The sequence below is a fragment of the Felis catus genome, chromosome B1 (assembly GCF_018350175.1).
Source record: "Felis catus isolate Fca126 chromosome B1, F.catus_Fca126_mat1.0, whole genome shotgun sequence".
NCBI classification, from domain to species: domain Eukaryota; kingdom Metazoa; phylum Chordata; class Mammalia; order Carnivora; family Felidae; genus Felis; species Felis catus.
Window position 1 is genome coordinate 28,693,413 of NC_058371.1, and position 53,953 is coordinate 28,747,365.

The following is a 53,953-nucleotide window of genomic DNA, read 5'->3' on the forward strand; positions in this document are numbered from 1 at the left end:
TGATTACAGCTTTGTAATACAGCTTGAAGTCCAGGATTGTGATGCCTCCAGCTTTGGTTTTCTTTTCAAGATTGCTTTAGCTATTTGGGGTCTTTTCTGGTTCCATACAAATTTTAGGATTGTATGTTCTAGCTCTGTGAAGAATGTTGATATTACTTTGATAGATTGCTTAAGTTTTTATTTTAATTCAAGTTAGTTAACAAACAGTATCATATTTTTTAAGTTTATTTTATTCATTTGGAGAGGAAGGGAGGGGCAGAGAGAGAAGGAGAGAGAGAATCCCAAGCAGGGATTTGTGTCTATTTGTCTTTTGGCAAATGTGTAAATATATATGTAAAATAGATTCCTAATGTTAAAATTGTATCAAAGCATTAAAAAATAAATAAAAGAGGGGTGCCTGGATGGCACAGTCAGTTAAGCATCTGACTCTTGGTTTCAGCTCAGGTCATGATCTCACAGTTTTGTGAGTTGGAGTCCTGCATCGGGCTCTGTGCAGGCAGCATGGAGCCTGCTTAGGATTCTCTTTCTCTTCCTCTCTCTGCCCCTCCATCATTCATGCACAATAAATAAATAAATAAATAAATAGTAGTGCAAACCCTTTACAGGTATAACTGACATTAGTCATCTCATTTTATACTACTTTTCATGCATCTTTGCTGTTTCTTTTATTTCATATCTTTTGATACATGGACTATATTTTCTTTTGTTTTCCTCTAGTTTTTTGGCAGGTATAAATACCTTTGTTAACTAAGCAATAATAAAACCTATACTCTTTAATGAAACAGTATCAAAAGAAACAGTACCTATTGATTTCCTTAATCATTAGTTAAGGAGGTTAACATAATTTTCATACCAGTTGTTGATATCACCTGGAATTTTAGACCCAGAGTTTATTTGTTAATTAATTTATTATATTTTTCATTTTCAAGAATTATTGCTTTCTTCTGTTTTTAATTATAGTTAAAACTGTTATCCAGAATTAATTCTGTATTTTTACATCTTTCAAATTGTTTGAATATTGGTCTTTTAAAACTTAATTTTGCCTGGTAATTGATGGACCCTTTTGCCTGCTGACTGGCTTTCCTGCAATTAGCAATTTTCTTTTTCTATAACAGCATTCATTATAGCATATGTAATATAACAGTTGTTCTTCCTGCTTCTTCAGGAAAACAGATATGCAAATTTTTTTGTTCTTTGTCCTTCATTTTTGTTAGCTTCCTGTTTATCATTTTTCCTTTGTCCCTTTTTTCTCTAATCTGTGAGATCTTTTCAAGTTTGTTCTACTTGTCATGAATTCAGTTTTTGTTTTTTTTAATTTTCTATTTTGAATCAAAAAAATTTTAATGTATTTATTTTTGAGAGAGAAAGAGAGAGAGAGGAGGGGAGGGGCAGAGACAGAGGGAGACACAGAATCCAAAGCAGGCTCCAGGCTCTGAGCTGTCAGCACACAGCACGATGTGGGGCTCCAACTCATGAACCGTGAGATCATGACCTGAGCTGAAGTTGGACACTTGAACAACTGAGCCACCCAGGTGCACCTTGAATTTTTTATTTAAAAAAATTTTTTTTTTCAACGTTTATTTATTTTTGGGACAGAGAGAGACAGAGCATGAACGGGGGAGGGGCAGAGAGAGAGGGAGACACAGAATCGGAAACAGGCTCCAGGCTCTGAGCCATCAGCCCAGAGCCCGATGCGGGGCTCGAACTCACGGACCGCAAGATCGTGACCTGGCTGAAGTCGGACGCTTAACCAACTGCGCCACCCAGGCGCCCCTTGAATTTTTTATTTTGAAAAGCCGTTTCAAAACTCAGAAATATCTCAAGAACACATGAACTTCTATGTATATTCACCTGGATTCACCAATTATTAACATTTTGATAGATTTGCTTTAATAGGATATCTATCCTTGAATCCATTATCCCCTCTTTCTCTCTCAGTATGTATCATATGTTATTTTTACTATTGCTGAGACACGTGAGAACAATTACATATGTCATGACTTATCTTTCAGCTTCTATCTGCTCAAAGCGAGGAATTTTTCTTATATAACACATAGTCCAGTGATTAAATTTAGGGAATTGAACCTTGTTACAATACTATTATCTTACAGTATAGCCCATATTCAAAATCCATCATTTATTCCACTCATGCTTAAATACAGGAGCTGATCGGTAACCACACATTACATTTAGTTGTGGTGTCTCTTTGGTTTCCTTAAACCTAGAGCTCTTCTCAACTCTGCTTTGTATTTCATGACTTTGATATTTTTGAAGAGTGTAGGCCAGTTGTTTTGCAGTGTGTCTCTCAACCTGGGTTTGCTATAATTAGAATCAGGTTATTCATTTTTGGCGGGAACACCGCATGCATGATGTTGGTCCTTTTCAATTTATCACACCAGGAAGAACATTATGCCCATTTGTCCTGTTAACTGGTAATTTTAACTTTGATCACTCAAGGTAGTGTCCACCAGATTTCTCCACTATAAAGTTACTTTTTCACTTTACAATTAATATGTGATTTGTTAGGAAATATCTTGAGACTGTGTATATTTGCTGTTCCCATCAAACTTTCACTGAATAATTTTAATATCCATTGATTTTTTTTGTCTGATCAATTTTTATGGTGATTTTCCCAAAGCAAGGATTTTTCTAACTCTGCCATTCTGCACCTGATTCAGTTTCTGTTTCTACCTATTTCCTTTTTATCACAGTCTATTGACTTATAATCTCATCTTTCATCCCTGGGCTTGTCTATATTTTCTGAGTTTTCCAGGTACAAAGAAGATGTTTTCTAAAATTATATCTGTTTCTTCTATCAGTTTTTCTTTTAAATATATGCACTCCCTTTGAATCTAAAATCTGACTTGTACCTCCTCCTTCCATATTACACGATCTTTCCTTGGGCTCCATATAGGAACCCTCAGCTATTTCATTTGTAGAAGAATTTCCCCCTCCTTCTACCTATTGACTGTTGTCTTCTGACTTGAACTAAAATCCATAATTCTCATATCCTCTCAAACACCATGCTTTATCTACAAAAGCGAGACTATTCCTGTTTGTTTTGTTAACTACTGTGTCTTCAGACACTATACAGAGAGTAAATGTTCCATTAATATTTATCAAATGAATGAATGGTTTCAATGTATGCATTTGGCGTCCTTGAGGATTGCTTTTATGCCCAGAAAAGATTACTCTAGGGTTCCTTGCTTTTGTAAAATTATTGTGCTATTTATTAAGGTTACACATTTTAAAATTTGTTTCTTCCTTAAGCTTTTAAATCCACCTTGCAAATCCTATTATTTGATTTATAAATGTATTAAGCTATAATAATTACTTTCAAAGGCACTTGCTAAATATTTGGTCCCATTCATAAACTTAGATAATTGAACTTATTTTTTGAATTGCACTTATAAATTTAATGAAGTCAGTGCTCTTTTTCTATGTATTAGTTGTCCAACGAACAAACTTTCCTAAGTATTGAATAATTTTTATAATGCAAAAAAATTAAGCATAAATATAGTGATTCTTGAGACTTTTTTTCATGGTTCCAATACTGTAGGCTTAAAATTTAACCTTAAAATTATAGCCTATATAGATTATTTTAGCTATACAATTTCAACTAAACTCCTAAGATTACTCAGACATATTAAAAAGGCAAAATTTTCTTAAATACTTTTATACTTAATTCTAAATCTTTTGGTTTTGAAAGATGCTTACCTGCAAAAGAAACAATGATAGAAGTATGTTCTATGTAATCTTCGTCTGAAATTCAAACTGTGTGTGTTTTTATCTGTCATCCTCACTCCTAAGGTAAAAATTACAGAATGTCTTGCATAATTTTGTCAGATGAGGTCTAAAACAGGGGTCATACTAGATAATAAACTAAAGTGGAGTATAAATAGTATTTTTTCTATTATCTGATAGTATTTATGTCTACCACTATTATAGTACAATCACTGATTTTCTTAGAGTCGCCCCCAACTTTCCATGAGCGATTTGAGGGAAGGTACTGTTTTTCCCATATCTATATCCCTGAAACTCAACACAATATTTAAGAAAGTCATATTTGTTAAATGTTAGTAAATGAATTCCAGTTTCAATGAACTTGGGCAAATTGTCATTCCATCCAGTAGAGGGCAGCTATGCACACAGTACTGTACAGAGCGATCCCTGCATCAGGACTGAGGAAACCAGCCTCTGTACTTGAAAAATTCTATACTTCCCACTCTCTAATTATAGCAGTGCCATCACTCCAGCACTCCCACCCCACCCTAGGGCTTGTGCCCATACACTCAGAATCAAGGTCAGTCAGTCTAAGAGAAAGACTCACACATCCTGCACAATTTTTCTTGTTCTATTGAAACATCTCAATCAAAATCTTAATCTGTCTTTTCTTTAGAAATGCAGAACTCTCAGGGCGCCTGGGTGCTAAGCTGGCTCATGATCTCACACTCTGTGAGTCTGAGCCCCTTATCGGGCTCTGTGCTGACAGCTCAGAGCCTGGAGCCTGCTTCCGATTCTGTGTCTCCCTCTCTGCCCCTCCCCCACTCACACTCTGTCTCTCTGTCTCTCAAAAATAAATAAATGTTAAAAAGAAATTAGAAATGCAGAACTCTCTTACCTGAAAACATTTGGGGGAAAAAATCCACATAGGCAATCTTTTCTTTTTAAACAATAGTACTTGGGTATATTTATGCAGAATTCTAGATATTGTAGGTATTGTCATCACCCTTTATTACATTAATATAACCTTTAAAGAAATTATTTCCATATGATTTTTTGGTTCATATCATAAACTAAACTGCCTATCAGAGAAAAAAATAGAAGCGATCATGGTCATAGTGTGTTCTATTTCTATTATAGCTTTATATAGTATGCGGGGGGGGGGGGGAGAGGATGATTTCTCTTGTTTTTCCAACAAGAAAAGATATACCCACTGAGATGCACCAATTTTATGACATTAAAAAATGTAGTATTCTGGTGGGATTGGAACTCTGCAAAGTTCTGTGCAGAACACAAGTAAATAGTTAACATGTTATCTCACTCACCACAGCTATTCTATGAAATAGGCAGGGGCAGGGTTAGCACAAAGCCAGTGAAATATAAGTTTCAGGGGGTGCCTGGGTGGCTCAGACAGTTAAGTGTTGGGATCTTGATTTCAGCTCGGGTTGTGATTTCACTATTCCTGAGTTGAAGCCCTATGTCAGACTGCACTGACAGTGTGGAGCCTGCTTGGGATCCTCTCTCTTCCTCTCTATCCGCCCCTCTCCTACTTGCTCTCTCTCTCTCAAAACTAAATAAACTTAAAAAAAAAAAGTAAGTTTCAAGATTCTCATTTACCTGACCCCTCCCAAGATCCTGAAAGAGGCTGCAGCAGTGTCTTTTCATGGCTGTATGTTTTGGTTAAAATTTATAAAATATATTTTAATGGCAATTGGTTAAGACCATGGATTCAACTTCATTTCCCTCTTCCACTTCCCTTCTCCTTTAGGGTGGTGTTCAAAGGGCTGTGGGCAATTTTAGGATGTGACTGTGAGGATCTTGAGTTGGGGATACATTTAATTTGAATTTGTGTCATAAATTTTTGTATTTAACAGCCATTTCTGTGTCTAGTGTATATGCTGAGAAGTTGCATCATGATTTAAATGTTTCCAGGGTGCATGGGTGGCTCAGTCAGTTGAGCATCTGACTTTGGCTCAGGTCATGATCCCACAGTTCATGGGTTCGAGCCCTGCATCAGGCTCTGTGCTGACAACCCAGAGCCTGGAGCCTGCTTCAGATTCTGTGTCTTCTCCTCTCTCTGCCCCTCTCCCACTCCCACTCTGTCTCTCTCTTTCTCAAAGATAAATAAACATTGGGGCGCCTGGGTGGCGCAGTCGGTTAAGCGTCCGACTTCAGCCAGGTCACGATCTCGCGGTCCGTGAGTTCGAGCCCTGCGTCAGGCTCTGGGCTGATGGCTCAGAGCCTGGAGCCTGTTTCCGTTTCTGTGTCTCTCTCTCTCTCTGCCCCTCGCCCGTTCATGCTCTGTCTCTCTCTGTCCCAAAAATAAATAAACGTTGGAAAAAAAAAAAGATAAATAAACATTAAACAAAATTTTAATAAAAAATAGTGAATAAATGGATAAATAAACAAATAAATGTTTTCTATTGTGCTCAGCACCAATATTTACCAGAATTTCTGTTTGTAGGACACAAACTTGTAATAGAGCTTCAAACAGTAATATATAGGTTTAAATTCACATTATTTCAATATCCCAACTATCAATAATAAAAAAATTATCCAACCAAGCTGGAAGACTACATTCTTTTCCTTTTCTCACTACTGAAAATGGCACTGCAACATTTATATCACACAAAGCAGTTTTAAGAGAAAATGAAGACTAAACATGGAGAGAACATATATTAGAGGTGTATCAGGTAGTTAATAAAATATCATGTTATTTTCCTGAATCTCATGGTGTTGTGGTATTTTCCAACTGCTTACATCTGTGTTTTGTTAATGATATTTTTTTCTTATTCATACCTAATTTTGTGTTCATAATTTTTATTTTTTTCCTTAAACATGGGCCCTCAAAACCATATAAGATTCAGGACCCCAAATCCTGGCTCCTATTCTGGAAACAGGAATTATTACCATAATAGGGAAGTAAAACTGAGGTTCAGGAGATTAACAATTTCTCTCAAGTCACAGACCTTGCAGAGTTCAAATGCAGATCTGTAATCCCAAGGTCAGTTTGAAGATTGGTTTAACTTGCCTCTTCTAACTAGCTTGGATACATTATTTCTAAATCCTGTCTCTTTATGAGCAATGTGGTATATATCTGAAGAATATTTGAACGCACACATTTTCAGATTTCGTCTTAAATTCATATCCAACAGGTTTAAGGTTAAATTTCTTTGTAAAAAAATTGAAATAATAAGTGTTAGTGAGGATATGAAGAATTAGAACCCTCATACATACATTCCCTGGTGAGAATGTAAAATGGTGCAGGTGTTGTGGAAAATGGTCTCACAATTCCTCAAAAAGTTAAATATAGGCTTACCATTTGATCTAGGATTTCCACTGCTAGGTACATACCCAAAAGAAGTGAAAACATGCATCTAGGTAAAAACTTGTACATAAATGTTCATAGTAGCGTTATTCATAATAGCCAAAAAGTAGAAACCCAAATATCCATCAACTAATAAATGCTAAACAAAATGTAGCATATCCATACAATAAAATATTATTCAGACATCAAAAGAAGTGAAGTTCTTTTTATTTTTTTCAGTAGGTTTCACACTCAATGGGAGGACCCAGTGCAGGACCTGAACTCACAACCTTGAGATTAAGACCTTGAGATCAAAACCCCAGCTGAAATGAAGAGTCTATTGCTTAACTGATTGAGCCATCCAAGCACCCCTAAAAGAAGTGAAGTTCTGACTCATGCTACAACACAGATGAGGCTGGAAAACATCATACTAAGTGAAAGAAACCATAAACAGAAGGTCACATACTGTATGATCTCATTTATATGAAATTGTTCAAAATAGACAAATCCATAGAGACAGAAAATAGATTAGTGGTTGTCAGGAGATATGGGGGATGGTGAGTGATCATTACTGGATATGGGTTTCTTTTGGGGGTGGTGACAAATATTCTGGAATTACCAGCTGGGGCTAGTTGCACAACATAGTAAGTACACTAAAGGCCACTGCAGTGTACAGAATAAAAGGGTAAATTTTAGGGTTGCTTGGGTGGCTCAGTCAGTTGAGCTCCTGACTCTTGATCTTGGCTCAGGTCCTGATACCATGGTAGTAGGATTGAGTCCTGGGTCAGGCTCTGAGCTGAGCATGGAGCCTGCTGAAGATTCTCTCTCCCTCTGCCCGTCTCTCCAACTTGTGCACTCTCTCTCTCTCTTTTTTAATGTTTATTTATTTTGGGGAGAGACAGAGACAGAACATGAGCAGGGAAGGGGCAGAGAGGGAGGGAGACACAGAATCCGAAGCAGGCTCCAGGCTCCGAGCTGTCAGCACAGAGCCTGACGCGGGGCTGGAACTCATGAACTGTGAGATCATGACCTGAACCAAAGTCAGTGGCTTAACTGACTGAGCCACCCAGGTGCCCCCTTCCTCTGTCTCTCTCTTAATAAATAAATAAATAAATAAATAAATAAATAAATAAATAAATAAATAAACAAATAAATAAATTTCATGGTGTGTGAATCAATTTAAAAGCAGGCAGAAAAAATTAAATTTCTAGTCATTTCTTATTCTGAGGCATGTTATCCTTTTAAATATAATACCATGGTAAAGTAATACATGAGATTTATTAAAATTTTAGCACGGGATTTCTTTTTTCCCAGCGTTGTTTTTTGGAAAGAGGCCTACTTTCATGGGTGCTGCCAGCTGAGTGATTTTTGTTTTCCAGAGTTCTGATACACATTTTGTTGTATTGATCGATTCTCTAATTCCTAGTCCAACCTATAGGTCACTGGAAATGTATCAGACCTCATATCTACGAAGGAAGAGACTAGAGAAATAAATGTAAATCTACGAGAGGGTAACACATACACTCAGTGATGTATCCTCTCACTGGCTCCTCAGTAAAGCATCACCTAGCTCACCTACAGTACAAAACTCTTCAAGTTATAGGTGAATATCAAAGATGACCTCACACTGAAGTTCTTCAGAAAACAAGTCCCTCACAAAATACCACAGGATATTTTCTCAGGAGTTATTTCTGATCTTCTCCTAAAATGCAGTTTGGTTTGACCAGTCCAGTTTCTCTCACTTGGAGTTTGGATTCTTCCCCCTAAACTCAGAATAACATATTCAGGTTTTATTTACTCCGAGGCTTTATTCAATGGGTGCAAAATGGTGTGCCTCATCCTTTTATCTCCTCAGAATTTTTTTTAGTGAGAGTAATAATGACTGTAAGGAAATATGTGTGTGTGTGTGTGTGTGTGTGTGTGTGTGTGTGTGTGTGTATGATATATTCAAATAACATATCAAAAGTCAAACTCTGTATTCTCATCCCACAAAGATCATTAAGACCTTGATATAGGTAGGGCCATGCTAATGTCTACATCTGTATTAGTGGTTCTCAATCCAGGGCATTTTTGTCTTCTAGGGGACATCTTGCGGCTCACTGTGAACTTGAGTTCTTCCTAGAAACCACTAGTGAAAGCTGGGTATGAGGCCGCTATTTTGGGCTTCAGGTTTCTTAGTTTATGGTTTCCCCACCAGGCAAAGAACATCCTTTTCTTAAAAAAATATTATTTTATCTTATTTTTAACAAATTTTTAATATTTATTTATTTTTAAGAGAGAGAGAGACAGAGTGCAGGTGGGGGAGGAGCAGAGAGAGAGGGAGACACAGAATCCAAAGCAGGCACCAGGCTCTGAGTTGTCAGCAGAGTCCAATGTGGGCCTCGAACTCATGAACCGTGAGATCATGACCTGAGCCAAAGTTGGACACTTAACCAAGTAAGCCACCCAGGCACTCCCCCAAAATTTTTATTTTTAAGTAATCTCTATCCCAATGTGGGGCTTGAACTTACAACCCTGAGATCAAGAGTTTCATGTTCTACCAACTGATCCAGTCGACAGCCCAAGAACTTCCCTTGATGTATTTTCCATCACTTCAATGAGATTTTGGCAGGTGTGAGAGATAAGCATACTGCTTGGGCCATCAAGTTAATATGCAAATTTTAAATACAAAACATATTGTCAAAATCAACCTTCCAAAATAAAATTTGCACCGGTTTACACTTCTATCAGTAGTAGACAAGTATGCCAGTTTCCCATTCCCATACTAGTTCTTTATTTATTTATTTATTTATTTATTATTAAAAAAAAAAAAAAATTTTTAACGTTTATTTATTTTTGAGACAGAGAGAGACAGAGCATCAACAGAGGACGGTCAGAGAGAGGGAGACACAGAATCCGAAACAGGCTCCAGGCTCTGAGCTGTGAGCACAGAGCCCTACGTGGGGCTCGAACCCACAGACTGCGAGACCACGACCCGAGCTGAAGTCGGCCGCTCAACCGACTGAGCCACCCAGGCGCCCCTCCATACTAGTTCTGGGCAAAATCGATCCTTTAAATTTTTCTCAGCTTCATAGATTCAAAATATTTTCTTTTTCTTTGATTTGCATTTCTCTGATGGTCTGTGAATTTACTATCTTTTTATCTGGGTGATGTTATCTTACCTTCTGTTTCTGCAAATTTTGTTGAATCCCCATTCATTGTTCTACTGAAGTGTTTCTTGATTTTTATTGATCTGAAAGATATACTAATGCTAGATGTATTAAATATATTTCTGCCATATGTTGCATGTATTTTTCCCAGTTTGTCATTTGCATTTTATTGTTATTTATGGTGTATTTTGCTCTAGAAATTTAAAAATAAGTTTTGTAGTTAAAGCTGTCAATGTTTTCCTTCAGTTTCTGATTTTGGTGTACTACTTAGAACATTCCTTTATTTTACCTTCTTTTTTGTTTGTTTGTTTGTTTGTGTTTTTTCTAAGTAATCTCTATGCTCAACATAGGGCTCAAAATCACAACCCCGAGATCAAAAGTCACATTCTCTACTGACTGAGCCAGCCAGGTGCCCCCCCCCTTTTTGTTTCTTGAGATAAATGTATAATGACCGATGTTCTGTACTTATTAATGTAACTACTAAACATCATTGAATTTTCCCTGAATAGGATTTTTTTTAATGTTTATTTATTTTTGAGAGAGAGAGAGAGAGAGAAAGAGCATGCACGTGTGTGCTCGTGGTAGAGGGGCAGAGAGAGAGGGAGACACAGAATCCGAAGTGGGCTCCAGGCTCTGAGTTGTCAGCACAGACCCTGATGTAGACATGGAGCTTGAACCCAGAAACCACCAGGTCATGACCTGAGCCAAAGTCAGATACTTAACTGACTGAACTACCCAGACACTCCTCCCTAAATAGGATTTTAAACTATATTCTAAAAGTTCTGATTACTAGTGTGACATAGTTGTTATATTGTAAATAATCTATAATTTCAGAATTTTTCAGTTTTATTGTGTAATTTCAGTTTTAATTTCTTCTTTACCTAAGAGTTATTTAGAGGTTTCATTTAACATTTCCAAGCAACTGATTTTTTAAAAAGTTTTATTTTTCTTGATAGCTTCTATTTATTATTTTATTTTGGGCAGAGATTTCTACTTTGTAGAATTTATTATTTTTTATTAAAATTTTTTTTTAATGTTTATTTATTCTTGAGAGAGAGACAGAGCATGAGCAAGGGAAGGGCAGAGAGAGAGGGACACACAGAATCCGAAGCAGGCTCCAGGCTCCGAGCTGTCAGCACAGAGCCAGACTCAGAGCTCGAACGCACAAGCTGTGAGATCATGACCTGAGCCAAAGTCAGACGCCCAACCGGCTGAGCCACCCAGGCACCCCTGTAGAATTTATTATTTATTGACAATATGACCCCTTAATCTCTATGCAATTTCCTTTATTGTAAAATAAGTCATCTTTAACTAGCCTCATGAGATTACTCACACCATCATAATCTCTATTCATAGTACAGGTCTTTCCCAGTTTCACCTGAACGGTTATAATTTGATTCTTACTGGCTTCTCTCTCTTCAGAATAACTCTTTGTTTACACTTTCTTTCCATTTCTAGAAATGTCTGAAATTTTCTCAGGTATGTAGAAAATGGTCTTTTGAGCATTTGAAGAGTCTTATTATAGGCACAGAGCACAGTTCCACAGGAGATTATGCAGACCCTGAACTAGACCTACGAGGTGGAATAGGCTGTGCAGAACAGATGTGGCATGTCCTGGGAGATGGGGAGTGAGTCCAGACCAACAGGTAGAACAAAGTTTTTGAGAGATTGGGAAAATCAACAAGATTGATCTCAAGGTAGCCCAAAAGTAAGGTAGGGAGTGCTTTAAGAGGCTTGGGGAATAAACAAAGGTGAATTCCGGAGGCAATGGAAATCAGAGATTCACATAAGCAACCAAAGGGGTGCCTGGCTGGCTCAGTCAATAGAGCATGCCACTCTTGATCTCGGGGTCATGAGTTCGAGCCCCATGTTGGGCACAGACCCTACTTAAAAAAATAGGTAGCCAAAGAGATCAACCACTGGAGTCAACAACTGAGAAGAATTCAGGTCTCCAATCCTAAAAAGACTGTGGACCTGGAAAGGTGACCAAGATTAGAATTAAGCAATGTGCAGCAAGGCAGAAGAATGCCAGTCACTGTAATTCAGGCAAAGTATGAGAAGTGTGAGAGTGTACATGTGATGGTACCAAGTTCAACATTTTTGGGTTCAAACTCCTTCAGTGTCTTCCAAAGATTGGAATTGACCTTAGTGATGAAGTATATCCTGGTTTACGGTAGGGAGTCGGTGGCGGAAAGGGGAGATATTAGACATAATTTGACATAGTATATGGAAACCTCAATTCTCTCATCAACAGTCTCCTTCTGTATATGATATTATACAATGGAACTTTATTTTTTTCCATGTTTTACTGAAATACAATTGGCATATAGCACTGTTTAAGTTTAAGGTGTATATTATAATGAGTTGACTTACATATATTGTGAAATGATTACCACAATGAGTTTAATAAATATCCATCATCTCATATATATACAAAAAGAAAGAAATAAAATGTTTTTGTTTCCCCTTATGATGAGAAGTCTTAGATTTTATTCTCTTAACTTGCAAATATACCATACAGCAGCGTTAACTGTAATCATATTGTACATTACATCCCCAGCACTAATTTATCTCTGTCTGGAATTGTACCTTAAAAAAAAATTTGTTTTTGATGTTTATTTATTTATTTATTTATTTATTTTTTATAAATTTTTTTTTCAACGTTTATTTATTTTTGGGACAGAGAGAGACAGAGCACGAACGGGGGAGGGGCAGAGAGAGAGGGAGACACAGAATCGGAAACAGGCTCCAGGCTCTGAGCCATCAGCCCAGAGCCTGACGCGGGGCTCTAACTCATGGACCGCGAGATCGTGACCTGGCTGAAGTTGGAGGCTTAACCGACTGCGCCACCCAGGCGCCCCGATGTTTATTTATTTTTGACAGAGAGAGAGAGAGACAGAGCATGAGCAGGGGAGGGGCAGAGAGAGAGGGAGACACAGAATCCGAAGCAGGCTCCAGGCTCTGAGCTGTCAGCACAGAGCCCGACGCGGGGCTCGAACTCACAGACTGTGAGATCATGACCTGAGCCGAAGTCAGACGCTCAACTGACTGAGTCACCCAGGCGCCCCTGGAATTGTACCTTTTGAATACTTTCATCCAAGTCTTCCACCCTCTACCCCTGCCTCTGCTATATCTGATCTTTTTTTCTATGACGTTTCTTTTCTTTTCTTTTTTTTTTCTCACATTGAAGGATATTTGTGATTTTTTTTTAGCCCAGAAATAAAGAGAATAATGTAGCTCCATGTATCCATTATCCAGATTCAACAATTATCAGTCTCCTGCAATTTTCATTTCATCTCTCTGTTTGTGATACATTGAGGAGTGAAACGCATGAATACAAAGTATCATCCAATTTTTATTTTAAAAGTAACACACACAGAAAGAGAGGGAGTGTGTGTGTATGTGTGTGTGCATGTGTACATGTGTACGTGTGCGTGTGTGTGTGTGTGTGTGTGTGTGTGTTTAGTAAGAGATCTAGAAAAAAACACATCAGACGAGGCGATTATCCCTAGTGGGGAGAATGAGTGAGTGGGGTAACAATAAGGCAGGTGGGTAAGATTTTAATTTTTTACTTTACACTCCTGGGTGTTTTTTTAATTTAAACAACATTATATATTGCTTTTGCAACTAAAATAAATGGAAAAAAATAGGGGTGCCTGGGTGGCTCAGTCGGGTAAGTGTCCAACTTCAGCTCAGGTCATGATTTCACGGTTGGTGGGTTTGAGCCCCGGGTCCGGCTCTGTGCTGACAGCTCAGAGCCTGGAGCCTGCTTTAGATTCTGTGTCTCCCTCTCTCTCTGCCCCTCCCCCACTAACTCTCTCTCTCTCTCTCTCTCTCTCTCTCTCTCAAAAATGAATAAAACATTTAAAAATTTTTTAAAAATAAAGGAAAGCATTTTACCTAAAGAGTTTAACAAAATTAACCAACACTATTATTACCATTAACTTCAGAGTTCAAGGGAGAAATTTAGTCCAGCATTTACCTATGGCTTTCATAATATTTTCCTTTTCTGCTGTATCAGATATCAACAATTTATTGAACCAGTTTTAATATATATGCTGCCAGTGTAACTATATGCAGAAAACTGGCAGTATTTCCAGAGAAGAAAAAACTAGGCTACCCAGTGACAGCAAAGGACTGAACAAAATTAAGACGAAGGCTGGGAGTTGTTAATAATTGATTTGATCAGTGCAGAGTGGGTTGTGACAGGAAGATGAAGAGTGGCCAAATCTTCTGCCTTGCATTTACATCGTTGCATTTACATGGAACAGGAGGTGAATTCAGGTATTGCTTGCTCTCTGGAGACAGATAAGCCGTTACTCACACAATAAACATTGTATCACAAAGGCAAAGCTGTTACCCTGACAAACACTAATTCTTTGTTGTCTCTTCTGTAAACACATGAGATAACTTTCAAGCAAAGGAGTGAGTTGGTGCATAATACTGAGAAAAGCTTGAGGAAGTGCCTTTTAATGGACTGAATTGTGTCCTTCCCACATTCTAGTGAAGCCCTAACTTCCAGTGTGGCTGTATTGGAGATAGAGCCTCTAGGAATGTGTACTAAAGGTTAAATGAGGTTGTAAGGGTGAGGCCGTAATTTGATAGGACTGGTATCCTTTTAAGAAAAAGAACAGAGGGGCGCCTGGGTGACTCAGTTGAGCGTCCAACTTTGGCTCAAGTCATGATCTTGCCGTTCATGAGTTTGAGCCCCACATGCAGCTCGCTGCTGTCAGTGCAGAATCTGCTTTGGATCCTCTGTCCTCGTAGCTCTCTGCACCTCCCATGCTGGAGTGTGTGCGTGCTCTCTCTCTCTCTCAAAAATAAACATTTATTATTAAAATTTTTTTTAATATTTATTTATTTTTGAGAAAGAGACAGAGAGACAGAGCACAAGCAGGGGAAGGGCAGAGAGAGAGGGAGACACAGAATCTGAAGCAGGCTCCAGGCTCTGAGCTGTTAGCACAGAGCCTGATGCGGGGCTCAAACTCAAGAACTGTGAGATCATAACCTGAGCCAAAGTCGGATGCTTAACCGACTGAGCCACTGAGGCACCCCAATACATAAACATTTAAAAAAAGACAGAAAGAAAAGTAAGAGACACCAGAGATCTCCCTCTGGCTGTGTGTGAAAACACCAAGGAGAGGCCATGTGAGGACACAGAGAAAGGCATCTGTCCACAAGCCAGGAAAAGAGGCCTCAGCAGAAACCAATCTTGCTGGCACCTTGATCTTTCTGTTGATCTTAAACAACAATATTTCTGTTGTTTAAGCCAACCAGACTGTGATATTCCATTATGGCAGGCCTGGCCGACTTAATATAGTGCCCACCATCTTTTTTCAAGACTCTTTTATGTAAAATACCTAGGAATAAACCTAACCAAAGAGGTAAAAGATCTATATGCTGAAAATTAAAGAACACTAATGAAAGAAATTGAAGAAGACACAAAGAAATGGAAAAACATTCTATGCTCATGTATTACAAGCACGAATATTGTTAAAATGTCTATACTACCCAAAGAAATCTACACATTCAATGCAATCTCTATCGTAATAACACCAGCATTCTTCACAGACCTAGAACAAACAATCCTAAAATTTTCATGGCACCAGAAAAGACTCCGAATAGCCAAAGTAATGTTGAAAAAGAAAACCAAAGCTGGAGACATCACAATTCCAGACTTTAATCTGTATTACAAAGCTGTAATCATCAAGACAGCATGGTAGTGGCACAAAAATACACACATAGATCAATGGAATAGAACAGAGAACCCACAAATGGACCCACAAATGTACAGCAAACTAATCTTCGGCAAAGCAGGAAAGAATATCCAATGCAAAAAAGACAATCTCTTCAACAAATGATGTTGGGAAAACTTGACAGTGACATGCAGAAGAATAAAACTGGACCACTTCCTTACCCCATACACAAAAATAAACTCAAAGTGGATGAAAGACCTAAATGTAAGACAGGAAACCATCAAAATCCTGAGGAGAAAGCAGGCAACAACCTTTTTGATCTTGGCCACAGCAACTTCTTACTTGACATGTCTCTGGAGGCAAGGGGAATAAAAGCAAAAATGAACTATTGGGCCTCATCAAGATAAGAAGCTTCTGCAGAGCAAAGGAAACAATAAATAAAACTAAAAGGCAACTTATGGAATGGGAGAAGATATTGCAAATGACATATCGGATAAAGGGTTAACATCCAAAATCTATAAAGAATGTATCAAACTCAACACCCAAAGAACAAATAATCCAGTGAAGAAATGGGCAAAAATCACGAGTAGACACTTCTCCAAAGACATCCAGATGGCCAACCGACACACGAAAAGATGCTCAACATCACCCATTATCAGGGAAATACAAATCAAAACCACAATGAGATACCACCCGACGCCTGCCAGAATGGTTAACATTAACAACTCAGGCAACAACAGATGTTGGCGAGGATGCAGAGAAAGAGGGTATCTTTTCACTGCTGGTGGGAATGCAAACTCCCAGACCACTCTGGGAGGAAGAGGGTATCTTTTCACTGCTGGTGAGAATGCAAACTCCCAGACCACTCCCAAACATCACTCCAGAGTGGTGCAGCCACTCTGGAAAACAGTATGGAAGCTCCTCAAAAAATTAAAAATAGAACTACCCTATGACCCAGCAATTGTACTACTAGGTGTTTATTCAAAGGATACAAAAATCTGATTTGAAGGGGCACATGCACCCCAATGTTTATAGCAGAGCTATCAACAATAGCCAAATTATGGAAAGAGCCCAAATGTCCATCAATTGACAAATGCATAAAGAAGATGTGGCATGGGGCGCCTGGGTGGCTCAGTCGGTTAAGCGTCCGACTTCAGCCAGGTCACGATCTCGCGGTCTGTGAGTTCGAGCCCTGCGTCAGGCTCTGGGCTGATGGCTCAGAGTCTGGAGCCTGTTTCCGATTCTGTCTCCCTCTCTCTCTGCCCCTCCCCCGTTCATGCTCTGTCTCTCTCTGTCCCAAAAATAAAATAAGAAAACGTTGAAAAAAAAAAAAAAGAAGATGTGGCACTTAACACTTAACCCAGGTGCCTCTCAATGGCTGTTTGTTTTTTTTTTAATTTTTTTTTTTCAACGTTTATTTATTTTTGGGACAGAGAGAGACAGAGCATGAACGGGGGAGGGGCAGAGAGAGAGGGAGACACAGAATCGGAAACAGGCTCCAGGCTCCAAGCCATCAGCGCAGAGCCTGACGAGGGGCTCGAACTCAAGGACCACGAGATCGTGACCTGGCTGAAGTCGGACGATTAACCGACTGCGCCACCCAGGCGCCCCTCAATGGCTGTTTTTAAAGTTAAATTGTGCACATACTACCCCCCAAAGTTCTTATAGGTTGGTGATAAACCCAAGTTGGCAGAAAAAAGATCCAAATCAATGTGACTCTTGATACGTAAATGCTATATACTACATTTCAGGTAATTAGTTTTTTGTTTGTTTTATTTTAGAGAGAGAAAGAGTGTGAGTGAGGGGTGGAGGGAGAGAGAGAATCCTAAGCAGGCTCCATGTTCAATGCAGAGCCTGATGTGGGGCTTGATCTCATAACCCTGGGATCCTGACCTGAGCCAAAATCAAGAGTCGGATGCTCAACTGACTAAGCCACCAGGGTGCTCTTCAGGTAATTAGTTCTTAATCATAACTGGCTGTAAGATCTTTGGTGAGCTTAGCTTGTTTTCTTGTCTGTAAAGAGAAGGTATTCACTGCTATTTGTGTTTTTTTCCTGAGACGCGTGGTTCAGAGAAAAGTTTGAGAGGCCCCAGGCAAGATGATCTGTAAGATTCCTTTGAGTTCTAACATTCTTTCAGTCATATGTCATAATTCACAGTCCGAGCTGCATGGCCTGCTGGGACATTCTAATAAGCAGGATCAGGGAACGAGGACCAAAAAGTGGCAGTGCTGTGGAGAAACCCCAGGGGCATCAGCTCAGCCTGAGGAAGAGGTGTGCAATCAAACAGCAAGTCCATGGGGATGTGGCAAACTCCAGGTGGCTCTAAATCAGCAGTGCTCTCCAAGAGGGAAAACCTGATTCTGAGAGCAGTGGGAACAGTGCTGTGCAGGTGCATTTGCAAATCATAAGTCAGGGGAAACTCAGAGTAGAGTCATTGCAAGAATAACAAGAGTTCTAAAGAAAGACAGTAGAATAAATCCAGGAAATCTGGGATATGGTTTGCCATGCTGGAATTCAGGGCCAAGCTTTATTTCCAGTGAGGAAGCTGCTTGGGGGCAGAGAACCCTACAAGGCAAATCAGACACACAGGCTATATTTGGAAATGGTGAGTGAGTGAGTGTATCTGTTTGGGGGGTGGGGTGGGAAATTGTAGGCAGGCTTGGCTCAGGGCTTACACAGACTTCCAGCACTCTCTTCACCTTTGGTTTACCAGTAATTTCCATTTCCCCACTACTTGCCCCTGGGGAGAGCTTCTTATTTCTTACCACACTAGGTTTTCATGGGTTTAAAAAATGGGTAGGGCTGAGCCTGCCAAGGGCACAACGTGAGTTAGTGGTGGCTGATATTTAGCCAATGCCTGCGGGTACTCACCTAGGCCTGAGAGGTGAGATCCCACTGGACATTTCCCCTTTCAGAGCCAATGTTGTGTCTGGAATGGCCTTTGTGATTCTTGTTATGATTATAAGACACATCTCAGTATCAACTATCAGGGAATTTTGGAAAGAAAAACAAGGTTTTTTTCTCACAGGTCCTGGAGGGTCCTTGGCACACGTAAGGCTACACAGAAAATTCTCAGGGACAGAGTACACATGGGCCTGGAGTTCTGCTTTTATTGGGGTTGAGGGCCTAGGATTTTGCTCCTTACTGGTGAATTTATTTTTTATTTTAATTTAAAAAAAATTTTTTTAATGTTTATTTTTGAGAGACAGAACATGAATGGGGGAGGGGCAGAGAGAAGGATTTTGCTCCTTACTGGTGAATTTTATTTTTTATTTTAATTAAAAAAATTTTTTTTAATGTTTATTTTTGAGAGACAGAACATAAATGGGGGAGGGGCAGAGAGAAGGAGACCGAATCTGAAGCAGTCTCCAGGCTCTGAGCTGTCAGCATAGAGCCTGATGGGGGTTCAAACTTGGAAAAGCAAGATCATAACCTGAGCTGAAGTTGGACGCTTAACCGACTGAGCCACCCAGGCCCTGAGAAAGTAGTCTTTGAAGTAGATGCTTCAACAATCAAAAGCTTAATGTCAGGTACTTCCATTGTAATAAAAAAATCAAGGGGCGCCTGGGTGGCGCAGTCGGTTAAGCGTCCGACTTCAGCCAGGTCACGATCTCGCGGTCTGTGAGTTCGAGCCCTGCGTCGGGCTCTGGGCTGATGGCTCAGAGCCTGGAGCCTGTTTCTGATTCTGTGTCTCCCTCTCTCTCTGCCCCTCCCCCGTTCATGCTCTCTCTCTCTCTCTCTCTCTCTGTCCCAAAAATAAATAAAAGTTGAAAAAAAAAATTTTTTAAATCAACTGTCAGATTCGTACATTTCATGGGAGCTAGACCAAATGGCAGAGTCCTATGAGGCTGACTTAGTGCACCAAAGAAAAGAAGGTTCTCTTAATTACAGCTGTCCAAAAAGTGAATTATCAGCTGTTAGTTGAATTAGAGTTGTCTAAAGATATATGAGGATGGTTTTGAGAGAATTCCTATCTAAGCTATCAGCAAGCTGATCATTCTGCCTCTAAAGTTTATCTGTAAACTGAGTGCTTCTCTTTACCCTCTCTCTAGCCCAGCAGCCATCATCAACTCCTGCCTGAACCACTGCAGTCACCTCCTCAGTAAGGCTCTCTTTCTTAGGAAAGGCTTAAGCTTTCTTTGGAAGGCTCACCTGATTAGATCAGGCTCACTTCAGATGATCTCCTTTTATATTAATTCAAAGTCCTCTGATTTAGGGCCTTAATTACAACTGCAAAATCCCTTCACCTTGCCATGTAATACAATATGACCACGGGAGCAATAGTCCACAATATTCACAGGTGCTGTATATACTTGAGGGGAGGGGATTATACAAGGGTGTGGGTCATTGGCAGCCATCCTAGAATTCTGCCTACCACAAGCAATATCACTAGCCTTAGCATGATCCCATGGGGAGCTCTGGAGTATGAATTACATTTCAGAGTTTGTGGAAACTTGAGGCAAGGAAGCTTGACTTTCATATTCTCACCAATTGGTTACTGGTTAAGCCGTCTCCAGGGGATACAAACTCCCAGGTATTTTGGGCTCCCAGCAAGTATAGGCAGAGGCTCCAGTAGCTCTCAGTCTGTTGTATAAAGACATGTATAAAGTCAGTTGTATAAAGTTGCATGTGCAAGCCATTAAAAACAAAAGAGCCCAGAAAATGGGAGACAGGCACACAGGAAGAATTACAGAATTATAGGGGATCCGGTAAAGTACCAACAGTGGCCACTGCCATCCACTCATTCTAATACCCAGATCTACTTGAGTCTCGCTTTAAGTTCATTCTATCCTGTCTTGGCTCCTTCAAGATGGTGACTGGTCACGCTTCTTGGGCAGAACTTACCGAAAGAGCGTTGGTGAAGTGAGCTAAAGCCCCATTGGTACAGTCAGTCTGGAAGTCATAAGGATACTCATCATCTCCCTTCTCTACCTACGCTAGTTTGTCTCATCCTTAGCAAGCATTTCTTCTGGTCCCAGGGGGCTTACCTACTGAAGTGACCCAGACCCTCATCCTTGCTAGGTCAGCCCCTGGTTCCCAGGCCCTTATGCCATTTCTGCTGCAATTGGCCCATTTTGAGTTAAAACTGTGCATGAGTGTAGCATGCCTTGCCCCAGTGGGTCCTCTGAGTCCCAAGGGCACCTCTCCTGCCCCATTCTACAGCATTAGCTCTATCTCCTCATGATGAACACGGACACCTGCCCCTGCCAGTGTAGTAACTCATCTTTTTTTTGCCTTTTGTTTGAATGGCATGAACACGGAATGACCATGTGACAACTATAGCTATAAGTTTGTTAGAACCCTTAGGGTGTCCCAAGGCAGAAACGTTTCCTCTCTGGCAGCCAGGATATGTAGACTGAGCAAACCTATACTTATAGAGATAAGAAGGATAAATTCTCCAAGTGGGTCTCCAGAAGTGATAGTGAACAAAGCCACTGTGCACAGCACCATATCAAGGCTGTTAGTTGAAGGTATAATAACATCCTTAAGGGCAGTGGCCTGAACTTGGAGCGAATTGTCTCTAAGAGCATTTTTAAAAGCATCCCACCTCTTTATCAGGCAAGCTGTACTTAGGTGATGCCATCTGTGGTTGGGCCAATGGATCTTGTGGCCATTGGCCCTTCCTGTGACTTCTTTGCTGTTAATTGGTTCCCTTTGTATGCAGAGTGAGGCTTTGTTATGTGGGATCCCAAGATATTGTAGGCAAAGAAGTCAAACTCAGAAAATGTGTCAATCCCAGTGAGGAGAGTGGCTGCTCCTTCCTGGGTGGAAGGGATCTAATGTAATTAACTTGCCACCATGGCACTGATTGTCCTTGTTGAGGGAAAGTGCCATATTGCAGGCTCAGTGGCAGTCCTTGCTAGTGATAGACCAGACACATTTAGCAGCCGCAATCGCAATCGCTAAATCAGCCTTGGTGAAAGGGAGTCTATGCCGCTAGGCTCCATTTTGGCCGTCTTTGTTCAGGCACCAGGTAGCTGGTGATAGAAGTCTGACATTTTGGGCAAGTCCTTAGCTGTTTAATGCCTCTTCTGCAATGGATCCACTCTGACGGGCAACACACTTTGGCCCACTCCTATAGGCCCCCAGGCTGTCACATTCACCGTCTTATTCCTTCCAGAGCTCTGACCGACCAACCAAATTATTCACCACAGCCTATGAGCAATGGTGAACTAGGGAGACAGTGGCAAAAATGGTCCGCTCCTGTGCAGGCAAGAGGGGTATATGTTGTTGGCAGACAATTTCAAACAATAATAAAAATGTCTAAAATTCAGTTCACTTTTTATTATCACTGTGCAGTGACAATTCTAAGCAATGTAGGTATTAAACTATTCCTCCATGCTGGGCTGGAGTGCTCCCACTGTCCCTCCCCACAACGTGGTATTTCCCAAAAGTAGCTGTCCAAGATACCGTGATATCCTTACCCCTTTCTCTCCATACTAGTGGGTGGCCAGGCACACTACCTGAAACTCAGACCTTTAAATGGATTTCTCCTCACCGCTGTCTTTTGAGAACACTTTTGCATGCCGTGGGATATAGTGCAGCCCATTTCATTTGTAGCTTGCTCCAATGAGCTGACCAACCATGAACTATTCCAACCAGACCAAACGTTATAGTAAGTGAGCTCACCTTGTCTCTGGTGGCTAAGATCTGTCCGCCAACGTCTACTATTCTGGAATCCTTCCACCCCCATTGTCATTAAGGAGAATGGTTCTATAACAGCATCTGGAACCATCAGCCCTCAGTAATGGAGGACATCACAACTGAGGAGGTCTCAGGAGTGCTATGTCCCTCTCACTAGAACATTCCTCATTGCATAAGTGAAAGGAGTGTCCTTTGGGCCCTCACAAGGAACAGAGTGGGTCCTTGAGTTTTAAATAATTGATTCATTCTGACATGTTCTTATCTCTGAGCCTTTAAATGCCATCCTTAACACCCTGCCAAGGCATTTCTGGCATCTCCGCTTCTTTTAATGTGGGCCATTTTCCCCCATAAACTTCTAAAAGCCATCTCAACAGCACATTAGAACTGGTTCCATTGTCAGGGTGTTAAATCCTGAGTGATATAATAGTGCTTCATATTAAACTCTTCCTTATCCAGGTTAGTATACTGTCCTCAGTCAGGTCCAGCACCTTCAACATCCACTCCCAGATAGGTTAGCCAGGCCTTGAAGCTCCTTCAGTAAATATTCTTTGTGGCAAGGCCAGTACCTCTCCAATCAGGCTGCAGTGAGATTTGTTCCTTGTTCCTGGTTTAGTGTGGCCAGGAGGGGAGGAGGGTGCCACACTGGAGGAGGAGGGCAAATTTTGTCCTGAAGATCGCAGGACATCTGCTTCATTTGAGGCCTTATGTAGTCTTTATTTTTATTTATTTATTTTTTAAAGTTTATTTCTTTACTTCGAGAGAGAGAGAGAGCACATGTTGTCTGGGGAGGGGCAGAGAGCAAGGGAGACAGAGAGAATCTCAAGCAGACTCCACACTGTCAGCTCAGAGCCTGATGTAGGGCTTGAACTCATGAACCATGAGTTCATGACCTGAGCTGAAATCAAGAGTTGGGCACTTAACTGACTGAGCCACCCAGAAGCCCCATGAAGCCTTCTATAGTCTTTAGGCAAGGGGTGGGCTGCTATCTTCTGGCCAGGGACACTGAGGCCACTTCTGCAGAAAAGAAGGTTCTCAAGGAGCCTGAACAGAATCTGAGTACAAACCCAAAAATGTCCACTGATCAAAGAGGCATAGAGGTATATCTTTTAGTTCTTCCAAGAGGTTTTCCTCGTTACCTGGGTAGTTTTGATTGGGAAAAATTGTGTTATAAGATGGCCCACAGGACTGATAGGGAAATTCCAGTCCCCACCCGAAAACTCCCCTTCCATGTTCTTCTTTCTGCCCCGCCTCTCCTGCGCACTAAATTGCTACTAATGCGGAAGTAACAGACAATAAATTGTCCCCCATGCTTACACTCAGGACTCAGACCTCTGGAGAGTGATCTCCTCTGAGCCCGCCGGTGTGAAATAAACCTCCTGCCTTCCAAGATCTCCGAGTGCTGCTTGGTTCTTCCGCTGGGTGATCCAGACCAGGTTCCGTAACAGTTTGACCTCTGGGTGAGAGAGGAGAGCAAACCACAGGCATTTGGACAATACCATAGCCAAACCAATAGATCTTTTACACTATTTATTGAATTGATGAGATGAGAATTCTCTCTTGTGTGTATGTATGTGTGTGCCTTGTGACTCTTCAACTAGCAGGTTTCTTCTGGGCACATGCTTGTATTCCACATTTAATTGCCATCAGGATTAATGTGCCCACATTAGTGACAGTAGTATAAAGGAAGGATGTGGCTATTCTTGTCCTTTGTTTCACTGTGGATAAATTTCTACACGATACCTATTTATAGGAACACAAAGCAAATAGAACAGCAGGAGGTGGATCTGAGAATTAATGAGTACCTGTGATAAAATGATTTATAAGAATACATACACTCGATCATTCAGATGACCAAAGTATATTTCTCAGATATATTTGGTCTTCATCCACAGTTCTTGAAAATGCTTCAGAGCCATAAAGGTGAAATGAGTGTCTTGTTATTAATGAAGGTGACTTTTGGAGCTCACCAAGGCTAGAGGTTGGAAGTGAGGAGAGCCAACCTTATGATTAAAGGTTGTGATTAACCTTTTGAATTTTTAAAAAAAGTTTATTTATTAATTTTGAGAGAGAGAGAGAGACAGAGAGAGAGAGAGACAGAGCAGGGGAGGGGCAGAGAGAGGGAGAGCGAGGATCCCAAGCAGGCTCTACACTGTCAGCACAGAGCCCAATGTGGAGCTCAAACCCATGAATCATGAGACCATGACCTGAGCCAAAACCAAGAGTCACACACTTAACCGACTGAGCCACCCAGGTACCCTGTGATTAAACTTTTAGTCCCACCACTCCCAGACCTCTGGGAAGGAGAGAGGGGCTGGGGGTTGAATCAACCAATGGCCAATGACTTAGTCAATCACAACTTTGTAATGAAGCTTCTATAAAAACCCAAGAGAATAACTTTTTGGTCCTTTTCAGAGAGTTTCAGGAACCATAACATTTCCACATGCCTCTGAGTCAGGCCCAAGCTCTATGAGGACAGAAGCTTCTTTGTTTAGGATCTTGCCCTATGTATCTCTTGACTGGTCTGTTGATTCATATCTTCTATTATATCCTTTAATAAATTGGTAAACATATTTCCCTGAGTTCTGTGAGCTGCTCTAGCAAATTAGTTCAACCTAAGGAGGAGGTTGGTCAGAGACACAGATAACAGCCTGGAGCTTGTGACTGGTGTCTGAGATTGGGGTTGGAGAAGGGCATCTCATAGAATTGAACCTTTAACCTGTGGAATCTGATTCTATCTCCAGGTAGATAGTGTCAGAATTGAGTTGAATTCTTGGACACTTGGTTGGTGTTCAAGAATTGCTATTTTGGGCACCTGGCTGGCTTAGTTGGTAGAGCATGTGACTCTTGATCTTGGGATTGTGAGTTTGAGCCCATGTTGGGTATAGAGATTACTTAAAAATAAAATCTTAAAACAACAAAAAAATTTCTAGGTGTTGTGTATGGGAAGCTCCCCACCCCCATAACACATTGGAATTGGGTCCAGGAACTCCAAAAGAGCACCCATCCAGTTTAAGTCCTGATTTACAGGCATCTTAGATGGCTGCACACATAACCATAGTTTTAAAAAAGTTCAATTGAGGGATCCTGGGTGGCTCAGTCGGTTGAGAGTCTGACTCTTGATTTGGGCTCAGGTCATGATCTCATGGTTCATGAGTTCCAGCTCTGCATCAGACTCCACACTTCTAGCACAGAGCCTGCTTGGGATTCTCTCTCACCCTCTCTCTCTCTCTCAAAAAATAAATAAACTAAAGAAAATTTTTAAAAATTTTAACCCTTAGGGGCACCTGGGTGGCTTAGTTGAACATCTGACTCTTGAATTCAGCTCAGGTCACAATCTCAAGTTTTTTGAGATCGAGCCCTGCATTGGGCTCTGCACTGACATCGTGGATCCTGCTTGGAATTCTCTCTCTCCTTCTCTCTCTGCCCCTCCCCTTTTCATACTCTCTCTTTTAAAAAAACCATAAATATTAAATATATATATACACACATATATATGTATATATATACACACATATATATATATGTATATATATACATATATACATATGTGTATATATATGTGTGTATATATATACATATATATACTCCAATTTCAGAGGAGCTAAAATGTGAAAAAAAAAAAGTTCAGCTCTTAGAAATTATCCAAAATGAGAACTTACAGGGACAGAGCAAGTTTAACTAAATGACATTTATTTAATTAGCAAAGATATGCTGTTCTCCTATTGCATGCCAGGCATTTTGTTAGGGAAGAGGCATACAGTGATGAATAAGTCACAGTGTTTCTCCTTGGGCTTTCAAATTAGTGGGGGAAGCACACAAGTATATAATTACATAATATGAACACATACCTCTACAATATATACTTGTGCTGGGTACAAAACTAGGGGCATATACAGGTTAACAGAGGTGTAGAACACATTGCTCCAGCCTTGGGAATCCTTGGTAAAATTGTGATTAAAACTTATAAACACAGAAGCCCACAAGGTCACTAATTTTTTTTTCCCAACCAGAGATACAGTGGGAGTATTATGTTGCATCTGCCTCTGGCTGCTTTAAGTCTTGATTATGAGACAGAGGAGAAGACAACTTAACCACAGTGTCCAATAAATGATTAGCTCTTAAAGGAGCTATCATGACCACCACCAAAAAAGGTTTATTTGCTTCCATCATGATAGATGCTGTGGTTTCTGGGGGGATAGAGAGCCTAAAGGTCACTTCCTTAACAAAGACTTTCCTGGTCTCTTCAGCTAAATTTTTCCCTGCACATTTACCTCTTCTTTGGCATTTATCACATTATATATTACAGCTTGTTCTAGCTCTTTAATTGTGTCTGATTTCTGGATGTAGAGGTTATGTGTCACTTGTTAGCTTACGTGTAGATGGTTTTTACTTAATGTATGCAGAAAAATTAGTGAATGAGTGAATAGAATGCCAAGACCTCATAATGGAGTTGGGGAGATAGATTATGTACACATGAAAAAGCAATTACAGTATTTTAAGTCTAGGTCATCAGTAATATAGTTAGGGTAGTAAGGAAATGCTTTGTAGCTATACCCATCATAATGGTAGAATTGAAAAAAATGAAGGAAGACCTTGTAGAAGAATGAATGAATGAATGAATGAATGAAGCATCTATTATATAAAAGACACTGTGTCCGAAAGATGTAAGAGTAAATGAGACTAATATAGTCCTGCCACTAGTGAGAAGTAGATACAAAACAAAGTAAACAAATGATTATACGATGAAAATTGTTGTAATACTACAAAGGAATGCAATGAGGTGGTATATTAAAGGGACTGAATGTGGTGGACCTATTTTAGTGTGATGTTTAGGCAGAGACCTGCAGAGTGAGTTCAAATTATCCAGGAGTATTAGTGTCCTAGAGCCACCACAACAAATAACCACAAAGTTAATGGCCTAAAACAATGGAAACTTATTCTTTTACAGTTTTTGAGCCCAGAAGTCCAAAATCAAGGTGTTGGCAGGAGCGTGCTCCCTCTGGAGCCTCAGAGGGAGAATACTTCTTTGCCTCTTCTAGCTTCTCCTGCCTCCTGGAATTCCATGGCTCGTGGCTGCATCCCTCAACTCTCTGCTCCTGTCTTCACAGAGAGCCCTTTGGGTCTTCTCTGTGTCTGTGTGATGAGGGAGCATAAGGCAAGTGAGGGGGCAAAGTACAAACTAGCACACAACCCCAGCTCCAGGTGGGATATGTGTGATATTCCTCAGGCAACTCTTGCTGCCCAAGAACAAAGAAAAGGGGAAAACAAATAGTTTACTGATAGAGATCACAGTCATGCAGGACATGAGTCTCCGTCAGTTTATAAATATCTTAGTAAATTACAAGAAAAAGGCAATCTTACCAATAGCCTAATTTCCAAAAACCTATAGACTCATTTTCCTGGAGCTCTAATATCACCCTCCCTTCCATGATGATACGGAGAACAAAGGCAAGAGGGAATGGCAGGTAAAATTAAATTTCCTTATAACCTGCTGCCCATTGACAAATACTTGAGACAAATTTGGAGTATAACATTTCTCCAGGAACCCCCTACTGCCCTTTGTTAATGCCTTACTGGAGGGAAAACAACCTTAGCTTGACAATAGTAAGGCCCTGGCATTTTAGGAATCTTCCTAAGCAAATCAGAGTCCTTCTGGAGGCATCCTGTTTGCCTTTATCTCCTCAACTCTATAGCATATAACCAGTCACTCTTCACAACCCCAGTGAAGCTCTTTCTGCACACGGGTCCTGTCCCTGTGCTTTAATAAAATCACCTTTTTGCACAAAAGATGTCTCCAAGAATTCTTTCTTGGCCATCAGCTCCAAATCCCTACCATTTCAAAACCTCATCATGTGGGTCACAAATCTCCCTCTTCTTTCTCTTATGAGAAAACCACTCCTTAAGACTGATCTGTAACATTTTGAGATCTGTAACTTAATTACATGTGCAAAGGTCTTATTTCCAAATAAGGTCACATTCACAGGTACTGGCTCAGATATATCTTTTGCAGGGACACAATTCAACCGACTACATCAGTTGAATGGGTATTCCAGAGTGAAGGAAGGACAATGAGTCTTTTACAGAGAGGAAACAGCATGTGTGAAAACCTGCTACAGAAAGTAACACAATACTTTAATTCAAGCAATAGAAAGGAAGACTCCCTTTTAAGCACACATTGAACAGGTTTGTTTATAGCTGCTTCCTTCCAGTTCTCCAATAAAATGACAGAAAATGAATTTTAAATATAAGAACTCACAAAGATAAAGAAAAACAGAGACAACAATAGTATGTCAACAAATTTCTGGAAGATAGTAAGCGGGGGTGGGGGGGGGGGAGTGATTAATAACGTTAACAGAACAGAGAAGGCTGAAACCTTACATGTTTGCATAAGGAAGATGACAAAAAGGAGCAAGTCCATTTCCCAAAAAAAACTCAGAAAGTGTCAGTCCCTGGAGGCACTAGGAGCAGTGGAAGGTAAGGGTAAGTGATGGGGTTAAAACCAATGATCAGCTAAAAATCTGTATATAAATAGATTCCAGTTCTTTTTCCCCATGTTTCATAGCTAGGTGACAACTTTCCTCCAGCCTCTGCAGGATACCAGAGGTTTATAATCTGGAGAAATTGAATTAGAGAAGTTCCATGCTTGAGGACACCAGGCAGCATTAAAGACAGTCAGGTGCAGGACTGATAAAAAACAGAATAAGTAAGAATTTGCATATTGAAAGGCAGGCATCCCACCCCACCCAACCAACCACCTTTTCCTGTTCATCTCCCAGAATGGTAGCAATCAAGGTTATACTTCCTAGGTAGAAAAAAAACACAAGGCACTTCTCTAGGGAAACAGAATGGTCCCAGAGGAAAAGTTACAAGAATTGATATTTTTAGGTCTCTTAAATCACTAGGGTCCTTGCCTAAATGCCTACAGTGGTCAAACCAGTCTATGCTCACAGAACTTCAGTCAGCTTTGTAATATTCCAATTTAATATGAGGGGACAATCATGGGTCTTCATACATTGGAAGAAAACCAGTATCATGAAATACAAAGACTAGAAAAATGACTCAAAGGAGACAGATACTATAAAGAGCAAAAGAAAAACCTTGTAAGTATAATATCGTCACAGAAATCAGAGAAGATACTCTATTCATGAAACAATACACAATTCTGTTAAAAAAAAATGGAAGGAAGAGGGGTGCCTGGGTGGCTCAGTCATTTAAGCATCTGACTTTGGCTCAGGTCATAATCTTAAAGTTTGTGAGTTCGAGCTCCATGTCAGGCTCTGTGCTGACAGCTCAGAGCCAAGACCCTGCTTCAGATTTTGTGTCTTCCTCTCTCTCTGCCCCTCCCCTGCTCATGCTCTGTCTCTCTGTATCTCTCAAAGTAAATAAATGTTAAAAAAATTTTTTTAAATGGCAGGAAGAGCATTTAGAAATTAAAAAGATGAGAGATTAAGTAAAAACTTTCAGGGGTGCCTGAGTGGATCAGTTCGTACAGCATGTGACTCTTGATCTCGGGTTGTGAGTTTGAGTCTTACAATGAGTATAGAGATTACTTAAAAATAAAATCTTTAAAAGAAAAATAAAAACTTTCAGTATAGAGACTGGAAGATAAAGTCAAGAAACTCTCAAAATGTACAACAAAAAGGAAAAGAGACAGAACATATGGTAAACTGATGTATAGGAGTTTCAGAAAGAGAAAATATATATATATATATAGGGGAAGACATTTTCTTTTTCATTTTTTTTAAAGATTTCATCTTTGGGGCACATGAGTGGCTCAGTCGGTTGAACATCCAACTCTTGATTTCGGCTCAGGTCATGATTCCCAGGGTCATGGGATCAAGCCCTGTATTAGGTTCTGCATTGAGCATAGAGCTGACTTAAGATTCTCTGTCTCTTCCTCTGCTCCTCTCCCCCAATCACACACACTCTCTCTCTTTCTAAAGAAAAAAAAAAAAAGATTTTAAGTAATCTCTACACCCAATTGGGGCTCAAAACCCACAACTCTGAGATCAAGAGTTGCACATTCCACCTACTGAGCAAGCCAGACACCCTCTCCCCACCTATTTTAGGGGAGGGGATTTTCAAATGAATAATACAAGAACATTTCTCTGAACTAAGTTTTAAGATTGAAACCGTCCTTCAAATTCCCAGGATAATGCATGAAGAAACACCTAGCTGAAGTATTAGATATAGTCTTGGTTTATGTGAGTATTCCAGTTACCTTGGTTGTTCAAAGCTCTCCTTTAGTAGATTCCGCAGGAAGGGCCCATGAAAACAACACACAAGAAAGTCTGAGTTTATGTGTGTTAATAATAGTCCGCCTCTGCCCCTTTTTATTTGAAAGTCATTTTTGCTGGATATAAAATCCTTTACACATTTTCTGCTCTTAAGTATTTTAAAGACACTCCATTTCTTTTGGCATAATCTGTTGCTGACAAAAGTCTGACGATAGTTTAATTTTCTTTCCTTTATATCTTTTGCTGTTTGTGCCTAGTTGCCCAAACAATTTTTCTTTCAAGTCCAATAATTTTATTAGAATCTGTCTTGGGCTGGTGATTTTCAGGTTGATATAATTAGATATGAGGCACACTCTTTCAACATGTGGTTTTAAGGGTTTTTATTTTTTGGCTGTTCTTTTTTTAGACAAGATGTCTTGACTTATAGTTTTAATATTTGTTTTGTCCAGCTTATTTTACAAGGGAGACATTTACTGTTCTCACCTGCTGCTGGAGTGGACAAAACCTTTCCCATGTTCAGATGCTGTTCTAAATTTGACTCACTGTGCTTTCCGATGAATACCTGTTAGCCATGGGGCTCTCCTATTTTCAGGTCTTTCAGAATACCATTACTTGCCCCTGCTTTTCTCCTGCATAAACGTAGATGCTGTTACAGGTCCTATGACTGACGGCTGCTATTTTGTTGTCACCTGCTTGTACTTTGGGATTCAGGGGATACCTCTTAGTTTTTTGTTTGTTTGTTTTCCCTTTATTACTCTGGTTTTTTTTAAATTTTTTTTCAATGTTTTTATTTATTTTTGGGACAGAGAGAGACAGAGCATGAACGGGGGAGGGGCAGAGAGAGAGGGAGACACAGAATCGGAAACAGGCTCCAGGCTCCGAGCCATCAGCCCAGAGCCCGACGCGGGGCTCGAACTCACGGACCGCGAGATCATGACCTGGCTGAAGTCGGACGCTTAACCGACTGCGCCACCCAGGCGCCCCTAATTACTCTGTTTTTAAGTGAAGATTTGGAGAGATTCAAAATGCTTCTGCTGCTGCTGTCTTCCCAGAATCATCCTCACTGGAATAAAGAAAAAACTAAAATCTACAGAGGGTCAAGAATTAGAAATATGCTGTACTTATTACCAACACCGGAAGCAAGAAAGCAGAGGTGACATGTCTTCAAAATCTTAAGGGAAAAATATTTTTGACTTAGAATTCTCTACCCAGATAAACTATCAAAAATGGTGATGGGAGGGGCACCTGGGTGGCTCAGTCAGTTGAGCATCTGACTTTGGCCAGGTCATGATCTCAGGGTTCAAGGGGTTTGAGCCCTGCATCATATTCTGTGTCTCCCCTCTCCTCTCTGTCCCTCCCTAGCTTGTGCTCGCTCTATCTCTCAAAAATAAATAAATAAAACTTAAAAAAATGTTTAAAAAATTTTAAGAAATGGTGACGGGAAAATAAAAGATATTCTCAGACATAAGCATTTACCTCCCAAACCCTGTTTCTCAGGAACTTTCTGCATGGTATATTCCTTCAAAATGAAGTACATTTCCAAAAAAAAGGAGGTAGACATGGGATCAAAAGAAATAGGAGATACAACATAGAAGAGGGATAAAGAGGACTCCTGACGGGTCCCTGGCTTGTTGTTCCGTCTGTAAATGTGTGACTCTTGATCTTGGGGTCATTAGTTTGAGCCCCATGTTGGTATAAAGTCTTAAAAAAGGAGAGAGAGAGAACGCCCTAGGTGATGAGAAAAGAAAGTCCTAGAACCAAAAAAAAAAAGTAAAAAAGAAAGTCCTGGGATAACAGTTTTGCCAAAAGCCTAGAAAACAACTAGTTAGATTGGAGTAGATGACTAGTAAGCTCTAAGAAAACACAGATGCATGCACACCAACACTGATGCATTTGAGGATATGAAAAATACTATTAAGTGGGTCGTGTTTATTTATTTTTATTTATTTTTATTTTTTAAAATATGAAATTTATTTTCAAATTGGTTTCCATACAACACCCAGTGCTCATCCCAACAGGTGCCCTTGTTTATTTATTTTTAATGTTTATTCATTTTTGACAGAGACAGAGCATGAGCAGCGGAGGCCAGAGAGAGAGATACACACAGAACCTGAAGCAGGCTCCAGGCTCCCAGCTGTCAGCATAGAGCCTGATGTGGGGCTCAAACCTCTGAACCCTGAGATCACAACCTGAGTGGAAGTCGACACTTAACCGACTGAGCCACCCAGGCACCCCTTAAGTGGGTTTTATGATTCTGTGAAGAGTTGGGAGGAAAAAGATTATATGTATATCATTTACTTTAAGCAAAGGAATGGAAGAATCAACTATTAACTCCAGATAAGGCCAGAAATCGGGCACCTGGGTGGCTCAGTGGGTTAAGAATCTGACTCTTGATTTCCACTTGGGTTGTGATCTCATGGTCGTGGGATTGAGCACCATGTGGGGCTCTGTGCTGACAGTGTGGAGCCTGCTTGGAATTCTCTCTCTCTCTCTCTCTTTCTGTCCCTCCCCTGCTCATGGGCACTCTCTCTCCCTCTCTCAAAATAAATAAATAAACTTAAAAAAAATAAAATGTAATCAAATTATACTTTGGGTTTAGTAGTGAACAATAATTATGTAATCACAGTGAAGAAATCACAATATTTGTTTTTTAAGTTGTGATATATCTAAATTGCTGGTATTATCAGAGGAGAACTGTTAGGAATGATGGCTTATGAATGCTAAATCCTTATTTTCCATGAGGAAATTCCGTTGAGGAATACATTCCATGAGGAATTCACAGATAATATCTGAAATTAATAAATCAAGAACAGAACATTGTGATAATAATATCTGCAAATACCACAAAAAATAAAACACTCGAAAGAGCTATAGGTGGGGTAGGACTATGAGTCGAGTAACTTGGGAACTGTTGTTTAATGTTTTGAAAATGTATAGTGCTACTTGGCTTAAAATAAAACTGTTTTTACTGAGATATAATTGACATATGACATTGTATTTGTTTTAGGTGTACAACAATGATTTTATGTATGTATATATTGTGAAATAATTATATAAGTTCAGTTAACACCCATCATCATGTATAGTTACACTTTCTGTATGTGTGATGAGAACTTTTAAGATTTACTCTCTCAGCGACTTTCAAATGTACAATACAGTATTGTTAACTATGTCACCATGCTGTACCTTACATCCCCAGGACTTATTTGTCTTATAACTGGAATTTTGATCATCTTTTGATCACCTTCCCCCTTTTTGCCCACCCTCTGTACTTTAAAAAAAGACTGTAGTGGCGCCTGGGTGGCTGAGTCAGTTGAGCGTCCTACCTTGGCTCAGGTCATGATCTCACAGTTTGTGGGTTTGAGCCGCCACGTCAGACTCTGTGCTGACAGCTCAGAGCCTGGAGCCTACTTCCGATTCTGTGTCTCCGCCTGTCTCTGCCCCTCCCCTGCTCACACTCTGTCTCTCTGTCTCTCAAAAATAAATAAACATCAAAAAAATTTAAGAAATAAAAAAAGACTATAAATCCTTGTTTTTATTAGGCAACAAAAACTAGATATTAAAATTTCAAAGTGACTGGAGCATTGAGAATAAGGATAAGAGACACCTGAGATAAAGCTGGAGCGTTGGGAGGAGTTAGGGAAGAACATGTGTGACAGTGTAGAGATGAAACACACACCCACACAAGATATAGCTAGGTAACAATATTAGTACCTTTCATTTGTATAATATGTTGCGATGGTTAATTTTATCTGTCAACTTGACTTGGCTAAGAAATCCCCAAATACCTAATAAAATCTTATTCATGTGTCTGTGAGGGTGCCTTCCAAAAGAGATTGGCATTTGAGTTGGTAAACTGAGTAAAGAAGATGCCCCTCACCAATGTGGGTGGGTCTCACCCAACCTGTTGAGGGTTGAAATAGAACAAAAAGGCAGCAGAACAGCAAATTCCTGCTCTCTCTTCTTGAGCTGGGAGGTCCATCTTCTCGTCCTCGGACATTAGAGTTCCTGATTCTCACACCTTTGGACTGCAGGACTTACACCAGCGGTCTTCCCAGTTCTGAGGCCTGCGGTGTCGGAATGAATTCTACCACCAGCTTTCCTGGCTCTTCAGCTTGCAGACAGCAGATCGTTGGACTTGCTTTTACACTTTTTGTACCTTTGAATTTTGTACCACGTGTATACATGTTGATAAAAAAAAATGTAAGCTAAAAAGGAATTTATGCAAGATCACACAGGTAGTAAGGGCCCAAACAGGATTAAATCCAGGTGTTCTGAGCTGTAAGGTAGATAAGAGAAGGGTGTTCTTTTTGTGCAGGATAATAGTGACAGAGAGGGATGAAAGAGCCTTTCGGTCGAATTAGGAACGGACGAGGCAGAGTGCCAGACTGAGGAGTGTGGACGTCATCCTGCAGGTCATGGAAAGTTGCCCAAGTGTTATACAGGAGGATAATATGATCAACGGAATACTAAAGACTTTACTCCTCTCCTCTTTGACCACTGCCCAGAATCTACTGAGTCAGGCTTCAAAGGTGAATTAGGAGAAAGAAGGATTCTGTAAGAATTCAAAAAGTAAGATATAGGATGATTTTCTTTTAATAGAAGCAAACAGTTCATTTAAATAAGCCACAAAGGGTTCCAGGAGTGATGGGAACACCTGGTCACACAGCAGGTGAGAGAGGGATGATCCCTGCACAGTAGCTGAGGAGAGAGTAGACACACAATCACTGAGCAATTAGCAGACAGGGAGACGGTCTGGGGAAAAGTATGAGGAGCAACTCTATCATCCCTGGCTACCCTTCACACTGATTGCTTTTTCTCTTGGACAAAACAAAATTGAGAAAGCTGTGTTCAGAGGAGAATTATTTCTCAGTGTTACGAAAGAAGCTAGGATCTAAAACTTATTGCATTAGCACATGTAAGCCTAGCTGTAATGCAATAATTTGCATTTATATAGCAACATTCGTCTAAGGCAGAAACGTGCTTCCTGGCATTAACTCATTAATCCTCACAGTGTCCTTGTGAAGGAGCTGGCGAGCATGATTATCTCCATTCCACAAATAAGAAAAATGGAGCTGCTGAGAGGGTAAGTAATTTGGGTAAGAATAAGTTGGGTCTACGTAGGGAATTAATACTAGAATTAATACAAGTCTCTTGGAAATGGATTATAAATGATTGGTTCAACAGTTTGGTATTCAGACTTCTCAAAAATGTTTGATAAATGAATATTTTGCTTTGGCTTTATAACCAACAGAATCTGATTATTATTCAATCTTTATTCACTCTGATGAATAACAAAATTTGTCTCATGGGATTCAAAGCCACATTTCTCCCTGACTAATAACTTTAGAGCCCAGAGGTCACAGACTCTGTAAAAGGAATTACAAGGTCAGGGGCATAATAAGAGAAAGTCCCTTGGCTTACTAGATTATTAGTAATTTGTTTTTTTAGTTTTTGAACCATCCAAAAGACAATTTTAAGACAATGATTTGAGTGCAAGTAGTTTATTCAGAGGGTATCCCAGGAAGCATATTAAAAAGGTTGGAGAAGTAAGACAAAGAGAGGAAAGTCAATAAATGTTCCTCAGTGAGCAGGTTACAGTGGTGGCAATGGTCTGCCCATGAGGGACCCACTGGGAGACCCTGCAGACCATACCCAGAGCAAGAGATTTTTTTTAATTCACCAACTACTGCCTCTCTTTAGTTGAGGATCATTCCTGTGGCACTTGTGGTCTACTCTGTGCCCAGGCTGAACAGCTCCTGCAGGCAAGAAATGCTGGGAAGCTGTGGTGGATGTGCCTGACATTAAGTTTTTAATTGCCAAGGTATCCATTTCAAAGACACTCATCCCGATAAACACATTGTTGGCTGTAGGATACAGCTACTAGCAAACCAACCAGTCAAGAAACCAGGCCACCCCCACCCATCAGGTTCCCCTTTCAGGAATGCCCTGGGTTACCTGGATAACTGAACACCTGGGTGGCCCCCGCTTCTCCCTCCCTGCATCCTGAGTCCCATTCTTACATTTTACATTTGCCAATAAAGAGAGAACCTGAGCAACCCTAGGTAGATCCTAACAAAGGCTGAGCCCAGCACCATCCTGCTGCTCTTTTTTGGTGCAGTCATAATGAGAACCACAAGGGCCAGTCCAGCCACAACGTTGACTCTGGTCAGAAATTCCCAGAGGGTGGGGGTTGGGGGGAAGCGCCTGGGTGGCTCAGTCAGTTAAGCTTCCCACTTCGGCCCAGGTCATGATCTCATGGTTTGTGAGTTTGAGCCCCCTGTCGCGTCCTATGCTGACAGCTCAGAGCTTGGAGCCTGCCTGAGGTCCTGTGTCTCCCTCTCTCTCTGCCCTCCCCTGCTTGTGCTCTGTCTCTCTCTCTCTCTCTCTCATAAATAAAAATAAACATTAAAAAAAATTCCCATGGGGATTGCCACAGGTAGGATGGGCCCAGGTGAGCACCTCGGGCATTTCTAGCCCAATGCATTACTACCGATAGACCAAGACCCACACAACAGAAGCCATGAGCAAGTACGAGATTTCATAACCAAGATTTCTGGTGACCTCAGGCTGGGCCAAGAGGACAAGATCAACCCGTGGTTGCATCTGCTACAACACTCAACTATTCAACATTTATTGAATACATACTATGTGCCTGCCATTTTCTAGGTGTAGGGCTGCAGGATAACGAAGATACGGTGATCTCTCTGAAACGTAAATTCTGATCATGACATTCTCTAGAACCAACATGCAGTAGTTCAGATCTGCTTCCAGCTGCTACAATACTACAAGAGACACAGAGGAATTTGTAAGTTTGAGATGGAAAAACAAAGAACAGTCTTAATGGATTCTATGCATTAGACTGAGGGAGTGATTCCCCAGTCTGCTTCTCTCTTCCCCTCCCGATGTCTAAGTGACAGGGCTTTGACTTCATGCTAGAGCATGGCAGAATCCTCTTGTTTTCTGAACCCCCTTTCACCATGTCTCAATTACTTCTTCCCCAATAGACATGATATCTATTTGGCTTCAAGGTTTTCTTTTTTAATTTTTTTTAATGTTTATTTATTGTTGAGAGACAGAGAGAATCCAAGTGGGAGAGGAGAAGAGACAGAGGGAGACACAGGATCTGAAGCAAGATGCAAGCTCTGAGCTGTCAGCACAGAGCCCGACATGGGGCTTGAACCCATGCACCATGATACGATGACCTGGGCCAAAGTCAGAGGCCTAACCAACCGAGCTACCCAGGCATCCCTTGACTTTGGTTTTTTGTTTTTTGTTTAATCTCTCCTGGATTGAATGACAAATATACCTGCTTGTCTACTATTAACTTCTTTGACTAATTTTTTTCTCTTTTCTATCTGATTCTCCCTTTTAAAATTCTTTCCAATGACTGTGAGTTCATTTGGGACATTTCCTCTTCCAAGGCCTGCATAATGACCTCACCTCCCTGGCAATTTCTGGTCTCCAAATTTACCGGTATTTTAATGGAATGCTGAAATTCTCTGCTCTTCTCTGGTTTCCAAGGTGAAGCTAAGTGAATTTTTCCTGGGGTTAGTAGGTTGTTAGTGAGAAAAGACCATCCCACTCTGTTCTGCCTCACAGACATATCCCAGATAGCATTTACAGGTTTTAAATGCAGCTTTAAGTGTCAGCCTTCCTTTTCCTGACATTGTTTGGCTTAATGGAATGATGGTGGCAAGATCCTCTATTGAACATGGGGGCAAAGGCAATATGTTATCTCGACAAAGTGATATTTCTGCTCAGTACTTAAATCACGTGGTTCTATTTCCAGTTAGTTTTGTGAAGAAGGAAAATAAAGGAATTCGGGGGTGGGGGAAAGGATTCAAGTTCTATTTCTGTTAATCATGTGACTGTGCTCAGTGACGATGATTGCCATTATGAATCTATCTTCTTGGTCATCTGTGTGGTTTCTGGTCAAGGTCAGACATTAAGAAGCGTGTGTGCTTTCGACATTTTTTTTTAATGTCTTTATTTATTTTTGAGACAGAGAGAGATAGAGCATGAGCAGGGGAGGGGCAGAGAGAGAGGGAGACACAGAATCTGAAGCAGGCCCCAGGCTCTGAGCTGTCACCACAGAGCCCAACGCAGGGCTTGAACTCACAGACTGTGAGATCATGACCTGAGCTGAAGTCGGATGCTCAAACAACTGAGCCACCCAGGCTCCCTAAGAAGTGTGTGTGTGCTTTCAATGATAATGCAAGGGCAAAGTCAAATGAGCTTGGAGGGGGCTAGCCATTGTGCATTATTAGCACCACATGGAGGAACTCCGAGAGCTGAGAGTTTAATATTATCTCTATTTGATTTGGTAGCTCTCTTCTAAGGTGACCATGAACACCAAGAAAAAACACAGAAGGTATATTTATGTAACTCCAGCAAAAGTCAGCTTGTTCTCCCATAGAAACAGTCTGAGGAGGTGATGTAGTATGAGGCCAAAGACACAGATTCAATCTACAACTCACACACTGAATGTTCTCATTTTGGTAGCATTTGGAGTCCATTATGTTAACTTTTGTGGGTGTGGAAAGGACAAGAGGAGTGGAGATGCAATTTATCATTTCAGAAAACATTCTTTTTAAAATTTTTACTTACTTTTCAAAAATTATTTTAGACAGAGAGAACTGTGGGGAACAGGGCAGAGGGAGAGAGAGAGAGAGAGAGAGAGAGAGAGAGAGAGAGAGAGAGAGAATCTTAAGTAGGCTCCACACTCGGAGTGGAGCCCAAGATGGGTCTCCATCTCAGGAACTGTGAGGTCATGACCTGAGCCAAAATCAAGAGCTGGATGCTTAACTGACTGAGTTCCCCAGGCGTCCCCAGAAAACAATTCTAAATGGGAATATCAAAGTCTTTCAAGAACCTTGGCCAAAACGGAGAGGGGAAACAGAGAGAGTGGTAGCTGTAGAGAGATGTAAGATCAAAAACTAGGAAGCAAATACCCATCCAACTGGGATATTATCAAATAAATTTAGAAAATTTTGTCTCTGTCTTTGGTCTGTAAATGATTCTATTGATTTTATTTTTGGGGAAAACATGTCCCAGTGTCTATTTTGTACCCTTTCTGGACATCTGTGTTTTTTGCCTACCCAATGTCTCTCCTCCCATTTGGTAACAGGACTTAATTTTCTTAGGGAGTCGCCTCTCCCCCACTCTCAGTTCAGTTGGTTTAGGTTGGGCTGATTTTATCTCCTTGCTCTAAAGGTGATAACCCATCCTAGGCTTAAGTAATTAGAGCATTGCATCCCCCTAGACAAGGTAACTGGCTCAGGAAATGGTTCTGATCCAAGCCAGGCCATTTTAGCTCCAGAATTTTTATTGGAACTTTTGGGAGAGGTCACTCTCCTTTTCCCGTGTTTGCTAAGGTGTTAGGATATAAGCCTGGAGCCTTGGGTAGTCACTTTCACCATCATCTAGGGAGAACCTGCATAAGAATGAACCTAGCATAGGGGAAAACACAGCCAATAGATGCAGACAGAAGTCAGGATGACAATGAATATTTCAATCTAGCAATGACTGAAATAAAAAAAAATTATTCCAGGGGCACCTGGGTGGCTCAGTTGGTTGAGCATCTGACTTTGGCTCATGTTATGATCTCATGGTTCATGAGTTTGAGCCTGGCATCACGCTCTGTGTTGACAGCTCAGAGCTTGGAGCCTGCTTCAGGTTTTGTGTCTCCCTCTCTCTCTGCCCCTCTCCCGCTTGCACTCTGCCTCTCAAAAATGAATAAACGTTGATAGAAAATTATTCCTTGGCTTTTCAGTTACATGAGCCAATTTTTTGTTTGTTTGTTTGTTTGTTTGCATAAGCCAATTTGAGTTGCCTTTCTTGTGCTTGAGAACCAAAGAATTCTGGCTAATATAACTGTTTATTGATCAGTGGTTTTTCCTTTCCATTGCTCTCTTTGATTTGCCTATTTTTAATATAAGCTTAGCCTTTTTTCATTGTGGTAAAATACATATAATATAAAAATTTCCCATTTTAAAGTGTACAGTTCAGTGGTATTAAACACAGTCATAATATTACACAACCATCACTGTATCCATTTAAAGAAGATAATATTTCAGGTAAATTTTCTTTTTTTATAATCTGTTTCCTAAGAGATCAAGTCAATTACAGCAATGCTGAATTAAAACCATTACATGAAATTAACTTACACTGGAAATACTGTGGGGGCCAGGAAATAAGCCATGCACAAGTCACAAAGTGGCTGTTTCTCCCAATTTCATACTGAGTGGACACAATTTTGTTGCTCCCTGAGTACCTTTTACTCTAATTATCTTAGTTTGAGCTGCTATAACAAAATACCATAAACTAAGTGGCTGAAACAACAAACATTTATTTCTCACAGTTCTGGAGACTGGGAGGTCCAAGATCAAGGAGCCAGCTGATTCATTTTTCTGGTGAGATCCCTCTTCCTAGCTTACAGATGGCCAACTTCTCTCTGTATCCTCACATGGCAGAGAGAGAGAGACAGAGATTGTCCCTCTTGTGTCTCTTCTTATAAGGGCACTAATCCCATTCATGAGGGTTCCATTCTTCTTACCTAATTACCTCCCAAAAGGCCTCATCTCCAAAGACCATAACATTGGAGAGTAGAGATTTAACCTATGAATTTTGTCAGGACACGTTTGTCCATAGGTTATAGTATTACAACATTATAATACTAATGTTAGTATTATAGAAAGGCCCAGTACAAGGAAAGTCTTATTAAGTAAGAAAGTAGACTAGGACTCAAAATCGGAGACACTGATGGACATATAAATACTATGGGATTCCCATTGGCAAGTCAAAAGCCTCCAAGTCCTTGATACTGTGATTTGCAGTATTGTCACTTTTCTGAGTGTTTTTTTAAAAAGTTTATGTATTTGTTTATTTTTTTATTAAAAATTTTTAATGTTTACTTCTTTTTGAGAAAGAGGGAGACAGAGTGTGAGTAGGGGAGGGGCAGAGAGAGAGGGAGACACAGAATATGAAGCTGGCTCCAGGCTCTGAGCTGTCAGCACAGAGCTAGACGTGGGGTTTGGAACTCATGAATCGTGAGATCACGACCTGAGCTGAAGCCAGATGCTTAACTGACTGAGCCACCCAAGCACCCCTTATTTATTTATTTTTTTTTTCTTTTTTTTTTTCAAATATTTTTTTTTTAATTTTTTTTCAACGTTTATTTATTTTTGGGACAGAGAGAGACAGAGCATGAATGGGGGAGGGTCAGAGAGAGAGGGAGACACAGAATCGGAAACAGGCTCCAGGCTCTGAGCCATCAGCCCAGAGCCTGACGCGGGGCTCGAACTCACGGACCGCGAGATCGTGACCTGGCTGAAGTCGGACGCTTAACCGACTGCGCCACCCAGGCGCCCCACCCCTTATTTATTTTTGAGAGAGAGGGGGAGGAGGGTGAGAGATAGAGGGAATGAGAGGGAGGGGGGAAGGGGCAGAGAACGAAGGAGAGAGAGAATCTAAAGGAGGCTCTAAGGTCTGATGCAGGGCTTGAACCCACGATCTTGTGAGCCAAGAGCAAGAGTTGAATGCTTAACCAACTGAGCCATCCAGGCGCTCCTCTGAGTCTTTAAAAAATAATTTTGGAGGCATTTTAAAACTTGTAAAAAAAATTAGAACAAAGAGAGTACAAAGCACTGAAGCGAATTGGTGTTGGGAAATGCATATTAGAATATAGTAAGGTGGTGAGTGTGTGTGTGTGTGTGTGTGTGTGCCCACAGTGAGGTTGGAGGAAGGTGAAGAATATAGAGAAAGCTGAGAAAAACATCATCTCAGGCTCAACTGGGATGGCCTTCCAGTGGTGGCCTTCACTTAGAATCCTAAGGGGATGTTGTAGGTAATCTTTCACTTCCCATCCTTCAAAAATTCCTGTTTCCTTTGTTCTCTCTATTGTCCCTCTCCTCTTCTCTCCTGACAAACTTTCTCTGCCACGTGTGCCCTTTGCCTTTTCTTCCTTTTCCTGTGCCGTGGTCCTGCACTCAATACCAGAAGTGACAGCAGATAATACTTAAGCAAGTCCCCAAAGTCCCATAGAAATTCAAAATGAGTCCATTGAGGGCAAGAATCTCCTTGATTTCCCAAAGGATTTGCCTTGTTCTCCTGGCTAGTTGCATGGGAGTTCAGAAATTCTATTCACAGGTACATGGGCATGAAATTTCCTTGTAGATTTTGGATTATTGTGATTTTAGGAGTTCTGATATTTCAAGCCCACGGGCACCTTTCAGTGAAAGATTCAGGAGAAGTGATAATGTTCCCTGTCAAGAATTCATATTAAAAGTGAGAGTAAGGGGCTCCTGGGTGGCTCAGTCAGTTAAGTGTCCAACTTCGACTCAGGTCATGATCTTATGGTTTGTGGGTTCAAGCCCCATGTCGCACTCTGTGCTGACTGCTTGCTCAGAGCCTGGAGGTTGCTTCAGATTCTGTGTTTCCTCTGTCTCTGCCCCTCCCCCTGCTCATGCTCTGTTTCTCAAAAATAAATTAATGTAAAAACATAATGTTTTTTAAAAAGTGAGAATAATATATTTTTCCCCAAGTCTTAAGTACAATAGAGGAAACTAATGATAAAGGCAATTAAGAGTAATTCACAATGATCAAAATACATGCCTTGCCTGTTGCTCTACATATAATTCTTTTGTGATTATATGTTATGGTATTGAATCCAGATTTGGTTAATGTGTTGCAGATGTTAGAGAATAACACACCCCTATGAAGAGAGTGAGGGTTTTATTTGAAGGAATCCATTTTTCCTGGTGTCATTTATCCAATTGACCTTAACTCAATGAACCAGAAGTTAGAATATGTAGCAGGGAAGATGTGTCCCATTTGAGGTCTTGTTCTTGTTAGAGATAGATTTTAAAGAAGGTTTTCAGGGAAGTGTCCAGGTGTGGGCTTCTGGATAAGAGATGAAAAGATGGTGTCTATAGTAAATTTTGCAACCATTGCTTTCCTATCCAGTATTGTGGATATTTTTGTTTGTTTGTTTTCTGTTTTATTTAGATATTATTCTGCCCATGGCCCCTGGAAAACACCATTATCACCTTCCCCTAGCACAGCTCATAGGACAAGTTGTGGATGCCCAATACTAGATGGGTCAATTAGGTTTTTGCTTTTGAGAAGCTGGCATTGTGACAATGAGAGTCTGAGTCAGAGGAGTATGGATACTTGAACTGCAAGGTCATGTATAGTCAGGGCTGGAGTTGACTCCATGAGAGCACCATGTTCCAGCCAAAATTATAGGGAACCCAGAGAGCTGGTCTTCAGAGAAGCAGGAGACTGGCAGAACAATGCAGCCAAAAAGAAACTAGAGATCATACAGCATCCCTGATTAGTTAGGGGAAGTAATGCTAGCTGCTCTAATAGATAAAATCCAGTGGTTGAACAGATGCCTTTCAGTGATTTAACACAATGACCATTTATTTCTAGTTACATAAGACCAATTGGGTGCTCTGGGTTGGTTGGTAGTCTTCTACTTAATCATTTAGAGACCTGTGGTCCTTCCTTCTTGAGGCTATGGTCTCCTTTAATAGCTCATAACTTATATTTTTTGGTACCAATTACTATATTACAGTAAATAATGTTCTGTAATATAAATCCTCAAACCTCAGTAGCTGAACTAAATAGTAATTTCCTTCTTGTTCATATAAAGCTCTGTTAGGGATTTCTGAAAAGAAAAGCCAACCTTGGTCACGCTGGGACCCAGAATCCTATCTTGTGGTTCCATCCCCTTCATAAGTTCCCAGAGCGCTCTCCATTCAGTGATCAGATGAGCTAAGAGAAGAGGATTGTGTATAAGTGGTTTTATGTGTTAGGCCTTCAGAAGGTGAATATCATGTCTACTCATGTTCCATTGAGTGGAGCTTAGTCACCTGACAACAGCTAACTACAAAATGAGGTTGAGAAATGTAATTCACCTATGTTCCCAGGAGGAAGAGAAAAGCAGATTTGAGTGGCAGCTAACAAATCTTTATCACAAACAACCATTCTAACATTTTCTACTCCCATTTTCTTTCTTTTTTCTCCATAACATTTTAAGACCTTGTGATATGTTATATGTTTCACTTATTTTGTTTATTGTCTGTCTCTACTACTACAATGTAAACTTTATGATTAAGAAAGTTTGTTCAGGGAGATTTTTTTTTTTTTTTTACTGTTGTGTCTACATCACTTAAAACAGTGCCTGGCAGCTCATAATAGATGCTTGATAAATATTTGTTGAATGAATGAATAATATCCAGAACTTTCTTTTTCCAGTTCTTTCCTAAGTATTTTAAGAATTCTACTTTATTTCCTATGTGAGAATATCTTTTAGATTGCCCATGTGTCCTTTCCAAAAGATATCTTTTCACTTGAGCTAAATTTGACTGTAGTTCTTTTCTCCTCTGGCTCCTATAAAGAGCCTGTATTGAGATAATACCTACCTCATGAAATAGACTAGGAGGTAGGAAAAGACTTCAGCAAGCAAATTGCTGAATATCTTTTAGCGCACATTATTTTGTGGTATGCTGTGCACTATTTCCTCTTCCTCTACTATTCCCAAAAGTATAAACTTACTAACATTCCAGCTTTGTCTTAGGTGTGTCTAGGGAAATAAGAATGATACATATAGGGACACCTGGGTAGCTCAGTCAGTTGAGCATCTGACTCTTGACTTTGGCTCAGGTCATGATCTTCTGGTTTGTGGGTTCAAGCCCCGCATTGGGCTCTGCACTGGCAGTGCAGAGCCTGCTTGGGATTCTCTCTCTCTCTGCCCCTCCCCAACGTGCACACGCTCTCTCTCTCTCTCTCTCTCTCTCTCAAAATAAATAAATAAATAAATAAATAAATACTTTAGAAAAAGAATGATTCGTCTTGAGTAATATGGCAGAGACTGTTAAGTGTCCAAGCAAAATCCATTCTCTGCTTCTTTCATAATAAAAGGCTAATGCTATACCATAGCTGCATATTTAGTGACTACATTTCCCAGCTTCCCTTGCAGCTAGGTATGCCCTTTGCTTAAAGTGTCCCAGTGGGATGAGCAGAAGTGGTCTATACAACTTCTCACTTGCTTATGAGAAAATCCCTAACTTTGAGTAACCATTTTTTTCTCTTTCCTGTTGCTTGGAAAGATGAAGACCAGCGTGACCTTAGAAACCACACATTGAGACGGCAAGCAGCTATCAGCCTGGATCCCTGAAGGATCATGCAGACAAATTTGCCCACCAATCTGAACCATCACTCAGACTGTTGTGAGAGATAGAAATGTCATATTATTTTTCAGTGTCTTGTAACAGCAGATTAATGAGAATTCCCCAAAAGAAAATGAGTTTTGAGGCCAAAGCTAAGGTTATGGTGTCCAACAGGCTCTTCTCCAACATAGCATGATGATAAAATCATAGACTATGGGATCAAGTTGCCTGGGTTTCATACTGACTTCTCCACTTACCAGCTCCACCTTACAAGTAAACTGAGAAGATTAGTCAACCTCTCTGGGCCTATGTTTTCTCTTATCTGAGGACAAAAGCAATACTACCTCAGAGGGATTAAATGAGATAATGTATGTGAAGAGCATGGTAAGAGTTCCAGAAACAGTAGTGATTATGATTTTCATTCTAGGAATTCTTCCTCTGTTGCCAGCTTCGGGGTACAAAAGTTGGAGTTTATTAGAGACATGGTGCATTTCCTTATAGGGCACAGAATGAGCTTTGGTTCCTCCAAGTCAGTTATAGGTGGATACTGAAACCTATTACTCTTCCAAATCAGAGACATTCTTACTTTTCAAAACTGAGGTAAAATTTGCACCCAATAAAATGCACAAACCTTAAGTGTATAGATCAATGGGCTCTGAAAAACACATATATCAGTGTAAGTACCACCTGAATGATAATATAGAACATTTCCATCATTCCAAAAAGATCCCTCTGGTCTTTTCCAGTCAGTTCCACTCCCAGTGACAACCTCTATCCCGATTTCTATCATCACAGCTCAGTTTTGCCTGCTCCAGAATTTTATATAAATAGAATCATACAGTGTCTGGCTTCTTTCACTCAATTTCATGTTTTTGAGATTCATCCATGTTCTTGTGTCTATCACGTCAAAGATAAAACCAAGTCTGAGACAGAATTAACAAAAACTGTTTATTCATTTACTCTTGGCAAGGGAACCCATCTGTCATCACTTTTGTTTCAGCATGGGCTCAGATGCATTGGAAGGGAAAATAAGTTTTATGGAGCAAAAAGAGGAAATACTGAGACAGCCCCTGATTGGCAAGTATTCTATTAATGTGGGATTTGGGGAAGCGGGGAGACTTTCTCATTGGTTTTTAGCTATTTGGCCGTCCTTGATTACTTGCAAGAGGGCAAGTGAGAAGTTTGGGGACATTTCAAAAGATGAAGGAGGGTTCAGTGTTAGGTGGAAGGTTTTCTGTGGTCAGCCATTTCCCAGAACAAGTTGGGATCTATGGGTGTTTGTGTGTGGGTTTTTTGTGGTCACACATTGGTGATGGGCACACAAAGATAATGGTCTTTTGAGGGACAGCTGCCATGGCAGGCAGTTTCTCAGTCAGTCGTTTGGTCCATTTCATTGCTGAATAGTATTTCATTCAGCATACTAGACCATTGCATAGTGAACCACAATTCACTTATCCATTGATGAATTCTCTAGTAATAAAATTCAGTATACATCCAAGTTGTTCAGTTAAGGAGATTCATATCACAAAAAGATTCTTTGATTAAAATTTTTTTCCCACAGGGACCCTTTAACTAGGAATGACCCTAGCAACATGGAAAGTAAATCTATTTGCATAAAGTCAATTTACATGTAATATAAAGATTTTATTTATATATTGGAGTTCTATTCCAGAAGATCTTTGGTAAAATTGCTTCTAATAGTCCTGAGCTTATTGATACTCATTATACATTCATTTCCCCTCCTCTTTTGAGAAAAAAAAAATTGAAATACAAAACTATGATTGTTAGCTAGCTTTCTTAAGCAAGTCTCATCAAGATCTGTGTGTATTCTTTTTGGAAAAACAAGCTTGCGTTATCACCACAAATGGAATGTGTGATATTTGCAAAGCTCCTATGGGAAATTACTCATATTTGTACCAATATTAGTATAAATTGCACTATATTAATATTGTGCTAATATTTGAAATAATAGAAATACTAATATTTGTACTAAAGAATAGAGACAGACCCATCTACGAAACCCTTCTTAATAAGGTAATAGAACCACAATCAGATGTTATTGTGGCCCATTTTTTCTGCATCAGAAAATTTTTTTTTAAGATTATATTTTTAAGTAACCTCTACACCCTATGTGGGATTCAAACGCACCATCCCACAATCAAGAGTCACATGCTTCATTGGCTGAGCCAGCCTGGTGCTCCTGCATCAGAAGTTTTAAAAAGGGCCAGAGGCTTTCTTCCCTTGAAGCGGGGGAAAAATAACTGCAGGTAAGAAATACTGTGTTTAGGGGCGTCTGGGTGGCTCAGTCGGTTAAGCGTCCGACTTCGGCTCAGGTCATGATCTCGCGGTCCGTGAGTTCGAGCCCCGCGTCGGGCTCTGGGCTGACAGCTCAGAGCCTGGAGCCTGTTTCCGATTCTGTGTCTCCCTCTCTCTCTGACCCTCCCCCATTCATGCTCTGTCTCTCCCTGTCTCAAAAATAAATAAACATTAAAAAAAATTAAAAAAAAAAAAAAGAAAGAAATACTGTGTTTAGGGCAATTGGGTGGCTCATTTGGTTAAATGTCCAAGTCTTGGTTTTGGCTCAGGCCATGATTTCACAGTTTTGTGAATTCGAGCTACGCATCTAGCTCTGTGCTGGTAGCTTGGAGCTAGGAGCCTCCTTCAGATTCTGTGTCTCCCTGTCTCTGTGCCCCATCCTCCACTCTCTCTTTCTCTCTTTCTCTCTCTCTCTGTCTCTCAAAAATAGATAAACATTGAATTTTTTTTAATTTAAAAGTTTCTTTTTACTGGTTTCTGAGTGTTTTTGGCATTTTAAAACTTTCTCCTATAATTTATTTAAAAGAACCAAATTTAGGCCTAGTCCAAAAAAGGGTATCTTCTCTGATCTTACCAAGTGCTTAGCATAGGTACTAATTGCTTTTTTTACACTTATTTTTAATAAATCACCACTTTTCCTGAGCAAGTAGAACAGTAATTTGCAAGATCGCATTGTCTACTTACAAGTCCTCAAGTGGGGTGATTTTTCTCAGAATTCTTTCTGATTAAATGCCTACATTGTATATATCTCTCTTTAAAAAAAAATAAGAAATCAAGATAAAATGCTTCTGCACAGTGAAGGAAATAATCAACAAAACTAAAATGCAACCTTTGGAATGGGAGAAGGTATTTGCAAGTGACATATCAGATAAAGGGTTAGTGTCTAAAATACATAAAGAATTTATAAAACCCAACACTCAGGAGCACGTGGGTGGCTCAGCTGGTTAAGTGTCAGAGTCTTGATCTCAGCTCAGGTCTTGATGGCACGATCTTGAGTTCAAGCCCAGAGTTGGGCTCCACACTGGGTGTAGAGCCTACTGAAAGAAACAAGCACACCAAAAAAACACTCCTCCAAAACCTCAACACCCGAAAAACAAATGATCTAGTTAAGAAATGAGCAGAAGACACGAATAGACATTTTTCCAGAGAAGATATGCTGGTGGCCAACAGACACATGAAAAGATGCTCAACATCACTGATCATCAGGGAAATACAAATTAAAACTACAATGGGATATCACCGCACACCCGTCAGAATGGCTAACATCAACAACATAGGAAACAACAGGTATTGTCAAGGATGTGGAGAAAGGGGAACCCTCTTACACTGTGGATAGGAATGCAAACTGTAGCAGCCACTGTGGAAAACAGGGTGGAGAGTCCTCAGAAAGTTAAAAATAGAACTACCCTACAACCCGGCAGTCCACTACTAGGTATTTATCCAAAGGATACACAAATACTGATACAAAGTGATACATGCACACCAATGTTTATAGCAGCAATATTGAAAAGAGCCAAATTATGGAAAGAGCCCAAATGTCCATGGACTGATGAATGGATAAAGAGGTGGCATATATATACAATGGACTATTACTCGGCAAACAAAAAGAATGAAATCTTGCCATTTGCAACAACATAAATGGAGCTAAAGAGTATTATGCTAAGCAAAATAAATCAGTCAAAGAAAGATAAATATCATATTATTTCACTCATATGTGGAATTTAAGAAACAATACAGATGAACATAGAAGGGAAAAAAAAAGAAAGAGGTAAACATAACTCTTAACTGTAGAGAACAAATGAGGGTTGCTGAAAAGGGAGGGAGATGGAGGGATAGGTTAAACGGATGATGGGTTAAGGAGGGCATTTGTGATGAGCCCTTGGTGTTGTATGTAAGTGATGCATCACTAAATTCTACATCGGAAACTAATATTACACTGTATATTAACTAACTGCAATTTAAATAAAAAGTTGGAAGAAAAAAACAGTAAAAAAAAAAAAATAGAGCCAAGTATTTTTAAAAAGAAAAAGAAAAAGAAATCTAGTCCCCTGGGTGGCTCAGTCAGTTAAACCTCTGACTTCAGCTCAGGTCATGATCTCAGGGTTTTGAGTTCAAGCCCCGCGTTGGGCTCTGTGCTTGTTGGGCTCTGTGCTGATGGCTCAGAGCCTGGAGCCTGCTTTGGAATTCTGTCTCCCTCCCTCTTTGCCCCTCCCCCACTCACACTCTGTCTTTCTCTCTCTCTCTCAAAAATAAAATAAACATTAAAAAAAAAGAAATCATTCAGCATTATTATTTTATTGTAATGGATACTTATGTGCTAGATGCCAGGGATACAATAGTGAGAAGTCAACATTTAACCTGAACACAAGTTGAAAATACTGTGAATGAATAGTTTCCAAGTGAGAAGTTTATCAACCTGAGATTTTACTTCTGGGGAAAAGATACAGAGAAGTGAGGAATAAAGACCTAAGGTGATACTTCTTAAAGTATTTTAATGTTTTTTTGTCCAGAAGCTGATGTTTGGGATTAAAACCATCTTTATTCACAATGGTTTCTATTTCCTCTGCCCACCGTGGAACATTGTTTACAAGATGAATGGCATTCTTTAGACTCAAAAGAGCGTTGGAAGATATAGGTTGAATTTTGTGTAAGAAATCAATAGAACATACAGGGCAAAGGGCAAAACAAATTTGCTTTATTTATCTTTGTAGAGAAAGTGAATTTGGTTTGAAATCATCCTTTTAAGGTAAAAATGGGCAGAAATTCAAGCTTGATTTTTTTTTTTTTTTTTTTTTTTGCAGTGAATGAATTTGCTTTGCTCCAACAACTCTCTGCAGTTTAGTGATGAGAGTGAGAGAGAAAGCCTCATATACAAACGTTAAGCACTTGTGCTGACCTGTCTCCAGTGCTACCTAATCAGCAGGCCGATAATGTCCAGAACAAGAAGGGATTGCCCTGAAAGAGAAGAGTCATCCCTTGCTGTTAAAGTGACTATTTCTGTTGGCGGCAACTTTCACAAAGAGAGAAAACACTTGCTAGATGGAAAGAGAAGTTTCTTTCCATTGTCTGTTCCTTTGTAACGCCAAAAATAATCTGCTGAAAGGTACTGGGGGAAAAAATCTAATGGACAACTGGTGTTTTGTCTGTACTAGGGCCTGATATTTTTGATGAATTGACTGCAACGAGTGGTTGTTTTTGCATAGGGTGGAAACAATTTAAGATTTTAAGATTTACCAACTAACAGACCCTGTATGTACCTGATGATGATGATGGCAGTGGTGATGGTAAAAAATACTATTTACTGAGGGTTTCCCATGTACCAAGCATTATTCTGCAGGTCATCTAATCCCCAGTAATCTAATGAAGGAGGCACATTTACTGTCTTCATTATACACCGAGGAAACGTCCAAGATCACACAGCTAATTTACAGCAGAGCCAGAACATGAACCCGGGCTGATGAGCTTGAAAGATGTGTAAAACATGCCAGAAAAGAGCTCAACCTTGTGAAAATTTCACTTGCAAATGCCTACAAAATTACGTGACTTGATACTAAATGCCTAATAATAATAGGACAAAAATGCGTTAGATCTAAAGAACTCTTTTTTCCTGGATCATCATCTTTCAAAAACTTTTATGCCACAAAGACAGCTCATTTTGAAGAGACTACAAAAGGCACTTTTTACGTCTGAAAGTTCTTAAAAGTTGAAAGTGATGTCCATCCATTCACGTAAGCTTTCCCTGCACGTGTAACATAATTTTGGATGATAAGATTGATGTGGTTGGTCAGGGGGATGAAAAGAAAATAAATGTTTGGAATGAGAGTAAGAAATAATGTGTCATATAAATGTGAGGTAGGCAACCCATTGCTTAGGGGTTTTACATACGTGTAGGCAGAGGTGTTTTATATGTGTATATGTAGACGTATGTATACATAATATAGTAGCAGAGGTTCTTGCGTTACCTAACATGGATACATGAAGAAAAAGGATATGAAGCATATCAGTATCAGAAGCATTTACGATGCCAAATACACAGTTACTATGTTGCTGCATTTCACATATATGACACATAAAACTACACTATATTTGTAAAGATATATTCTCTCTTTTTTGGAAGGGATTCACCTTTAGACAACTGGGCACTCTTTTTTCTCTTGTATCTCGCATACATTATTCAAACCCTGTCGGCTCTATCTTTAAGACATACTTCTAGTCTTTCCACGGTTCATCGTCACCACTGTTACCCTGGTTCAAGCCACTGTCATCTCTTGCCTGGGTTACTCCAAAAGCCTCTTAACAGTTTTCTTTGCTTCCACCTTGCCCTCTTGTGGCTTATTTGATTCTATTAAAATGTATGACACTCTAGTAAAATCATGACATTCACATGCTTAAAATAATGCTTTTCATCTCAGAGTGAAAGTCCTTATCGTGGCCTCCCCCACTGCTGCATGATCTTGTCCCTTTTACTCCCTCAATGCTCAGATCTCATCTACTTTCTTTCATTAACTCTGTTCCAGCTGCACTGACTTCCCTCTTGTTCCTTCAACATGCCAGGAACAATCCTGCTAGGAGGTCTTTGTTCTTGATCCCCCAGTAACGCTCTTCTCTCTGATATCCATAGGGCTCATTGCCTCACTTCCTTCAGGCTTTCCCATAAATTCAACAGATCAGAGAGACCTTCCCTAAGGGTTAGGACTTAGTCCTTCTCTCCACACTCCCTATTTCTTCCGTTCTTAGCACCTCTGATAACCGGACATATTCTTGTTTATTGTTTGTCTCTCTGCCCTATAATGTAAGCTCCTAAGGCAAAACCTCTGTTCAATTCACTGCTATATCCCCAGAACATAATAAACAGTAAATAATGTTTTTAAAAAATGAATGAGTGAGTTAGTCCTCATGGTAATTCAGGATTGAGAATAGGACAGGAAAGGATCTACCCTTTAGTAAAAATTTTTTTTCTTATGTTTATTTATCTTTGAAGGAGAGGAAGACAGAGCGTGAGCAGGAGAGGGGCAGAGAGAGAGGGAGACACAGAATCTGAAGCAGGCCCCAGGCTCCAAACTGTCAACACAGAGCCCAACACAGGGCTCGAACTCACGAGCTATGTATGAGATCATAACCTAAGCCAAAGTCAGATACTTAACCAACTGAGCTACCCAGGCACCTGGGATCTACCCTTTAAAAAACTGGCTTGAAACCAGACTTCCATAACACAAATTTTGTTTGCATATCACTTACAAAATTTAACATGATTTAAGAAAAGTGATTCGAAGTTTCCAACAGTTTTTTTTTTTTTTAATGAGTTGGTGATAACCAAAGTGATACCAGAACAGGAGAGAAATGCATTAAACAATTTGATTATGTAAGCTCCACAAAAGCAGAAACTTTACTGTTTTGTTCATTGACTCTTCCCCAGCACTTTGAACAGTGCCTAATATATAGTAGGCACTCAATAAACGTTTGTTGAACAGTTGTACACATTTTGTATATGTTCCCATGAAAATTAGTCTTATGGAAGCACATTCCATGCTCATGGATTGGAAGAACAAATATTGTTAAAGTGTCTATACAATCCAAAGCAATCTATACATTATTAAAACACCAAAAGAATTTTTCGCAGAACTAGAAAAAACAACACTAAAATTTGTATGGAACCACAAAAGACCCTGAATAGCAGGGAACCTGGTGGGTTCAGTCAGTAGA

The 53,953-nt window shown here is 40.1% G+C and overlaps 1 long non-coding RNA gene across 2 annotated transcripts; it reads left to right on the forward strand.

Moving 5' to 3' along the window:
• Positions 1-18,035: 18,035 nt before the first annotated feature.
• On the forward strand, positions 18,036-47,703 carry LOC109499384. Of its 2 annotated transcripts, XR_006596418.1 has the most exons (4): positions 18,036-18,147; positions 35,773-35,844; positions 41,122-41,173; positions 45,875-47,703. It is a non-coding gene; the product is annotated as an uncharacterized LOC109499384 (long non-coding RNA). The 2 variants fall into 2 exon arrangements; XR_006596419.1 differs by lacking the exons at positions 18,036-18,147; positions 35,773-35,844 and adding an exon at positions 37,970-38,282.
• Positions 47,704-53,953: the final 6,250 nt, after the last annotated feature.